The following is a 64,440-nucleotide window of genomic DNA, read 5'->3' on the forward strand; positions in this document are numbered from 1 at the left end:
TGGAGTCTCGTCGCTCTGCTGTTGCCTGGAAGAAAAAAAGTTTTGGAACTTAGAACATATAGATCTGAAAACCAAAAAGTCCTAGAGATCGTAGGAGTAGAACTTGGCTTAGGAAGAACTGATAAGAGAACGATTGAATCTACTTGAGAAAACTGGAAAGTAGAAAGAAAGAAAAAGGATCTCTCAAGCTTGGAAAGACTTGAGAGCTAAGAACTTCGAAGAAAGAAAATGGATCGAGAAAACTGGAAACTTAGAAAGACTTGAGAGCTGAGAACTTGAAAAAACGAACACGGATCGAGAAAACTGTAACTTAGACTTAGAACTTGAAAGAAAGAAAAAAAGGGAGAAGAAGGGACTAAACTTACGCGTGCTGGAGGGTCGCGTGGAAGAGCATGCTCCCGATGCACAGCGCAATTGTGGCGAGGTGGAGGACGCTGAATCGCTTCTCAAATCGCTGGGAGATTGAGTTGTAGAGGCCAATGAAGGCGAGGAGGATGCACGGCACATTGGACAGCGTGTTGAAGAACTCGGCAATGTAGCGAGAGCGCTCGTAATTCCTCTCGCACCACTCTGTGCTGGAAGTGATTGCCCCCCAGTAGCCATTTGCTGCCATTCCCCCGCGAAGAACACACACAGCACCCTCGTCGCTCGTCGCTAAAAAGTTAGGGTTGACATTGTAGCATCGATCGCTCCCTTCTCTACCACAGCTCGCCACACCTGCCGGCAAAATGGATCAAACCCTAGCATCCGGGCCACAGCATTCCTGGCAAATCCCCGCGGGAGCTCACAGGAATCCCTGGAGCTGGCGCGGGAGATCTAGAGAGAAGAATAGACCGACCTCGCCATGGCGATGCGCGCGATCGATCGTTGGCGGCCGCGGCAGCTGGATCGATGGATCGAGCGATTCCACCGGCGAGGGGCAGGCGCCACGAAATAACGCGAATTGAGGAGGGCAAAGAGCGCGGTGGAATATCCAACAGACCGGCGGAGGAATATTCCCTTGCGCGGGGTGTCGGTGGTGGTATCTTCACTGTTCATGGATTCTCGGTCCCATATTTCTGATATCCAAGTGCACAATATGGGTACTTGCAAGGTCTTTTTCTTTCACAAAGTTTGGGGCTGCTGGCTTTGCAGCTGTGGAATTTACTAGCCTTGATCTGTTTACACACTGACAGAAGGACCTTTAAGTGTCTTTTTCTCTTTATCTTGATCCCACCAATTGAGTAACATGCTCTAGAGTATAGGTGGGTGTTCAAAATACATTATTGGTGGAACTAGGTGGCAAGATAATAACAAACTACAGTAAAAATCTGGAAATTAGATTTTTATTAATGTGTGAATTACAATGCCATATACTAATATTAACATCGTGGGATTCTAGTAGCCATAGATTGATTTCTTTCTGGCTCTTCTATATAAACTAAGGTTTTCAAGCTGTTCTCTTTTCATATTTCATACATTTAACATTGATGAAGGTGAAGGGTATTTTTGGTCTCTATTTAGGATTTTGGTTTAGATATAACTTTTGCATTATTTAAATCTCTATTTTCTTATAACTTTTCTCAACTTTTCTTTTGTTTTTTCCTTTTTATTCATCTTCATGGTAGAGTAGCAACCTTCTTTTCCTTTAACTCTAGAGTAGTAGTTAATGCAATTGCTTAATGCTATATAGTTGCAATTGAACAATTAAATTCAGTTAATAGTAGTATTCATGGCGTGTGGGATAACTCCTTCTGCTCTTGTTACCAATCCTCACATTTGGTCAGAGTTCTTTCGTAGGAATATTATGAATAATGTGTACTATTGGTTTAATCACTTCACGATGATTGCCATATATCATTCTTAGGATGATGTTCGACATTTGCATAAATTTCCCATGTATTTCCAAAAAATGGCATTGCAATAGTACAATGATTTGAGCATAGCCACTCGCGAGGATTGGAGCATTCTCCTGGACATTTTCAAACATTCATTTAGACACATTGATAATGTCTTTTAACAATTGCATCATTTTTGTCAAAGGGCATTTGAGTTCTTAATGCAATTTGGCGTTAGTTTTCAAAGCCTCTAGCTTTGTGTGGAGCCAAATATGTAAGAGTGAATCAAGTTGGGAATGTTATGGTTAGCACTTTGTCAAGATCTTGTAGAAATTATGCATGCACTTACTCTAACCACCCTTGATGATACTCTTCACTTAACACAATATTATGAGATATTATTTATTCCACTTTTTGCTACATATCCTTTAACTCCACTCTTTGTGGGAGATGGTCCTATTTCAATGGAGATTGATACTACTGCTGGCCGAGTTTAAGGATAAGGGCGAGCATATAATTGTGGTTGTGATATCTGCTATTAGGCATATAATGAAGTTAGTCACACTTATCAACATTATCGGCATTTTCCGGATTGGTGACCTCCATTGGTGACCTCTATTGGAGACTTTGGCATTAACAACGTCCTATTGGTGCTATTGTAAGGGAAGATTTGGATACCAAGATGCTTTTGGGAAACAAGGAGTCATGCAAGTAGCAAAAGGATCTTATATGAATAAGTCAATAACCCTTTCACTTTTCTTTCGGGAGCATTATCAAGGGGTTCACTTAATATTAATTCATCTAGTATTTACTTTTCAAGTTCATTCTTATAACAAGAAGTCTTTTATTATTAGCTCAAGTTTATCATTTTTTGCTTAGCATGTTGCCATAAGTTGTCATTTACATTTATGTTGTGCGACAGAACCAATTTTCATTCTTTATGGCAATAGTCATACATTGCCATATATACATATATGCACAGGATGAGACAATCCTATGTGAGACACAAATCCTAGAGCCTCAAAAGTGGAGCCAAAAGGGTGCCATGTGGTAGTGGCCGAAGCAGAAGCTAAATAAACGTAACACATTTGGATTAAAAGCTCTAACTTGAAAAGTCAAGAGCGAGAGTGGAACTCTCAACAAAATTCTGAAGGAACGAGCATGAAGAGAGCAATAAGTGAGTCTTTAGAAAAAGAACACAAGAGGACCAACACATAACACGTGGGGTGTTGAGATGGACCCGAGATGGAATTTGAGAAGGAATCCGAGATAAACCCGAGATAGAATTTAAGGTGGAGTCCAAAATAGAGTCCGAGATGGATCAGAGATGGAGTCTAAAATGGAGTCTAAGATGGACTTGAGATGGAGTCCGAGATGGAGTCCGAAATGAGCCCAAGATGGAGTCCAAGATGGAATTTGATATGGACTTGAGATGGAGTCCGAGTGGACCTGAGATGGAGTTCAAGATGAAGTCTGAGATGGATCTGAGATAGAGTCCAAAATAGACCCAAGATGGATTTTGAGATGGAACCAAGACTAAGACTGAGACCGAGACCAAGAACGAGACTGAGTTCAAGTCTGAGACCGAGTCTGAGTCCGAGTCCAAGTCCAAATCTAAGTCCAAATACTAATACAAGCTGTTAGGTGAAAGCCCAAAGTGATCGTCCCCAAAGGGGGCAGGGCTGCAAAGGGTTCCAAAAGTATAGTAGGGAGAGTATGAAGGTTAGACTCCAATGGAACTAGTTTGGCCAGGAAAGGCTAGTGTAACCTAGGAAGGTTATACTTATGTGTTGAGTGATGATATATGCACTGAGAAGTCTAAGACTAGAGTGAATACGGACTGATAAATAGGGTAATTTGGTGAAGTATTCAAGAGCCAGCTCTAATTCCCTATAGCGCATTTTATTTCTGTAGCACATGTGATCATAAGATGAGATTTGGATATATTGTCACTGTGGATCTTTGAAACCTTGGGGGATAAATGGGGATAAAATAGCTACTAAGGGCTCTTTCATCAAGCAATTGCCCTTTTTACCAATTGGTTTAAAGGGAGAGAAATAAAGTGCGCTACATGTGGTATCAGATAAAATGGCATGGGTTTAATTCTCATTGATTAGTGGCTACTTAAAAATATAATATACCTTTGAGCAAAATATATTTCTACCCCAAAATTTGAAATCGTTATGTATTGGGCATCCATACATACGTCCTTCCTCTTATGTGGAGTATCTACGGATGAAGGTATCCACCGTGGGATTGCAGTACAGAGGGATGACTAGTTGCCTCACATGGAATAGTTGGTCTACACAATGGAAGGATTGGTAAATTCAATGCAGAAATGGAGGTGTTAATTCCCCTTGGCTCAGTAGGTGTTGTTAGTCAATAGTTAATGAGGACATTGACATCTTTAAGGATCCATGGTGACAATATATCTAACTCTCATCCCATAATCATATGGGTTACACTCACCCCCCCCCCCCCCTTCAAAGATGTCAATGTCTTCATTGACTATTGATTAATAACCCCTACTGAGCTAAAGAGAATCAATACCTTCATTTTTGCATTGAATCTATCAATCCTTCCATTGTGTAGATCAGCTATTCTGTGTGAGGCAACTAGTCATCCACCCATATTGCAGTTGTACAGTGGATACCTTTGTTCGTAGATGCTCCACCAAGAGGAAGGACATACGTATGGATGCCCAATCCATACGATTTCAAATTTACGGGTAGAAATATACCTTACTCAAGGGTATATTATATTTTTAAATAGCCACTAATTAATGGGAATTGAACCCGTGCCATTTTCTCTGATACCATATATAGCACACCCTATCTCTCTCCCTTAAACCAAATGGAAAAAGGGCAATTGCTTAATGAGAGAGCTTTTAGTGGTTGTTTTATCCCTATTTATTCCCTAAGGTTCCAAGGATCCACGGTGACAGTATATTCAAATTTCATCCCATGATCACATGCATTACATTCCCTTAGAAGATTAAATAGTCAATGCTCCCAATTCAAGTGTGGGTGGCACTTCCTATTTGAATACCTGGCATGGCTCAACAAAACTTTACCCTAGCCCCATGGATAGGGCACCCAAAGGCAAAAGGTGGGGAGAGTACCCACAAGGCTCATATAGAGCTATTGTGTTCCAAAATGTTATCTCGAAATCCCAAACTATGGAAAGGAAGAAGAGTAATCTTATGGTGCAAAGACCAAGGATACAATCACATGGTGAGGAAGTCCTGGATGCTAGTGGGGCATAATGGTCAGGCTTATGTGCCTTGACCCAATGGCAATATTGGAAAACATGGCTGTGGATGGAAAGGGACTTGATGGGGACCAAAAAAGGGATATTGAGGCACCCTAAGGATGCTAAGGAATGGATTTGGGATGATCACTCATGAATAGATGACTTAGTCCTTGAGAGATAGGACTGAGATGTAAGTGGTGTTGGATCATTGGTGTGACAACAGTGAATGGGCATGGCCTTAGCTTAATAGGTTGATATATTAGTGGTACCTGTCAAGACCCCCAACAAGATCAAGACTAAAAAATGCTAAAGACAAAGAGAAAAGCTAGTGGAAACAAAGAAAAGGCCTTAGACTAGCGTTGATTCATATTGTGGAGAAATGGAACAAGGTTAACATATATATACTATAGGTTGATGAAGCTCCACCACTCTTGGATCGAGGACGGCCTAAATATAGCTGAGGTTGAGGAGGCGCCACATCAATATCAGGAATGTGGCTTGAGACTCAGGAATCGGGAAGTGTCTTGAGAGTCAGGAATAAGGAAGTGTCTCAAGAGTCAGGAATAGGAAAGTGTCTCGAGAATCAGGAATGTGGTCTGCAGGTCAGGAATCCGGCAAGAGTCAGGAATGTGGTAAGAATTGGGGGATTCCTGACAGCACTCAAGAATGAGTGGAACGAGGATGTGAATGAGAACGATGAGGAGGATGAGATGAGCGGCGAGGGATGGGAGATGGAGAAAAAGAATGAGGACTGGGACGACTAGGATAGCGACGGTGGAAGTCCTGAACAAGGTCAGGAAAATGAATCAGGTTGTCCGCAAGTTCCCAAGTGCATTCTTCAAGCCCGTAACCCTTCCAGTCGACCAGATAGTAGAGTTTAGACCATGAAATCTTGGAATCAAGGATGTCCTGAACCTCATACTCAGAGCCATCCTCGAGCTGCACTGGTGGAGGTGGAGGAATGACCCGATTGGGAATAGGATTGGGAATATAAGGCTCAAGGAGAGAGGAATGAAAAACGGGGTGAATTTGATATGAGGAGGGAAGTGCAAGGCGATAAGTGACAGGATTAATGATGGCAGTGATAGGGAAAGGACCGAGGCATTTGAAATCAAGTTTTGGACAAGGCCTGGTGGTGGAGATATTTCGCCTGAGGAGCCAAACTTTATCCCCAATATTGTAAGGGGAACAATCCTGACGATGGACATTGGCAAATGTTTTGTGAGATTCCTAAGCACAATGGAGGTGGAAGGAGATGGAGTTGTGGATTTCTTGGAGGTTGGAGACAAATGCCTCAGAGCGGGGATTTGAATGAGAGGATTCGGATGGAGAAGGAAGTGAGAGATTGAATCGGGGATTTTGGCCAGAGTTTGCAAAGAAGGGGGAAATTCGAAGAGAGGAGTGAATAGAGTTGTTATAGGAGAACTCAGCAAGGGGAAGGATATCGAACTAGTTATCCTGATGATAGTTGATGAAGCACCTTAAGAATTGTTCTAACGTCTGAATTGTTCGCTCGGACTGCCCATCAGTTTGAGGATGATACGCCGAAGAGAGGTTGGCCTTCACTCCAAGCAGCTGCAAAAACCGTTGCCAGAAATGAGAGATGAACTAAGGCCCCCGATCCGAAACCACATCTGTAGGAATCCCATGAAGTTGAAAAATTTCCCTAAATACCAGTTTTGCCATGTCCTCGCCTGAAAACTCCTTGGTACATGGCAAGAAGTGCGCCATCTTTGTGAAGCGATCCACCACGACTAAAATGCTATTGAAACCTCCAAAACTCGGAAGATCACTCAAGAAATCCATGGAGATGGATTCCCAAGGACCTGAAGGGACTGGAAGGGAACAAAGCAAACCTGAAGGAAGGTGGCAAGGTACCTTATTCCGGGCGCAAGTGTCACAGGAGGTAACAAAAGCTTTGATGTAGTCGTCCATGTGAGGCCACCAAAAATCCCGTGCAACTAGCTCATAGGTTTTCGCAATGCCGAAGTGACCAGCAGTCGGGCTATCATGGCATGCCATTAGGACCAACCTTCGAGCATCACCTTCAGGAACGTAAAGCTGCTCCCCACGGTATAATAAGCCATCTAAGAACTCGAACTCGTCAAATCGCCGGCAGTCAGGAGTCACAGGGTGTCCAGCCTGAAGATGGGGGAAAATGTCACTAGCGAGATCATCGAATTGAAGATCATTTCTAATGGCATCCATCAAGGAGGAGTCTTGAGGGGCCAGGGAAATTGCCATAACTTGAAGCCGATCAAGACCGAGGATAATTTGATCCTGTTGATCGAAGGCAGGATTACCAGGCCTGAGACTGAGATAGGAGCACCTTGAAAGAGCATCATGAAGGCCTTGAAGCTTTCCAGGTCTGTACTTGATAACAAAGTCAAACCGACTCAGAAATTGTGCCCACCTTGCTTGACGACGGCTTAAAACTCGGGAAGTGGCAAAGTACTCGAGATTTTTGTGATCTGTCCAGACTGTTGTTTGATGGCCCACCCCCTCCAAGAAACGGCGCCACTCTCCAAAGGAATCCACAATGGCAAGGAGCTCCTTGTCGTGGATTTCGTAATTGATCTTTGTAGGCTGGAATTTCCGAGAATGGAAAGCGACCGGATGAAGTTCTTGATCCGCTCTGAGTTGAGACAGCACAGCACCGATGGCAAAGTCGGAGGCGTCAGCCTCGATGAAGAAAGGTTGTGAGGAATCAGCATGGATCAAAACGGGGGCAGAACTGAAGGCTGCCTTGAGTGTGTCGAAGGCATGCTAGGCAGCAGTAGACCAAGAGAAGGGAACATCCTTGTGAGTGAGATGCGTGAGAGGAAGGACAATGTCAGAGTAGTGATCACTGAATTTGCGGTAGAAGTTGGCGAAGCCAAGGAAAACCTGAACGTCCAACATTGATTGTGGAGGCTCTCACTCGAGAATAGTCTTGACTTTGGTAGGATCCATCGTGATACCCTCAGGAGTGACAATGTACCCAAGGAACTCCACAGACTGCTGATCGAAGGAACATTTCTCAAGCTTCGCATATAGGCCGTGTTCTCGCAGCTTCGCCAGCACCTTGCGTACATGTTCGTCGTGCTCCTCCTGAGTTCTTGAGTAGATGAGGATGTCATCGAGGTAGACGATCACCATCTGATCAAGAAACTCCCGAAAGACGTCGTTCGCCATGTGTTGGAAAACTGCTGGAGCATTTGTCAAGCCAAATGGCATGACAGTGTACTCGAAGTGGCCATAGCAGGTTCGGAATGCAGTCTTCCATTCATCACCAAGCCAGATCCGGATTGTATGCGCCACAAAGGTCAATCTTGGTGAAGAAGCGGGCACCGCCGAGGTGTTCCAACAAGTCCGAGATCAGGGGCAGTGGATAACGGTTCCAAATAGTCACCTTGTTCAAACTTTGGTAATCAATGACTAGCCGCAAACTCCCATCCTTCTTCTTGACAAAGAAGATAGGCGCTCCAACCGGGGACTGCGAATGCTGAATGAACCCCGAGGCAAGGTTCTCATCCACGTACTCTTTGAGGGCCTTAAGCTCAGACGGGGATAACCCGTAGATAGGTCCTCACGGAGGTGACGCTCCTTCCTGTAAATCAATGGGACAGTCATAAGGCTGATGAGCAGGCAGTACACTAGCTTTTTTCTTGTCAAACACATCCCCAAAATCATGATACTTCTCAGGAAGACTGACAGGAAAGACATGCAAAGCAAAAAGGAAAATAGGTTCTTCATGAAGGAATTCTTTCATAGTGATTGTGGAGATAGGAGGAGGTGTACGACTAAATGGAATGATGAGACGAGGATACTATCCAGTGTAAGATGGAAGAGAGGAAAAAGAAGAGGGTGAAAACTTCGTAGAGTCAGGAACAGAACCTCGATTTAAGTTTAGGGAACTTTTCCTGATTCGGACTCGATGAACAGTAGGGGAAGCCGTGGGAGATGGTGATGTGGGAGAGATGAGTTGTAAGTCCTTCCAACAAATCTAAGGCTGATGTAGTTGGAACCAAGGAAGACCAAGCACCACAGAAGAGGACTTGCTGTTGATGATGTTGAAGGCGATATCGGTGACGGTGGACCTAATGTGTACTCGAATAGGCAACGTTTCCCTAAGTCCAGAAGATGGAGACACAAAATGCCCGCCGATGCCTTCAACCCTCAGATCCCGTATGGTAGGAGAAAGAGGAACATGATGTCGGGCAGCAAAGTCCGTATCCATGAAGCAGGAAGTTGCACTCGAGTCCAATAGCGCTAAAGCCTTGAGTCCTGATTGTCCGATGAAAGAAAGGAGACATGGGACACGGAAGTTGCGAGAATTGGTGGTGGCTTTGATGAAAGGTGGTGAGGAGCTTGATAAGGAAGAAAAGTGATTTTTATTCGGGGAGTCCAAATAGATAGCTCCTACTCTGTTTGGACAGGGTCGTTTCCCGACTGCAACAGAGGTGGACTTTGAGGCAGAGTGAACTCGAGCAGTCGGGGAGGCTTCTTGGGACACACAGCTGCTTTGTGATTAGGATCAGCATAGTAGAGGCAAAGATTATGAGATATTCGATGTTGCTTCTCAGTAAGACTCAACTTTCCTCTAATGAGTCGGGGAGTACCAGAAATATCCATCAGGACCGGAGCAATAGGTTTAGGACTATGCCCCGAAGACTCAAGTTGGGATTCCTGAGTCTGGGACAGAAAAACAGCAGCGCGGCGACTTTCTTGACGACGTTCAAAGAGACGATTGTCACATCGAACAGCTTTGTTGATGGCATCCGACAGGTCCTTGGGATCCTCCATGGTGAGCAACAAATCCTTGACACCGTTGTTGAGGCCGAAACGAAATTGGTCAATCAGGGCCCGCTCATCCCACTGAGTGTCCAAGGCAAGGAGCTGGAACTCTGCAGCATAGATCGAGGCAAGTTGAGACCCCTGAGAGAGACGTCTCATCTTTGTGGTAGCAGCCCGAACCCGATCCGTCTCGCCAAAACATGCTTCGAGCTTCTCTTTGAACAATTGAAGATCCATCAGCTCCGGAACCACGACCCCTTTCATGCTCCTCTCCAGAAGAGGAGAAAACCATGACAAAGCTGCACCCTCGAGCAACGTCCCAATCGCGCCGATTTGAGACTCGGGAGTGGGGTACCGCCAATGTTGAAGTGCAAAGATCAGCTCCATTTGGTTCAAAAATCCACGAAACTCCGAACGCTTGCCTGAAAATTTCACCGGGAAACTCACCTTCGGTTCAGGAACTTTGCTGGATCCTTGAGCCGAAAGTGAAGCAAGCTCCTGCTGCATGCGAAGAAGGGTCGCCTTCAGCTTGGTATTCTCAGACTGGATTTTTGCAAGGACTTCGGCAAAGAAATCAGGATGGCTTGGAAACTCCATTGGCAAGAAGAAAGAAAAGAAAGGGGGAAAAAGACAAAGGCAGTCAAATAATCAAAACGAGCTAAAAGAAAAGCAAAAAGCACAATCTGAATCAAACTGTCAAAACCCCCAACAAGATCAAGACTAGAAAATGCTAAAGACAAAGAGAAAAGCTAGTGGAAACAAAGAAGAGGCCTTAGACTAGTGTTGATTCAGATTGTGGAGAAATGGAACAAGGCTAACCTATATATACTATAGGTTGATGAAGCTCCACCACTCTTGGATCAAGGACGGCCTAAATATAGCTAAAGTCGAGGAGGCGCCACATCAATATCAGGAATGTGGCTCGAGACTCAGGAATCGGGAAGTGTCTTGAGAGTCAGGAATAGGGAAGTGTCTCGAGAGTCAGGAATAGGAAAGTGTCTCGAGAATCAGAAATGTGGTCTGCAGGTCAGGAATCCGGCGAGAGTCAGGAATGTGGCAAGAATTGGGGGATTCCTGACAATACCTTTAGGTGTTAGTCATGGGATCGGACACATGGAGCACTTGGACCAAGTGCAAAGGTTGAGTGGCACAAATACCATTCTCGAGGTTAGCAAGTCCCTAAATCCAAAGTAGGATTTCTAAAGGTTGTGAGTGAGACTCCTTTAAGTGGTTGAAGGTGTGGTTAAGTGATTAAAGTAGAATGGAAAATTTATTCACTTACAATTTGGTTATACATGTGGGTGATCTTGAGCTTGAGTTGTAGTTATTGCAGGTGGTGCCGAGTCAAACTTTTGACTTCATCTTTGGTATGGATTGGTTGCACCATAATCATGCCAAGTGTGACTTTGAAGCTTCTCCCCTTTGTTTTATACTTCCTTACATATCTTCCATTCTTTTCACTTTTATTCCTTTTTGTCCCTCTACTTTTACCTCTACTTCAATCACTTTTGTCTTCCCATTACTTCCTTTTATATTTCTGTTTTATTCCTCTCTTCCCTTTTCCGATCCCTTTGATGATCTTTGTGTTGTAATGATTGATTGCCTCATGAAAGAGTATGCCGATCTCTTTGAATTTGACTTATCATTTGGGGCCAAAATTGCAACACGTGATCCTATTTCAACTGGGGATGCTAGCCTAATCAAGGTTCATGTTCATTGTCGGTCACCCAAAGAGATCAAAATTTTACATGTAAATGTCAAGGAGATGTTGGAAAATGGAGTCATTCGAAAGTCACAGAGTTGTGTGAACCTCATATTGTGATAAAGTCTAATGAGAATATTCATTTTTGCATCGACTATCGTTTGTTAAACAAAGTGACGATCCCAGATGTGTACCCTCTTCCTCACATTGCTAATTTGTTTGATTAGTTGGGAAGAAGTTATTGGTTCACCAAGTTAGATTTTACTTTTAGTTATTGGCAAATATCGGCTAAAGAAAATATTTCTAAGATTTTTTTTTGTACACCATTTGGTTTGTATGAGTTCTTAGTGATGCCATTTCCATGATCGACTGCTGACAATAAATAATCAATATTACTTTTGATTACTTAAATCACTGAGTGGAAGTTAGTGCTCTTGCTAATGCATTTATAATTGTTATTGGATACTTCCTTCTCAATCAAGTGGTATTCCAACATTCTTGTTTTATGAAAGTGTGACATATCCCCAATTGAGACATTAAAACTTGAAATGCCTCAGCCATAAATGCGAGATCATTATCCCAAAGAATCCGTTTTAGCATTTATCATCCACAATCAGATGGTTTGGTGAAATAGCTTATTTGGACCTTCAAAAAGATGATCGCGAAGTATATGAACTTTCAACATTTGAATTAGGATGATTATTTGTCGTCTCTTCAGTTATGCATACGTTATAGGGGTGCAGAGTTCTTTTGGTATTTCACCATATCAACTCCTATATAGTCATCATCCAATACTACCAATAAAGTTGGGTTTACTTTTATGATTGCCACAAGCTGTCAATACTAGGTCGTGGGATCAATATTTGATGAGCATTCTTTCACTTATCCAAGTAGAGTTTGCTAAACATGTAGGCCACGCATAAGTGGGACAATAATAGCATTACAACTCCCATCATCATCCACCTACGGAATATAAAGTGAATGACTTGGTGTTAGTTTGTTTTTTCAATCTTACAATACATGGTTTATCTAAAGGGCTCCTTGTTCAATGGAAAGAACCGTATTGGGTGTTGTGGTAAGTATATGAGGTTGGGCATAATGTTTAGCAAGCCGATCCTCCAGAAATTTTGCATGTATAGCAATTAAAATGCTTCATACAAAGGGATCAAGAACAATTGGCACCATCTACAAATCCACTAATTCCTCTTTCTAATGTTCCTCTAGATCCTGACCCATTTACAAAAGAATTTTGATGGTTTTCTATCATTCTAAAAGGAGGGGATGATATGAGGTCCATTTATATAGCTACAATGTCATATACTAATATTAGTGTAATAGGATTTTAGTAGCTATCAAATTAGTTTCAATCCCGACCACTTGCTCCTCTATATAAGCTAGGGTTTTTAGTCTAATTAGGATGCACATTTCTGTATTCTCTTTCTCTATTCCATGCACTCATAAGTGTTCATTATTTGTACTAATAAAATTAATAATTTTTAAATTTAACTTCATCCCCAATGTATTTTTATAGATTTAAAAGATAATGTTTTGAATTTTGTTTTTGGGCCAAATTCTCTAAAATATTCTTTAGATATGTTTTTTCTCCATTTACTTACAATGTTTCATTGAATCCTTAAATGCTGACCATAGATATAACAAGTTCCTGAATAGCAAAAATAATTTTAATTATAAAGTAAAATCAAGAAAATAACTATACTAAAATGCATTATAAAGGCTTTCACAATGTATTAATCTATTTTTGTTTCTCAATATATCTTGTTTTTATAGTTAGAAATCACTTCAAACTCCACCGTATTATTTACTTTTTAATACTGTTCCTAAGTCTATATTAAATTAATAAATACATCTAATTCTCTAATTGAAATTTGTGTCATGTGTACATGTGGTACTATATTAATATTAACAAGCCTTCTTACACCATCCTCATCACCACCTCCCACTATATATATACAAATCCCTGCCACCATCTTCACCATCTCCACCACCACCATACGTGTACTAATCTCCACCCCTAGCATCTCCATTGCCACTTCCTCCTTACTACTACAAGTGGCTTTAGTATATTTATTTCTATATCCCAAGTGCTTACATTATAGTCATTACACTAATAATATCATATCCAAAGTAATCTAGGGAACTTAATCATGCAACAGCCAACCCTCTTCACAATTGTTATTGTGGTCTTTGACAATGCTTTTTTAGACTCACCAATCACAACATTCTTGTCAAAATCAATAAGTCAACTTGAACATCAATTGGAATAGATCTTTGCCAACAAATGTCTTGAATATCCTAATATAGAACTAGGTGAAACATTATAAAATTCAGAGCTTCCTTCCCCCAAGTAAGCCAATTACGGGTGATCACTTGATTGTAGGGCCCTTTTATTATCCTGACCTACAACCCTTTTGTCACTAAAGAATACTGTAATTAAAACTTCTGGTCAAGAATAATAAGATAAGAAAAGATTCTGTGAGCTGAGAAAGAGCTATTGCGATAGTAATGATGTATTGAGTTTTAGTTTGATAGAGCAATTACAATGACCTGATGCCTCTAACACTATCCCACCAAGCTGTAGCACCAGACTTCACCAACTAGATCTCCAAACCTCTATTCACTTGTCTAGGGGCATAGGGCAGGAGTGTAAGGAGAGGTAGAGATTGTGGACTACCTTTAAAGTAGTGGTGTCAGCACTAATGGAGAAAAACAAGTTATTAAGCTTTTCTTTCTCTCTATAATACATTTTATGTATGTAGTTTCAAAGATTAAAGAGGGAGAATCAGAGCATTTAGTGTTGAATCTAGCAGCATTACCTAATTGAAAGAATTAGCCCCTAAATGAGACTTTGATTCTTGTGGGGATCAAGCAATAGGAACTTGCAAGGATGGTGATGATAAGTGGTAAGATAGTGCTAGTTGTTGATATCACTGGACACATCACAAATGCCTACAACAAAATCAAAGACTAAAAGTGGTAATTTAGGAGTGCAAACTACCTCACAAGCTGCAACAAATCATACCTCATTGATATTCTTGTTGGAAAATTTGAATGTGGACAATGGAAATGATAGGGAAGGTGACCAAGGTGATTAGGTATAGGAGTTGGAGTTTAAGAAGCTCAAGGAAGAAAAAAAGAAGAGAATAAGTCAAACACTTTTTGGTGTTCTGAAGGACATGAATGCTCTTATCACTAGCAAGATTAAATTTATTGCCCTCCAGTAGAAAACAGTGATTTTGATCAAAATGGACAAAGCTGCGTTAAATGCTCAATTCTCATTGGAATTTGAGAATATGCCTAACATGATCCTTAGAGAACTAAATGGAGCAGTAGTAAGAGCAACATAATTGTGTGTTCATTAGCCTAGCTCACACTTAATTTCTTCATGTCTTGAGCATAGGTGCTATGGACAGATTCATGTTAGAATACTGCAATAATGCTTGTTGGAAATGAAAGCTATAAATGAAAAAAAAAAACTTTTATATTGGAATATTTATAAGGAACACTTCTTGAAGATCAATTCTTGTTGATGTTTGAGATATTAGAAGCACTTAGTAAGGAAATTATAACATTAGTTGATTGTTTGGTGTTTAAGTTAACTTTATAAGTTAAATACTTCTTCTCAAGAATACATAATCTCATTAGATCAAGAGAATAATAATATAGTAGCATGACTGGAGGATAAAATATAATCTGATCCATGTGGCAGCTAATTATCTTTTTTTTTTTGTGAGATTTAAAAATTCTTTGGAATTTAGGCAGGAGAATCAAGAGTGAGGCAATCTAGGGAACTTTAATGGATTCAAAGAGATCAGCAGCAAAACAAAGAGGTAGCAACAAGTTCTAGACAATAGTCCAGATCATGAGAAATCACAAAAATCTTGGGTTTGAATGATAAAAGGGTGAGGATGGAGCAATAGAGGGCCTCACTATTGCCATTTCTGTCATGGCCAAGAAGCTACTAGAAAGGTTGTGTGTAGCATCTTTTGGTGTTGCGATCTGGTGGGGAGAAATCTTGCTGCAAGAAGACCCCTGGACTGCAATTGGTGGGCCAGACAAGTTCAAGGAGAAAAAGGATTAGCTCAAGCCAGACAAGCTACACCATATGGATTAAAACTGATTTAAAACTGTTTGCCGCACCCTCCAATGGAAAACCTTTCACAAGCATTATCCTATTTAAAGGTTTGTTCAAAATGTAGGTTCATGGCTACTTCTTTGGTCTCCTCTCAATTTGCTGGGGCTCTTGTGGAGCGCGGGTGGTCTGGAAGAATTAGGTCGAAGAGATTCTCGGGCATTGTGGCCGCATCGAGGCCTGGAGATTTTGAGAGCGACGGCGAGCTCATCACCAAGCGGCTCAAGGATTTGTCGGTAATGTCAATCTTCTCTAGAAGTACTTTGAGATTGGGACGGGAATGCAGGATAGCCTATTGCTGCCTCGTGATTTCCTGAAGTCCCTTCCTCGAGATTTGCAAGTGGATGTAAGTCAGTGATCCATTTATCGAGTTGTTCCAATTGATCTTTGTTTGGCTCTTCTCTTTTGCTCACAGGTTAACGATGCAGCGTTTGCACTATCCAGAGGTCCTGTTCATCAAGAGGTGCCCCGTTTTTCTCCTCCTTTCGCTTCTCTTGTTTTGTTCTTTCTAAGACAAAGCTAAGATTTTCTTTAGTGTGGAAGCCAAGTTGGAGAGCTTCTTCAGCGGCTTTCAAAGGCGTGGGAGCGATCCGACACGGACTCGGTTGGAGAAATTGGCAAGGCTTTCACGGGTTTGGAGGGAGCAATCTCAAAGAGTGGCAATGGACCTGGTAAAGTTTTTCAACGTATACTCGTTCTCTTCCATGAGTAACTTCTCGTTTGCTTGTTTCATTCATGCAGCCTTTGGAAGGAGACTGATCAGAGCTGGGAACTACTTCAAGTCCACAGGACAATATGCTCAGGGCGAATTTCAAGATGTACGCCATCGTTTCGTTTCTTTATTTTTTGCGTGTGTGTGTGTGTGCGCGCGCTAACAATTTCTTATCAAGTTTGCAGATAGCCAAAGCTCTCTTGGCTCTTGGAGAGGCAGTGGGAGGGCGAGAAGCTCCAGAGACTGACATATCCACCATGCCCAGAGTTTTGAAGGTAAAGAAAGAAGAAGCTTTTTTGTTTTTCATAGAAGAACTAGAAACTCGTATACTTCTTCCACGACCAGTTTGGAACCTTACAAGTAGCGATCACGCCGGGCAAAGCGTTCACAGGAGCGGCCATTGCCTTGGTTTTCGGGTATGATTTTTGGTTTCTTCTTCACTATCAAAACAAGCCTCCTTTTTTCTATTTTATGAAGGTTTTTATCATGGCAGCTTGCCGCGGCTGTCAAAAACATTCCAGAGTCTTCCCTGAGCTACGCAAACGACAATGCTCTAATGGTTGCGGCTGTAAGTCTTTAAAAAAACTTTCCTCGCTTCTCATAGCTCGATTTGCTTTGTTTCTTCCATTTTTCCAGTCTTTGCGGGGAACTCTGCTTGCGATGGCCTATTCATGTGCTGGTCTCAGTGCATTCTCCACTGTCGGCTTACTCGTCCTTGGCTTCCAGGCCAAGAACAAAGAATAGAGCTATACTATGAGCAAAGGAAGGATCTCTACAATTCAATGTGACCTTTGAACATCACTTGTCGTTGTAGTATAGTGGTAAGTATTTCCGCCTGTCACGCGGACGACCCGGGTTCGATCCCCGGCAACGGCGACATCTTTTTGCTAAAATCATACTAGTTCTTTTTTTTCTTTGTGGTGTTCTTGAGTCTCGGCCTTTCGTTTTCGCGGATAAAGCTCCATAATTTTCTTCTTTTCATTTCATGCTTGGAAGAATTGTAGCAGCGCAGAGGCCCATCTCGATTTGCAGCAATGCGAGGTATGATGAGGAAGAAAGGACGAGCGTGTGGGATTCTTCCAATGTCAAGAGCGTGAGGCATAGAAACAGGGTGAGATTCATCAAAGAGAGCACTTGGAACACCCAAAATGGCTACTCCAATCGGAGAAGTAAATTCCATGACAATGAAGAGCGCAGCAAGAGATGGGAGTTTCCTCGAGATCAAGAAGATGAAGATTTCGATGATTATGATGAAGAGGAGGACGATGAAGAGGAAGAGGATGAAGACCAAATAGATTTTAGAGCAGTAAGTTAAGAACAAAGATTTTTCGTTTTTCGAGATTTTGATGCTATGGTTTTGATCTTAGGTGCTTGGTCTGTTTGGAATTGGACTACCAGTGGCGTTCATAGCAGTTCCATGGCTGATCAATCACCCCATGGCTCTCACAATGGTTCTTGCTCTACCTCCACTGGTCCAGCGGGCTTTCAGATTTGCTGTGGACGTGACGAGCTCGTTCTCAAGATCTCGATCCAGATTTCGAGAAAGATATCGATCGAGGTTTGCAGGTCCTGCGCGTCGCCGCTATCAAAGATCGAGGACTATGGATCGAGACGAAGAAATGGATCCAAGACATGGAAATGGAGGGATGGATCGAAGATATAGAGATGGAGAGCGATCTCAGAGCTATAGAACATATAAAAGAGGTGGTAAAGAGGTGGATCTGGATAGCACGTATACCAGCGATCGAAGAACTAGAGGTGGCGATACGAGCGACGATGAGATTGGTGGTGTTAGCTCCTGGGACATCTCGAACGAGAGCAAGGAAGAACAGGGAAGTATGGAGGGATGGATTGAGCTGGAAAATGATAGAAAACTGCAATTTCGACGTACCAGAAGAGTAGCAAAAGCACGGATGCGAAGGCTCCAAAGGAGGAAGGACATTTCCTTGTTCTGGAGATTTTTTCTATCAGCTTTTCCTTTCTTGCGGTCGTGGGGAGGATTCCTGTAGCATACAAGCAAAACTTATTAGCATGGCTACACAGAGCTTGAATCGAGAGAAACTTACTTGTGAATAAGCATACGAGTAGAAGAAATCTGTGAGCACTCAAAAGTAAAAAACGGAGTCAAGGCAAGATGGAAACGTTATCGAGTTACCATGAGAGATTCCACAGGGGTGTTGTCGGCCAATATTGCCAGCACGCAGGCCGGTCCCTGGAGATGAGCAGCACCTTGGAACCCGAGTAGTCGAAAGTTGGACAGTACAAATCATCGCTGCCAATGACTGCCGGTCCGCAAGCTCCGCCAGTCGATGCATCGAACACGAACAAGCCGTTCCCGTTGACAGCCATGACCGAGCTTTTGTCTCCCCAAACTTGAGATATTTGCGTGTGTAGATGATGAGAAGAAGCCGACTTTGGAAGCGTGTAGAGCATCATTGGCTGGCCTTTGCGTATAGACCATTGCTGGATGGTACACTGCGACTTAATCGTGCCTGCCGCGTAGACTGCTTCGCCGTGAGCGTACAGGGAGTGAACGTCCTGACCAAGCGTTGGAATCTTCACAGCGACTCCTGAAGGGACCCGAAAGTCGAGGATGCTCACAGCTTCTTGAGTCGCAACGACTCCGACGATTCCATCAATGTTCTTAGAGTTAATCCTGTGGAAGTGTCAGAACGAATCGATAATAGACATCAGAAAGTACGTACCTTTGTCTGACGCCGCCATTGCACTCACCATCGATGTTGTATATGTGAACAGCTCGAGGAGCATTGCCGGCTAAATCGATGGTGTGGACACACTGAGCTTCTGCATTGGACACGTCCCATGCAGTGACGACTTTATCTTCCACGGCGATTAGAGTACCCCTGCTCCTCCACTGTAGCGGCGAACTGTAGCTCATAGTTGATGACAGGCATCTCTTTGAATCCCAATTCATGACACGATCACCATCTCGAATGTCGTAGAGCGTAAGTGTCTTCAGCCCACTGCCTCCACAAGCTATGAGAGGACCACAAGGTGTGTACCACCATAAAGGGAACTCCAGCTCTCCCTTGGACTCGGAAAACCTGTGGCCTTGAGTGGAGCCTGATCCCAGGGACGAGGTATCCTTTGAAGAGCGTCTAGATTCTGGACTCGAGCTTCTGTTGCTATGGGGTGTCGTCGGCCAAGATGGGGTCTCGGAACGATACGCAGCTACAGTTTTATCGTAGAAGTTCCACGAACAAAATGCCGGATCAACTGCAGTGCCAGCAGAAGCTGCCACTACGTATTTACACGAGCGACCATCCATTCCTGCGGCTCTGATAAGCCAGCAATCTCGCCAAGTCGAAGGGACTAGTTCTTCGGGTAGTTTGTACTGAGATTTCTCCTGCAAATCAAAAAAATCTGAAGCTGTTAGAAAAACCTTTGAATATAAACAACAGCTTACCTCCATATTAGCAACATCGTAGAACGAGCAGCTACCATCATCGTGTGCCAAAAGCATTCCCTCTGCTTCGTAGACAAACCATCCCGCCAGCACAGATTTACTTCCGAGCTGACAAAGTTCCGGCTCCGTGTCGTCTACTGGCAGTTCCAAAGCAGAAACATTCACCGCGGGTACCGCATTCTCCTGGTCCTCGGTAACATCTTCCGACAGGACTTCATCACATTCAAGACCCACCAGAGCCTCAAAAGCCACGTCCGAGGCAGACGTGTTTGCGCTTTTGTAGCTGCCGGAGGAGCGATTGTCACTTAGTGAATGCCGTCGCCTCTTCTCCGAAGTCCCAGTACGTATAGTAGAAGCCACGCAGCTCTTTTCCACACTACTGTCGTTCCCACAACGGAGCAAGGGCAGTGCTTTCAATTCTATGGACGTGGAAGGGACCTTTGCAGCTTGAGAGCACTTCAAGGAAGCCAGAAACTCGTCGGCAACCGTCAGCAAACTCTCGTGCACGGACACCGTGTTGGATTTCCTGCCCTCCGAGTCTGACTTCTCCTCCAAAGTAACTATCGTAGATTCCTGGGAAAGCCCACAACTCGTCGTGAGCTCCCTCCTCCCTCCCTCGATTCCACGGGACACAATTACCTTCTCAATGTTGGAAATCTTGCTCTGGATATCTGTGAGAACCTGGTTGCTCATAGGATGACTCGCGTGAAGGAGCTGCTTTGTATCTCTGAGCTCGCTCGCCAACTGCGTGACTCGATCTTCCAGCAACGAAAGCCTTGTGTGTAGCTCGACTGAGAAGAGACCACCTCCACCTTCCTGCTTGTGAGATTCTTCCTTCACTACTTCTCCTTGTAGTCCAGTCTCTGGAGAAAACTGCTTAGGCTCACCGCTGCTGCTCACAGTGCTACCAGTCTCCTCTTTCGTTGTGCTTCCCACACTCTCTGGCTTCACACACTTCCCTACTGGCGCTGGCTTCTTCCCCGAGGATGTCTGGCAGTGCACTGGAGCTGGAGAGATTGACCTTTCCTGTGGACCCTTTCCCGCCCGGAGCTTGAGCAAATCGATTGTCTTCTTCCCGGGCACCACTTTCTCCTGCGATGACGCCGCCTTCCCGGCGCGGAGCTTGAGCAGATCGATCGTCTTCCTCCCTGACCCTGGCTTCTGCGATTCGATGGGAGGGGGAGAAACCCCAATCAGCTCATCCGGATGAGGAGCAATCGCCTTGCCGCTCCCTCCGCCCCGCCCTTTCTTCCTCACGATCTGCTGCATTTCCAATCGCCTGGAGCGCGATTGGAATCTCGATCTATGCTAGGACACTACCTGCGTACCACAATGCCGATTCGGCCACCGCGGAGAAACCCTGGAGAGCCGATAGAACCCTAGAAAAGAGAATGTGGTACTAGCTGAGAAAATGGCGGGATAGCGTTTGTAAAGAAGCGGGAAAGTTAATGTCATCCAACGGCTGATATTCCCACACCTGGATGGACGGTGACCCGGACACGGCATATCCCTTTGTGTGATTAGAAATATTCGATCACTCGTTTTAAGTGACCACCTTCGCGACCTTGCGTGGTTCTCTTTGGTTCGTTAAAGGACATTGCATTTCTTGCCAGCTTACGGCAACCATTGTAGCACCTGGAAGAACACACAGAGAAAAAAAATCGAATCGCAAAACTTTTGGTAGAAACGAGGAAGAACTTTGGCATGCCAGCGACGCTCACAGCCGAAACTACGCCAAGTTCGTTCTTTGCAGTGGAAAGATAGTAAGCGCGAGAGTCTCCGAGCGAGATCTGGGAAAAAATCGAGAGAAAACGATCGATCGAACAGTGAAGTGACGAGTTTTAGTTACCACTTCCGCTCGAATGATGTCTCCAGGCCGGAACGAAGAATGCATGTCTACTTTGTCGATCTCAGTGAGCCTTACATCCTGTTGTCTTCGCAGAGAGAGAAAATAAAAACCATACAAGTTTGAAGAACATCACGAGAACTTGGAAAGAAATCCTGGTACCTGACTATGCCCGTGAATTTCTCCTTCACGGCCCTTGGCCCGACGCAAACGATATCCGCCGAAGCCATTCGTGCCTGGACTTTCGTGATCTACAATCGCAACAAGCAAAAGAAAAGAAATATCAAAGGAGTTCCATAAATTTCTACCTTGGCAGTGACTGTCGATCCAGCTTCTGGCACTGCGTCCCTCTCCTTCTCCCTGCGAATCTCGATCGTAGGCCTCTGGAAAGATCTCAGCAGAAATTTCTTCCAGCAAATTCGCCCATTACCAGATCATCCGAGCCTTGTTTCGCCTCGATCAAATGCCGGATCCCGACGAGCGAGGCGTAAATCTTACCGTCGTGGCAGTAGGAGCCTCTGCCGGCATTGAATTCGGACGCCAGGCCAAGCAGCTCGCCCGGCGTCCGGAGATCGTCTTCCCGCTTCGCCATAGCCACGAAGAACCCTAAACCCCTAGTTATTAACTACGGATAATAAACCAACATTAAAGGCCGAATTTTGCTGATAAAGACATGATAGAACCTCCTTAGAATGACTGACTGACAAGAACACAATGGGAGAAGAAGGGAATACCGATGGCGCTCGCGACGGCAGCTCGCGCGATCATCACCTCGCGAGGGGGAAGGGATTCTGGAATCCATGGCCATCGTTTGGATTCGAGGGGAATGCGCGAGAGGCGATCGTCATGATGCTCAGGGCAAGGCCGCCTTTCTTTTCTTTCAATCGATCGATCATTCTTTCCTCGTCTATTCCCCTCCAGGATTTCGATCGCAAGCGCTGCCAAGTGACCGCCGAGGTGCGCGCGAGATTGGGACTGCGGCCGCTCAGCACAGATCTGGCGAGCATTCGCAGCCCGCCAGAGGAATCGGCCCAGGTATTTCTTGGCAGGATTTGGGAGCCAAGAAGCGTGATTTCTTGGGAAATTTTCTATGGCAGGTGACATGGATCGGCCACGCGACATTCCTCGTCCAGTTCGATCGTCTCAACATCCTCACGGATCCAGGTGAGCTGCGATTTCGCTGCTCTTGCCAGAGATTTAACCCAGCGAGAGTTTTCCAGTGTGGTCGGAGCGCTGCTCTCCCTCGAGCATCATTGGGCCGAAACGGTAGTAACAAATTTCTTTGTCCTTCTTTACCTTGTGTGGTGTTGCAGTGTGATGCCTGTTCCGTTCCCAATAAAGGAGCTACCTCCCATCGACGTGGTCATTATATCTCACAACCATTACGGTACTCTCGAACATCTCGATCGATTTGTTTCTTTTCCTAGCGTTCTCAAGCGAACTTCTTTGAACAGACCATCTAGACGAGACAACCGTCAGAGCTCTAGGAAACACGCCTCTCTATCTTGTCCCGCTCGGAATAAAAAAATGGTAAGATCTAGCTTGCGTGTAAAGAAATAGTTTTTTTTCTCAGTGATGGTTTACTGTTGTGACCAGGTTTAACGGAATCGGAATCACAAACGTGGTATGTTTCTCGATCGTTTGTAATTCTCGGGATCCTCTCGTTTGATCATCACAGGTGGAATTGGACTGGTGGGAAGAACATAAAATACCGTACAGCGGTTCTAAAGTTCTCAAGGCGGTATGCACGCCTTGCCAACATTTTTCTGGTCGTGGTATATTTGATCGAAACAAGGTTAGAAAGAACTTAAGTCAGAGCTTTGTAATTATCCTGTTCACCCGTTGCAATGCAGACGCTCTGGTGTTCTTGGGTCATGGAAGCAGACAAGAGGAAGTTCTACTTCGCCGGTGATACGGGGTTTTGCACTGTTCCTCGGCATAGCGACCACAATGGTGGCGTTCCAGAAACAGGCACAGGAGGTGGCTAAGTTCTTTCTTTATATTCTTTTCCTCTGTAACGTGCGCTGACTTGACATTGCAGCTCAATTGTCTGTTTGTCCCGCATTTGAAGAGATTGGAAAACGCTATGGACCGTTTGACTTCGCATTCATTCCAATCGGAGCTTACAGCCCTCGCTACTTCATGAGTCCTATCCACTGCTCTCCAGGTAAATCACCAACCAGGATCCGATTGCATATATGTCTTATATATCGATCAACGTTGACAGAGGATGCCGTGGCCATCCACCGAATCGTCAGATCCAAGCTATCAATTGCGATGCACTGGGGTCAGTCTTTTCCGATTCTTCTTTTTATTTTCTTTGGCCTGTTGTGAATTAAACTTGATCGCAGGAACGTTTGTTCTGACGGACGAGCCGCTGCTGGAACCGCCTGCGAGATTGCAGAAGGTCTGTTTCGTGTGAAGTTCTTTTCTCATGTCGTCGGTCTGTTCTGTCCAGGAGCTGGAGAGGTTGAAGATAGACGCGTCCGCATTTATCACAATGAAGCACGGCGAGACAAAGTGTATATGAAGTGAATGCCACCTTACAAAGTACTACTGATTCGGTGAGCCGCTCTTTATGATTCTATTTCATACGATTTGTATTAGGTGGATAAGTTTCCCGTGAAGCTCTTTACAGTGAGGCGTTACAGGCGCTTGACTTTAGATTCGTGAGAGACATCTATGGGACTAGTTTGTCTCCGGATTCGGTGAACTACTTCTATCATTAAGTCTGGAGATTTTCATTTGGAGCTCTCTACTAGTGAACTATCTGCAGTGAGTATGATTTACGCGATCCTTCTCTCGTGTGCCATCATCTCCTCGTTCACGACGATTTCTCAGGTACCACTTTCCCTCTCTTAACTTCCAAGTTCTCGAATCGTCTCTTTTCCAGGCATGCTCGAAGAAGACCATCATCTTCTACGGACAAAACGTACGCTACCCAGCAAACTCGTCCCAAACCTCCGGGCAGCAAACACTGGGAGGAGGATGCCTCGACCTCCCTCCTTACAACCCCGGCTACGCCTCGCTTCTCAGGCAAAAGCTCACGCTTGGGCCGGAGTATAACTCCCCCCAAGTTGGAATGGACTACGGCGGCTACGTTGCGAGCGGAGCCAGCGTCGCGTTTGGAACCGGCCAGTTTGTTCTCGACAACCATCCTTTGTTCGTGGGGACTCTTGCCTACAAGAGGCGAAGGGACATCTCGGAGAAAACCATAGCTTTCTCCGTCCGGGTTTATGGCAACGAGAGCTTCCATGGATTTGGAAATGGTACCAGCGTCACTGTTGCTTCGTACTACTATGGTCTCAACCTCGTCTTTAGATTTGTGATAGATATCTTTAGAAGCGAGTCGTGCATCCTCTAAACAAAAATGCTTTGTTACCTCTCGTTAGAACTTACTTGGTGGAAAGCATAAAGTGTAAACGACTGATTTTTTATATGATCTTCGCTTTGTGTGTCACAACTTGAAATCTTGCAAAGAATATAAGCGTGAGCCATTGATGATTTTCAAATTTATTGGAGTCCCCTTTGTTCTTGAGTTTTGTTACCCAGAAACCTGGAAGAGTAAGTTAAGAAAATCTGGAAAGAGAGACAAATAAAACTTGTACCTATCAGCATTTTCTTGCTCAATCCTTGTCTCGTTTTCTGTTCTTTCTCCTTCAAACGAGCCGTGATATTTGTTCTTGAGTTTTGTTTCCCAAAATCCTGCAAGACTAAGTTAAAAAAAATTCTGGAAAGCCTTGCTATAAACCTGTTCGTCTTGTCAGGAAGGATTTTCTTGCTCGATCCTTGTCTCTTTTCGTGTTCTTTCTCCTTCAAACGAGCCGTGATATTTTTCGCTTTCTCATCCCAGAGCCTGCAAATGCGTTTCTCTCAATCCAAAACCTTCCAAGAAACAAATCAGTCCACTAAGTAGCACACACTTTGTGCACGAACTGACCAAAAAAACCTCACTCGACATAAAGCCTGTGACCACGAGAAAACTTTTAACTTACTTTCCACGACGGACGTGTGAAGCTCCCGAAACAAGTACTCCAAACGCATGCCTATCAGTAACAAAAGCATTCCTCACCTAAGAAATCCCAAGCGCCATTTAAGTCTCCAAAATCCACGTACCTGGTCTGTGGGAAGCAATGGAGCTCAGCTCGTACCAACTCTTCTTTCTCGCAACCGGTTTCTTCCTCATGCTCGTCTCCGTCGAATCCCAGTCCCAATCCGAGAGCGCGACTTGCAAGGAGCAAGAGATGCTCCTCCTCGTCAACTTCAAGGCCGGCTTCACTGACAGCCAAAACATGCTGGTACACTGGAATCAGAACAACACAAACTGCTGCAAATGGAATGGAATTACCTGCGATAGGTACGTACTTCCTTTTCCCCAGTAGAAAAGATATAACCATCGTCTCACCACCTCGCGGTTCTCAAACAGCCACGGGAACGTTATTTCCATCGACTGGGGCTTCTCCAACTACAACATCGCGGCCAAGTCGAGAGCTCGCGTAAATGTATTCGTGACGTACCTTCCACAGCTGGAGTACCTTCGTTATCTCGATCTCTCCACGGTCCAGCTCTCCATGGCCATTCCTCCGGAGATAGGCTCCATGATGGGTCTCGAGGCTCTTTCGCTGGCGGGGAGCTCACTTATGGGACAGTTGCCGACGAACATCAGCAACCTCGTTAGCCTGCGGCATTTGGACCTGTCGAGCAATCCCCTCGGCATAAGAATCCCCACAAGCTTGTGTGACTTACAGAACCTTGAGCACCTCTCGCTCAATCACTCCCAGTTTCACGGTGCCGTTCCGCAGTGCTTCGGCACCGCAATGCCGAACCTGACGTTCCTGGATATGTCAGCCAACAATCTCTTAGGAGTGCCATCGTTTGCAAACTTGACGCAGCTGAAGTACCTGAACTTGAGCAGCAACATCTTCAGCAGCAAACTCCTGAGAAGTATCTGCGACGCCACCAGTCTCGAGCAGCTCGACTTGTCCAGGTCCATGAGCTTGAGTGCCACACTTCCAGACTGCTTCTTCGATCTCACCGCGCTCAAGTATCTGGACCTGTCAGGAAACATGCTCATGGGCTCAATATCGGACTCCATTGGAAACTTCAAACGTCTCACTTACCTCAGTCTCGACGGGAATCAGTTCACCGGTGGAATACCGTATGGAATCAGCGACCTTTCCAGTCTCGTCATTCTTGACATGGTGGACATGTTTGACGAAAATGCAAGAACTTCCATCCCTTCGTTTCTTGGAGAGCTCACCAATCTTCGAGTTCTTCGGCTCAGTGGTCGTGCATGGCGAGGTGCCATTCCCAGCAGTAGCATCCAGAACCTCACCAGCCTGCAGGAGATGATAATTACGACCGCACCTTATATTAATGGGCCGCTTCCTTCCGAGCTTGCTGGTCTCACCACCTTACAGACGCTGATAATCACCGGTACAACTGTCTGGGGTAGCATTCCCTCCGAGCTCGGGAACCTTCCGCAGCTGCGAGTTCTCGACCTCTCAAGCAACATGCTGTCAGGTAGCATTCCTCGGAACCTTGGGAGACTTCAGACGCTTCGGGAGCTCCAACTGGCATCAAACAATCTTAGTGGAAGCATTCCCTGGGAGCTTGGAAGTATTCGCAGAGCTTACCTTGTGAACCTGTCAAACAACTCTTTGTCCGGCCAGATTCCCGACTCGCTGGCAAACATCGCCCCATCAGGAAGTATTGATCTCTCCAACAATCTCTTCACGGGCAGATTCCCAACAGCTCTCTGCCGCCTGGAGAACGTGAAGCTTAGTAACAACAAGCTTGAAGTACTTGACGGATGGCCATCAATGACTGAAAGGCTCGAGGTGTTGGACATCTCCAACAACAATCTCAGCGGGCCGATACCAAGCTGGCTGTCTCAGCAAAGTGCCTTGGACACGCTGGATTTGTCGCAGAACAACCTCTCTGGAGACGTTCCATCCTGGATAAGCACAGCGACGCGGTTAACGTCACTTAATCTGTCACACAACCAGCTTACCAACGAGCTCCAGTATCTGCCGATGATCAACAGCGTCGACTTGCATGCCAACCAGCTCAACGGGTCCTTCACCTTCGACTTCTATCCCGACTCTCTCGAGCGTAGCTTTCTCTTCTATTTGGACTTGTCGGAGAATCAGCTGTCTGGAGCCTTGCCCGCTAGCCTTCCAACGACGACGGGAAGTCACGAGGTATACTCGTATCTTTCCTTTCTGTCGCTCGCCAGCAACAGTCTAACCGGAACTATTCCTTCCGCCTTGTGGTCGAACCTGTCGAGCCTCACTGCTGTAGACTTCTCCAACAATCACTTCTCCGGAGAAATCCCGACGGAGCTAGCAGGCCTGGTAGGACTGACGAGTCTCAACCTGTCTCGCAATGATCTCTCCGGAGAAATCCCAACGAGCATCTCCAACGGCAACGCACTCCAGCTGATTGATCTCAGCAGGAACACACTGAACGGGACGATCCCTCCGGAGATTGGTGACCTGTATATGCTCGAGATGCTGGATCTCTCGTACAACCAACTTTCCGGAAGCATCCCGACCGCACTGGACGACCTTCTCTCGCTCGCGGCTTTTAACGTGTCGGCCAACAATCTCACCGGAGCTATTCCTCAAGCCGGGGGCATCCACAAGTTCCCAGCTTCCAGCTTTGCCATGAATCCTGGCCTGTGTGGAACACCTCTGCCACCCTGTTAGGCGTACTGGAAGTGTCGGTCGCCTACTAAAAGTCCCTCCATGTCATAAGTCGAGCATTCTTTACCTGCACGTAATCCACGCATCGTTTCAGATTATATAAAGTTCCCCCACGTACCTGGTGTGTTCTTCACCGTAATAAATTGCTGTGCCCAGGATGAAAGGGACTCCAGGTTGCCACAAGATGCTTGGCCGACTCATTCTCCTGCTCGCTCTTTTCACCACCGTGTCACAATCTTGCGACCCCGAGGATGCTCGAGCACTTATAAGTTTTAAGTCCGGTTTCGTCGACACTGCTGCCTCCCTGTTCTCGTGGAATAACGTCACTGACTGCTGCGGATGGAGCTGGATTACGTGCAACAGGTAACCTTCGAACTTTATTTCTCTGTCCTTCTGAAGTCCCGTTTCTCTGTAGTGCTGGACGTGTCAACACCCTCAACTTAAGCTCTATAGCCATGTTCTTGAGCAACCAGCAAGGCCTGTCCGTCATCGCAAACACCATACCGCAGCTCACACAACTGGAATCCCTGGACCTGTCCAACCTCAACGTCTCCAGTCCGATTCCCCAAGCCTTGAGTTCCCTGCCCAACCTCAAGCTTCTCGCTATGAGCAACTGCAGCCTCTTCGGCCAAGTAGCAAGCTCTCTCTCCGAGCTTCCTCCCGGTCTGACGTACCTCGACATCTCGTACAACCTCTTCGACGATGGCGATCCGGAAAGCATCACCACGCTCTGCAACCTCCGCAGCCTCGAGCACCTCTTCATGGCGGGACTCCCCGGCTTGATGCCCTTCATCCCGTCGTGCATATCCCAGTTGTCCAACCTCACCACGCTGGACTTCTCCTCCAATTCCCTCTCGCAGAGTTTCCCCCAGGAGCTGTCCAACCTCACGAAGATCACACGCCTGGACCTCAGCAACAACTACTTCTGGGGAAGCCTCGAGCCGCTATGCTCTTTGAGTGAAGTAACTTACGTCAACCTGGAGCTCGGCTTTGATCCCACGAACAGCACCACCACTGCTGCTAGTCTGCCCGACTGCATTGGAAACCTCTCCAAGCTCACGGAGCTCCGCCTCTCAAACTGTTACCTCGTCGGGGAGATCCCATCTTCAATCGGCCAGCTTTCACAGCTTCGCTACCTCGGCCTGGACGGCAACTCCTTCACGACCAGGATCCCGGACTCTCTCGGCAACCTCACGAACTTGGAAACTCTTGTTCTCAACAGGGACTCCACCGGCGGCGGCTCCATCTACGGTGACATCCCGGACTCTCTCGGCAACCTCGTCAACCTCAAGGACTTCGAGCTCTCCAGCGCTCAAGGCGTCACCGGACAGATCCCCGAGAGCTTCCAAAACTTTGAGAGCATCGAGACGCTCGTCCTTAGCAACCTTGGCATCGGTGGCCGGATTCGCGAGAGCCTCTTCCAGAGATTCTCCAAGCTCGAGTTCCTGGACCTGTCCCAGAATTTTCTCATCGGCGCGATACCATCGTCGCTAGGCGCCATGGCTTCCCTCGAGGAGATCTATCTCTACAGCAACAACCTCAACGGCTCCATCCCCGACGCCATCGCCAATCTCACCCGCCTCGCGACGCTGGATCTCTCCAGCAATCACCTCGATGGCCAAATCCCCGGCCCAGCGATCGCGCAGCTCACGGGGTTGCAAGTGATGGATCTCTCCGCGAACGATCTCACCGGAAATATTCCATCGGAGCTCGCGGATCTCGGCCAGCTCGCGACGCTCGATCTGTCCTGGAACCAGCTCTCCGGAGTGATCCCGCCCGAAATCCACGATCTCTCATCGCTGGAGTACTTCAGCGTCGCGAACAACAATCTCTCCGGCCCCATCCCGGCGGAGCTCGGGAGCTTCGATGCCTCGTCCTTCGAGGACAATGCCGGACTGTGTGGATTCCCGCTAGATCCGTGCTCCAGCTAGAGATGATCCCGGCCAGAGATGGAGAATAACCAGCATAGCATCGGCGCTTACCGCTCGCTCAGCGCTTCTTTCTTCCAAGAACCCTAGAAATAGAATCAATCCTTGTCCGCCGCCTAAAACATTTTTGCTCTGCGACTCCTCCATAATCTTTGATGCATACATTTCGTGGATGAAGGCATAGCGTGCGATCAATCGCCCTAAAGCCTCTGCCTTCGTACTAGCATTGGAGAATCAGGCGCATTATAGTGATGCTATATTTCAAAAGAGGAGCTTATATAGACCAACAAGATGATCCATCACTTCTGGAGCATGGAGTATGGAGGTTATAGTTTGAAGATTGCATGGAGCGTGGAGTAGGACATCGAAGGCCAAGATCAGGAAGACATGGACGACGTCATGACAATGGCAATCTTCTAGCATTTTAAAATCTTTTGGTCTCATGCTTTATAGTGAACACTCCAAGACCGTAAACAGTATATGAGCTTTTGCAAGACCATAAACAGTATATGAATGAATGAATATAGTGCTCACAATGGATTGATTCAAGTATGTTGCCTCAATTATCTGAAACTTGATGGATGTCTGTCTCTAATAAATACGATAATCTTTCTTTTATAGTGGTTTAGACAAAACTCAATCAGCCAGATGCATTGTACATTATGATGGTGATGGCTTCAGTGAAGCCAAAGAATTAACTTAGAAAAGCCTAGTATAATTCAAACATTACCATGATCCACTCACTTTCTCACTTTCTGCTCAAAAGATCTTTGATCTTAGGTTTGCTACTCAAAATATCTGTAGCATACATGGCAAACTGCTGCTGAAAAACCTCTATTAACTATTACGACTTATCGTTATCACCACCCATGTAGGAATCAAAAGACTGCAACCTTCTCACGGGCAGCCCTAGTGGTTGCGTAGAGCTCATTCCTAACAGGTGTTGAGAAACTTCTAGAGATGCCTTCGACGTGGAGCAGCCTCGGCCTCCAAGAAGCATTTGAAATACAAGAGTCACCCTGAAGTCATTCCTCAGGGTTTGGCTGTGATATCTTCATTGAAACCTCAGGCAGCAGCTTGCTTGCTCTATTGCTTGGCTCACATTCATCTCCCTGTTTACTGTTCACTCTCGGCTAGAGAAATTTCTTCTGTAGTGTGTAGATTTGATACAAGCGCGACAATGGCATCTGCGCTTCTCTCATCATCGTCTTCGTCTGCAGTCGTGTTGAAGCAGCAGCATCTGGTTCTGTCCAGGCATGGATCCAGTTCCATTGTCTCGTACAGAAGGATTCACCCTCTTGTGTGCAGAGCAACCAAGGTAAAACCAAAGGAGTCTTTGGGCACTTGTTCTAAACATCAGCCTGGCCTTTTGCTTTTGTTTTTCGCAGGAAGGAGATTCAGATCAGGCAGCAGCAACATCACCAGTTGAGAAGAAGGTTGCAGCAGCAAGTCCTGTGACTCCAATCCAGACTCCTCCTCAGCCGAAGAAGCCTGAGGTACTACATCTGCTTCTCTAGAACGGCCATTGCTTAGAATCCTTCTTCATGGTTGTCTTTTGTCTTTTGTTGGTTGTCCCGCATTTTGTTCTTATTTGCCTCGGACTTCTCTCATTCTCTCAGGTTTGCAGGCTCCAGATCCATAAATCATTTCCCTCTTCATTTCTATAGATTCATCTGCTTTGCTCTTCAGATCTCAAAGCTAAGATTCCTTTGTTGGTTTCGTCTTTCAGGCAAGCTTCTCGGACCTGTTTGCGTTCTCTGGACCAGTGCCTGAGGCAGTAAATGGAAGACTGGCCATGCTCGGCTTCACCGCCGCCCTCGGTGTTGAGCTTGCTTCCGGGAGGGGCTTGCTTGGCCAACTCGACAATGGTGGAAGCAGCTATTTCGTTGGAGCAGCCTTGCTCTTCACGCTGGCTTCGTTGGTGCCTCTCTTCCAAGGAGTGAGTATCGAGAAAGCTTCTGGTGGCATTGGAGGAGTCTTCACTTCCAAAGCTGAGAGATGGAACGGTAGAGCGGCCATGCTTGGACTTGTGGCCTTGGGCATCACGGAGTTTGTCAAAGGAAGCCCCCTTATATAAGAAACCTCTTCGCTATGTAGATGAGATGAGCTCTCACAGAAATCACATGATTAAATGAGAGGGAATTTTATTCAAGACCTGGCTTCTGTATAAAGTATGGATCAAACAAGTCTGCATGGCCTGCACAAAATCACTTGCCAGTCTACCAAATCAAATCAAGGAATGCAACTTCAACACAGCCCCTAATTCTTGCTACTCCAGCTAGTCTTGTAAACTTTTTCAGTGCTATGGAAGTCCACGATGGCGTACCTATGAATCAATATGGACCACGAGCCACAAGTGAAGCAGATCCACCGTGAACATAACAACCATAGACTGGTGAGTCGTCGTGGAGCCATACGAGGATGGGAAGCTCTACTTGGAGATGGAGAAGTGTGAAAACTCCTCCTCAAGTCTAAAATTTCACACATGCATAGTTATGCCTCAATAGAGTTATAGTTGCAGGTGGAGATCTTGCGATCTTTAATGATGAATTGAACACCTTCTTTGTTCTTGAACGTCTGAAAGCCCACCTGTAGTGTGGATGATAAAATACATCCTCTCATATTTGAGATTGAACACTTATCCTAGAGCAGCAGTTGAGGTTGGGGCTGGCACAAACGCGTTAATTACAACCTGCTTAAAGCATTCATGTCCCAAAATATGAACAAGATCAGTTGATCATCAAAAGCTCGACTCGGCATGCCTTAATCCCATGCCAAAGCCGAACCCATGCCTGCTTAATCACTAAATAGTAAGCTTGGAAATGGGAAATGGAGAGAGCGCAATCCCTGGGTCTCATCGATACTTGCACCACTTTGCCTGCTGCCAGAAGAATCCACGCTCGCATTCTAACCTCCTTCCCAGGCGATATCTTCATCCACAACAGGCTGATCGAAATGTACACAAAATTGGGGAGCCTGGACGATGCGACAAAGACTTTCGAGGAATCGCAACGCAAGAATCTATTCTCTTTCGTGCTCATGCTCTCAGCTTATGCGCGCGCCGGGCAGCTCAATCGCGCTAAATCCCTCTTTGACGCCATGCCGGCGTGGAATCTAGTCGCATGGAATGCGATGCTAACTGCATATACCCGTTCTGGGCAACTGGTGTATGCTAGGTCTGTATTTTCAAATATGCCGGATAAAAGTATTATTTCTTGGAACACTATGTTAGCACTGTACTCACTGACCGGGGAAATCGACGTTGCCACCGAGACCTTTCTACAAATGCCTTTGAGAGACTTTATCTCGTGGACAACGATGCTTTCTGCATATACGCAAACTGGGTATTTTGAAGAAGCGGAAATTCTGCTGGACGAGATGCCGCAGCATTCTTTTAACTTGTGGGTATCTGTCCTTTCTTCTTATGCTAAACACAAATTAATTAAAAAAGCGAAGAATGTTTTTTCAAGAATGCCGTATAGAAATCTTATTGCTTGTAATGTAATGGTCCTTGCATATGCCCAAAACGGGGATTTTGATGAAGCTTTTAGTTTTGTAGAAAGTTGCATGCCTGAGAGGGATTTGGTGACATGGACGTCCTTGCTTGCAGCATTGGCACAATACGGTCATGTGGAAGATGCCAAGCGTGTGTTTGATTCGTTCCCAGGACAAGATTCCATCTCGTGGACCGCAATGCTGACGGCATATGCCCAGAACGGGTATCTCGAAGATGCGAAGCGAATGTTTCGTGACATGCCTGAACTGAATCTCGTGTCGTGCAACTCTATGATGGTGGCTTTTGCTGAAAATGGGGAAATTGACTCTGCAAAAGATGTTTTTAATAGCATGCCAAAACATGATGTCATCTCTTGGACGTCTATGATGGTTGCTTATACGCAGAATGGTTTCTTAGAAGAGGCGAGAGAAACATTTGATCGCATTCCTGTGAAGAACTTAGTTTCTTACAATGCCATCCTCTCTGCATATGCCCAATCAGGGAATATCCAAGATGCTAGAAGAATCTACGCTGTAATGCCTCAACACACAGTCACGTCCTGGACGTCTATGATCACCGCATTTGCTCAAAATGGTCTTTTGGAAGAAGCAAAGCATGTTTATGACCAAATGGGCCAAAGGGATCTCATTGCAATGGCTTCGATGCTTTCGGCATATGCTCAAAATGGACACATTGTCGAAGCCAAGAGATTCTATGATAGTTTTCCAGAATGGAACATGGTATCAACTAACACGATGCTTTCGGCATATGCCCAGCATGGCTATCTAGATCAAGCACTTGTTGTCTTTGACAATATGCCCCAGAGAGACGAAGCTACTTGGAATGCAATCCTGGCAACTTATACTCAGAACGGACATCTTTCAGATGCCAAGAGAATCTTTCACTCCATGCCTAGCCACAATATCATCTCGTGGAATACCATTTTAGCTGGTTTTGTGGAAAGTGGACAGCCAGCAATGGTGAAAAAGCTTTTCAATGAGATGCGATCAACAATTCATCCGGACAAGGCTTGCTTTGCCATGGTCCTCATTGCCAGCAGCCAAGATGGCAAAGTTAACAAGGGGATCCAAAACTTTAGAAGCATGGTTTACGACTATGGAATCCAACCTTCGAAGCAGCACTATTGCTGCATGGTTGATATCCTTTCAAGAGCTCGGCATTTGGATGTGGCAATGGAGCTAATTGAGAGCATGCCTTTTGTTGCTGATGGAGTGGATTGGATGTGCTTTCTTTCAGCTTGCGGGCGTCAAGCGCATGGTCATGCTGGCTTGAGTGTGGCAAGGCATGCAGTTGAGAAAGACGAGAAAAAAGCAGCGTTTTACGTGTCAGTGGCAAACATCTACTCAGAGCTTTGACGTTAATGAAGGATCGCAAGGGAGAAATATACTCGCTGAGAGAAGTCTCTGAACCGCTTTGTTTGTTGTGATCGATTTCATGCAGGGCTTGAAGCTGGAGCAGGAGATGCTGGATCACCCGTTGCTTCAAAAGGCAGAGTATGATTGTCAACGTCTCCGTTCCTGTCGTGGCTTAAACTTGAGGATCAACCATGCAATCGGAAAGGTGATAAGCATGATCCAGGAGCTAAAAGAGGAGTTTAAGCATAAAAAGAGGGAGATACTGTTGTCCGAAGAAGGCCTCAGAGGCACGAATGGTGTTATGGAGTACCTGGCGGGAATAGAGACATTCATGACTGGAAACATAGAAATGGTCGTGGCAGCACGGCCATGGGTTGGATACCTCCACTGATAAACTCCGCCAACTTTTCCCTTGAATAATTGAGTGTGATATCGTGCCTGCTCTGAAAATGAAGAAACTCCCACAAAGCCATAAACATGAAATCTCAGCTTGAGAACCTGTAAAATGGTTGGGATAATGAGAATATAACTCAAAAGGGATAGAACGAAACTCCCTACACTTGAATATTGTGGATGCATCCTCTCAGCTCCTAAAAAAGTGGAGCAAGCATTGCATTATGTTGTTCATGCATGATTTCACTCTTGTATGCTTCAAAAAAAGAAAACATCTACATACTAGAATGCATAAAAGTATCCCTTTTCTTCAGTGCAGGATCATGGGAAAAATAAAGACTCCAAAACAATAAAGGAGTCACAAGATTATCTTCATATAATTGAAGTTAGTATTCATGAATTGAAGACTTAAATTAATGACTTTGGGAGGTCAAATACAAATGAGGACATGAGTCTTTGAAATGGTAGCCAAAGTTATCTTTAATAAATGTTGGAACAAACCCAAGGAGTTGGGGGTGTACTTATTCTCATTATGTTTTAAGGGGCAAAGGTAACCCATAAAAAATGAAAAATAATGAAGAGTCAGGATAACATTTGTAAAGATGGTCTTTGTGAGTAGAACATAAATACAAGAAGTTATATTCCAATGAATTGATACCTCAAAAATAGCCAAGAGTTTAAAACCTTATAGGTAGTCAAATTGGCAAAGTCCAAAAAGCTGGATAACTCAAATAAAGTCAAAAATTGATCCTAAAGGACTAATGAAAGCATTTAGACTAAAGTGTGTTGCACCTTACAAAGAATGGGAAGGATCATAAAATCTAAGTATAAGAATAATGAGTATCTCATTGATGGCAGAATATGCTATACTAAAGTTGTGGGAAAGATGTTCCTAGAACAAAACAACTTTAGTACAGAATTATGTATAAACACTATAGTGCAATACTAACTAATAGTTGGTATGAGAAATGATTACTTTGGTTTTGACAAAAACTTAGTGGAAAGTGTTGTAAGGATAAGCTTATAGAATTGATAGTGTGGAGACACTAAATGTGCCAAAATGTGATGTTTTGAAGTTTAGTTAATAGATTCATGAGAATCCTTTGCCAAAGGAACCCTAATAAAAATGAGAATGACATAGTCTAAGCTAAAAAATATACAGTTAGAGTGTGGTGACCCAAATAATGATGGAGGTGTGGAAACACTAGCAATGAGTTATAAAACTTGACAACTATAAGGCAACTAAGCAAAATATGCAATATAATTAATTGGATTGGTAAAAGTTAACTACCTAAAACTTCTTATTAGGATAAAAAAGTTAGATATATCCCTCGAGGGGATAAATTGTTTATGTTGCGATATAATAAAACAATGTCATAAAGGGAAATGCTCATTATTAAAGAATGCCATTATTGGGACAACTAAACACTTTAAAATACCAGAAAGTGGTGTTTGATATCATAAGGGCATTAGATAAGGACTAAGAAACTAAGTCTCTAACAAATAATAAATAGGAGGTGTTATCCAATGTTTAAGGTTGTGGAGACGAAATAAGTCCATTTATCTAAATTGGACAAAACCAAAAAAGATTTTAGCAAGGTTAGTAACGAGCATATAAAGGCCCATAAGTAGTAATGTTAATCCTGGTGTGTGGGATTATAAAGTGAGCATATCTAAATTGAAAAACCACTCCCTAGGCTATTGGGTAGGTTCAACCTTAAAAATATTTACTAAGGCATGGTAAAAAGTGCAAAGTTATCCTTTTAGCCTGGAAAAGAATAACTGAAAGAAATATGTGATACCAAAAGCAAGTAATAAACAGAAAGAACCAAACCATAAAAAGCAAAAAGCAAAGCCAAAGATGGTTATGCAAGTTGAGAGTGGAGAATTAAATGGGTGCTCAAAAGTGCTACTACTGGCAATTATGATGCCATGGAAGGTCTAAAATATAGAATTGTCTATATTAGACCATATGACAATTAAAACACTTGCAAAAGGAAAGGCTTTAACAAATTAAGAAACAAAGTCCTTTCAAGGTTCCCAAAAGCAATTCTATGTAAGTTAGTGTTTAAAAAGACAAATGTAAATAATTTATAGAACACACAAAATTAGAGTGGCACAACAGAAGTGTGATCTTGAAGCTTGCCATAAAGCGAAGCTATCAAGGTTGGGAAAGTAGTTCTTAAGTGTTTAATGAGATGGGTTTGAACAAAAGTCGATGGTTAAGGATTTTCATGCTTATACATAAAACCATGTTACACTGGTCGGATAACTTGCTAAACAAGATTGGCAAGTCGGGGGACCTATGGAATGATATTTCATTTCACTTAAATCTTAACAACAACAATGTTAATGATAAAGTATCACTTCAATGCCATCAACATTAAAACAAAGCTAAAAGAAAGCAAGAGTGAATCACTACTCAAAGCTCTTTAACAACCAAGTTAACCAAAGTTAAAAATACATTAGTCAATATTTGACACTAATCCTTCAACAATACTTAGTTACAGATAACATATCATCAAGGAATGATTCACCACTTCCAAAACTTAATGTAATTTAATACACAGACTAAATGCAATCAAATAATATTGACAAAGGTAGAGTTGCTATATCAACATAAAAAAACCATATAAATTTAATAACATGATCCTTTGCAACACCATCCAGTAAATAAGCCCACTGATAAATCTTTATCAAACAAAGTAAGTGTTAAAAGTCATTGACAAAGTCTATAAATAATCACTAGTTGCAAAGCACTCTTTCAACTTATTTTTATAAGACCTTAACACTAAACTGATGCAAAGGATATAAAATTGGTTCTTTGCCACCAGATCCAATGGTTCTGCATGCCAATCCGTAGAAGTCCCGTAGGACACAGATCTCAGCACCACTATGCGCAATCAAGTGGTACCAGCGCTAGCATGATAGCAGCAGTGGCCATGCAGGCTTTTGAGCAGCTCAACTCTGCCAACCTGGAAGACTGGTCTGATGTGTTCCATGACAAATGCCACATGAGAGCTAGCAGGCATCTTGTAGTGCAAATGCCGCAGCCAGCAGTCATTCACTAGTGGCAAAAGTCTATCATCATAAGAGAAATATGGCAAACCTATAAGCCACCAATACTCGTGTGTCCTGCAAAGTCCTAAGGTATCAGGACTTTGTGGGACTCCAACGTACTAGGCATTTTGTAGTTAAGGAAGGTAAGCTTGCACCTGCTATAAAAGTTATGCCTTGGACACACTGCTGCACCAGCAATGGATGCGATTCATTCTGAATCTCTTCATGACTGCAATCAATTAAGCAGCAGTAGAGTTGTTCAATCTGCCTTCCATGTCATTCGGCCTCAGCACGTTCTACCACCTTCACCTCATTTTCTCTCAAACCTTGATCTTTGCTACAGCAAGCCTGAATTCTGCGCACTTGTGCTCTTCTTCAGGGATTGCTTCGTCCCTGCCACAGGAGCCAAGAGTTTTCTAGACAGGCTCAGGTCTTCACTGTCCAAGGTGCTAGTCTTCTATCCTGTTCTCGCTGGAAGGCTCAGGGAAAGCGGGAGTGGAAGGCTCGAGGTAAACATGAACGGCCAAGGTGTCCACTTTGTGGAGTCAAAGGTGGACGCAAGCTTCCAAGATTGGCAAGACATACGCCAGTGCCCACTAGACATAGATTTATCGCTCGACACCGCTGTTGTCAATCCCAGCGATGTTCCTGTTATCAAGTTCCAAGTGACACAGTTTCGCTGCGGGGGCATTGCCATAGCAGTTCATTTCTTGCACATTGTCCTGGACGGCTCCAGCCTCTACAGCTTCCTCAACGCATGGACTCAAGTTCACCGTGGAAGCACAATATTTTGTGAGAGCTTTCCAAGAGAACGGGTGCCCTTGGCTAGGGATCCTCCAATCATTGACGCTGCTGCACCCGACAAGCAAATCGATGCAAGCAACAACACGCCCTGCAATCTGGTGACACTTCGAATGGAGCAAACCGCAATAGATGCTTGCAAGCGCGAATCTCAACCGGCACCTTTGCCTACAACGGTGGAAAAGCTACGGGCTTTGAGGCAGTGTTGTCGATGCTATGGTCGTCTATGCTACGTGCACAGGGAGTTCCGCATTACCTTGACACGTCTCTCTCGTTCCCTGTCAACTTGCGCGGCCCGAAACTAGCACTCGTCCCCCAAAACTATTTCGGCAATGCCATTGCCATTTGCCAGGTTCATGCGCCTCGAGCTGGTGACATAGTTGCTTCGGACTTATCGTATGCTGCGAATCTCATACACAAAGCCAAGACCTCCTGCAATGGAGCATCCGTTCAGAGCATGCTGGACTGGCTGGAGCTCAATCCTGCTCATCATCACAACCAGGAGCTTCACTGGAGGCGGGGAATTACATCCACGACCATCACCAATTTCCCCATGTATGGTATCGACTTTGGGTGGCGAGGAGGAACACTCTCCCAGCTTTCCTTTCTGCCGAGCAAAGTTCCACCCTACATGCCATCTGTATGTGGAATGCTGCCCTCGCCAAGACCCAAGTCAATAGAGATTGTCATTGGGCTGCATCACCAGGGCCGAGAAGTGCTGTTACAGGACCATCTCTTCACACGTTATTTCTCAGCGTCCGAGATTAAACTCTGGACTGGAGAAAGCATATGTAGAGCTTTGAGGAGAGTCCCAAAATAGTTTTCACTCCCATAAAAAATGCCCCATTCTTAAATCCTTTGTAGCCTCCTCCTTCTGCTGGAACACGGGCTCATTGAGAGGCTGCCCGGCGAAGATCGCGCCAACGTACAAGATTTGTACAAATCGTTTCACACCATGACACTGTCTCCGTGGCTCAGCTCCACCGTCGTGTGAGCCTAGATCGGGGATGTGCCTTTGCTTTCAAAGTTAGCCTGCCTTCTCCAGAGTATAAGTGAAGAAGTTGAAGGAAACTGGCATCCGGTTGCATGTTTAAAGTTACGTTGTGGTACATGGTTGGAGTGCGAGTGTAGACTGTTGAAGAGAGGCCCAGTGATTCTCCAGCTATGACTTTGACACTGGTGCCATCTTTCTCTGCCAATCTTATCCTCGTAGTTTGGCTTGATTCTGGAATAGAACAACTGCTTGGTTGTTACTCTGAAGCCTCTGAAGAAGCAAAGAGGAAACCAAGGATACTTACATTTTAAACTTGGATGAGACATTAATCCAAAAGCTGGAGAACACGCTGTACACCAGTGCTAGCAGGCATCTAGCAGACAACAGTCATCCATTAGTAGTAAAAAGAAGAAAGAAAGATCAATACAAGTTTTTTTGTTTTTCTTCCTCAAACCCATACCTTTTATTTGATCCATTCAAGACAAATTTCTGCAGTAAGTGGATAGTTACCTTTACTTCTTATTTGATCCATTCAAGGTTAAATTTCTACCATCTATTTCAACAGGCTAGTATAACAGTGGAGAAGTGGGCAGCTATTAAAATTGTGTTTTTGAGTTGAAACATTGACAACATTCTTGTTGAGTTTTGAGCAAATTGTTAGTACTCAATTGACAAGTTTTATGGCAAAAAAAACCAATGATTTGGTGGTTGGATTGATTGGACAATCCCCCCCTCCTTTAGTTCTTGTGAATTGTGTAAAGGAAAAAGCCTTTGATCAACTTGAGAAAGTCCAAGGTAACTATCCTTGTACTAGGATGAGTATTTGCAGAAGCAAGTGTAAGCATGGGTGGTGATGATGGTGAAATTGTTTGAAACATTTTAGCATATAGGAGGTTGGAGCGGCTGGAGAACTGCGATAGCCCTTGGTGTGATGAGGCAGTTAGTGGGCCAGGGTGAGCTTGTTATGCTGTATAACATGTGAGTTGGGCATGGTGAGCATATGATAGTGGTCAACTGGCGAGCCCTAACTCATATGAGCCAGGATTTTGCCTACATGGCATTTCCTACCACATACATTCATTCATATACTGTTTACAAGGTTTTGTAGTGCCTCCCAAGAAGCATGAGATCAATGATGCTGCAGTGACATATATGCTACATATAATGGGGGAACTTGGGTCTGAATTGAACAGTTCCCAACAGTGCCATACAAGCCCTGGCCAGTTAAGGTGAATAATTACTAGTGAGAGGGATCAAGATGGCATCAATAACAATAGGGGATGTGGTCTATTTAAACATACTTAGGCCAGTAGAGCATTTCTTCTTTGTCTTTTTGCCATTCAAACTCTGGAAATAATTTATGTTTTGATTGACATGGCATTTGAAGTGTGATATATAAATATTTCTTGGGAGTTGTGGAGAATCTATGCTAAAGGACAATAAAGATCCAAAAGAAATCAATGCGAGAGCTAGTTATAAGAAGGAAGGCAAACCTCACCCCTTTAAGTGATTAATAGTATTTAAAATGTTTAAAAGTAGTGAAAAGATTATAAATGCTAATGAAATTGCTTTTGGTTTTTAGTGAGTTTTAAAGTGTTTTGGATTATAGCTCATGGTCAGTCATTAGCAACAAAGTTAATTTTGTGAAGTAATCTTTATTTTCTTTTCTCACAGCTTACTAGATTCTTACTTAAGCACACACAGAAGAATTTGTATGACACAATGCCTCTTGGCATTGATTCTGGCATAGACCTTGCTAAATAAAAAATGCCAAAAAATAGTTGTAAACCCAATTAAGAATACCTTTGCTAAATTTTTTAATGAATAGGGTTTCTTAAATCATAACCCCCATCCTTTGTATCTGAGGGTCTATGTAACGAAGTTTTCCTGAATTGGGTTCCTCATCAAGCATCTCATCCTTGTTTACGGTGCAAGATGCTGGACTTCCAGGAAATCCATTTTATGCTTGCGGCAAAGGGAATATCACTGAGTACATCTCCACACTCTTTACAAATACCGCTGATGGCTGGGATATAAGAGCTCTCAATCAATTAATCAATCAATCATTGTTTCAATGGTTGAAACAATGGCACAGAGTTATTCACGTTGTTCTGAAGAAATGGTTTTCACTTATGGATGTCTCCTCCGGGCCTTGGACACTGATGGCAGAGTGGACGGAGATTGAGCACGCCTGGCATAGTTTTGTCGTAATAAGACAAGAGATTTATGTTGATCACGATGTATGAAAGTATGTGAAATGTTTTGCTACGTTTGTTTTGTGGTCAAAGAGCTGCCAGATTGAGTGACAATCATCATGAGCAGCAAAGACAAATTCCAGAAACTACAGAGGCTCACTTGTTGCTTTTGAGGATTGAACTCTTTTGATAAGCTCTTGAAAACTTTTCTAGACAAGAGAACTTGGCATGGAAAGTTATGTTTGGTTTTGTCCTTTTTTGTCCTACCAGGACACAGAACTCAGTCATCCTCGAATGCTGCCTCCAAGAGAAAGTTTTCAACAAGAATACTTCTACTGTGCCACCATGACATGATCCACAGATTCACAGGTCTGCGACCAATGACTAAAGGTCTTTACAGTCTTAACTTGACAACACCCAAAGTAGTGGATTCCACGACCATGACAATGGTCGATGATTCATGTCTCCTCAGTAGACAAGATTGAGCACATCTTTGTGGCGACAAAACAAGAGAGCGTCCCCAGAGTTTTGTATGCTTGAGCAAGCCAAAGCCATCAAAGTAAGTTTGCTCGCGTTTGTTTTTGTTAGATGTTTAAAGAGGGTACGTGGCTGGATAAACGGGATTGGAGAGATGTATGAGAAGCTGGGGAATAACTTCTTCAGAAAGAAGAAACTAAGAAGAACGAGCTTCTTTTTTTCGCTCCTTGCATCCCTTTTACAGTACTATAAGGTTGCTTCTCGCCACTCTTCTACGTGTGATGGCTGCTGGTGCCAAAACAGTGGCCACAAGGAATCCTTGCGGCTTATGATGCCTGGGATCCATCACGGCCCAACCGCAGTGTGGAGTTTCCGTTGCCCCACAAAACAGAAGAATTTCCTCACGCTCAAGTCGTTGCTTCCGCGGGTGGCCTGGTATGCGTCTTCAGGACGCACAGGGGATTGGTTGATCCTGTTGATGATGTGTTTCACCTGGTGGTGGGGGTTATGGCATATGGAATGACATATGGAAGGTTGATGGCAAGGGTGGCTTGGTTCAAAGACCCATAAAGCAATGCTTGATCAAGTGTACAGGCAGTGCTCTGTCAGAATGGTTTTCTGTTGTTCTGTTCATGCAGAGGCCAATCTGGTGATCTTTTCAGAGACAGGGCTCATGTTTGTTTACGACTTGCCAATCGAGCATTAAGTATCTCATCTTTACTTGTAGGCATGGCGTTTCATTATTTAGCAGCAGACAGATAAACTCCGAGCTCTTCAACTTTTTTGGTGCTTTCTAACAAATTCATTGAGGCTTTGTTTTCCTTTTTCTAGGCATCAAATTGGGCACTTTGTCACAGTTTTTCAATGTCACGTACATTCACAGCTTCTGGGGCGATTTTCTTTGTGCTATTAAACACAGAGGTAAATAGAATAAACGTGCTGCAAGTTTTTTGTTCTAATGCAGACCAAGTTCATGCAGGACTTGCACCACAAGTACTTGACCAATGCAGTCCATCAGTAAGCACCAAAAGAAAGCAAGAATTTTATGCCTTCTGCTGTCCTTGTGTGTGTAGATGTTTCCTTCTTTGGAGCACACAGGAGGGAAGTCATGCATGAACAACATGATGCAGTGCTTGCTCGACTTCCGCTCATTGCTCAAGAACATTAGGAGTTGGGAGGAAACTGTATTCGTTATCCCAACCATTTTACAAGTTCTAGAGCTGAGATCGTAGTTTCATGAGACCGTCTGCCCCTTACACAAATGCCACTTGAAATCCGAGACTTTTGGACGGCTCTAGATTACAATGGCTATTTTGCATCAACATGTTGAGGGACTATCACGCAGAAGAAATTCTCGATATGAATCCGAGCGTGATTTTGATTTATGCGTCCCATGGGATTTTCTTTGTAATTAGCTTCAAACAAGCTGGCACGAAATCACAATTGAAATACAATGATCTTTCAGAGTCTTGGTTTTCAAGGGTGGAGGAATCCAACGTGGCCCATGGTACCGTGCCGTTTGCCACGACCATTCTAAATTCCCAGAATGGCAATTAGAACTTCAACAAAAACCTGCTAAAGTAGAATCAAAACAAAAGGAAAGTGAGTGCATTCCAAGTAATGAGTTGCATGTTCTTCATATTCCAAGTTCTTGATTCTGTAAGACTTCACATCCTTGGAATTCAGGGAGACTCGCGTGCGCTCAGTCCAGAATGCAACGACAATTTCCTTAAGACGGTCATGTCTGATACTTCTTCCTAGCTGTGTCGACCCATGCGTCTGAGCCTGCCATCTGCCTTGCTCCTGCAAAGTGGCGCCGGTTGATGTTGAGGATGCGGCCCATGGCAAAGTCATTAACTCTGTTTTCCCCAGCAAAGGCAGCAAGCTTATCTCTTGATTGAACTCCTTTGTTTTGTTGGCAGCGTGCTGAGAGCAGAGTTCGAAATCCTTTCCATGCTAAGACCTAGAAAGAAAAGATTGAGAACAAGAAAACAAGAACCAACCTGGCGAGGTTAAGAATCTCAAGCTTCTCCTCCCTCCCGTGTCTTCTCAGCAAAAAAGAAACTGATTTTCTTCGCTGGTGATAGAATACATTAGAAATTGATACAACAGAAAAAGATTTGGAAAATCTTTCAGTTGGTTACAAAAAAGTTTAACAACTTTGTGGTACCACTCCGTGGCGATGCCTTCCGAGGCTTAAGAAAAAATCACGTTGCTCGTTAGTTCCGTCAGATTACCTGTTTACAGTTGCCAGTTTATACATCCAACTCCATTCCTTCCTCATCACCCCAATAGTCTTCCGGTTCAGTAAAGGCTACATCGAAATCTCTTTTCCTCCTAGGCCTGTCCTTGAACGAGCGATGCAAGTCCAATGCCAGCGCTGTATCAACTGCACATGCCAAGGACTCGGGCTCTCCAACTTTGAATCCCTTGTACACGTCTAGAAAGTTTACCAAACTGTCAAAACAAGTTAGCAACGATCACAGTACACAGATGAAGACCACTTACTCCTGAGAAAACAATTGTTTTGCGTTGCCAGCATGAATGATGATCTTGAGCTGGGGACCAACACCCCCTGCAGCAGGAATCACCTCAACAGCAGGAGGCATACGCTCCTTGAAGATTGCTGGATACACTACCATCAACCTGATAATGCCATTCTTCCACCAGCGGTTACCAACCTCCTTCTTGAACTCTGCCCTCAGTTTCGCTGCCTTGCGAGACCTGAATATGAACTCGGGATTCGTCGTCGACACGCCCTGCTCGAACTTCTTCTTGTCAAGAAAGTTCAGGAGCCTGAACTGTGCAAAGAGGATCAGCTCCTTGTTGTCTTCCGTCTTCACTGGGATCACCAGATCTGGACCTGCTAGGAATTCCGGGTTGAGAACCTTTGCTGTTCCCATCCCACCAGCGAGATAGCTCGTCATTCCCTTGGTACTACACACCAGTCGAAGGTTGTCTGCTGACCACAACCTCAGCTGCTGGCAGAAGATGTCTGGTAAAGCAGTTGCGCCCTCAAAGATAGGATGATTACTGAACTTGCCAGCCGAAAGAAAACTGCAAAGAGCATCTGCTGCAGCTATCTCGAGGTTGAATCCCGCCGATTGTGAATTGAGACGATTCATTATGTGAAGGGCGTTGTCCTCACGGAAATAGTACTCAAGCGCTTCCAACACGAGTGGTTCCTCGATCGTTCCTTCCAGCCCGAACTCTCCCTTATTCACATCAACAGCATCCAAATAAGCTAGCCCATGGTGAATCAGCTCGACTTCCTCTTTCCTGATGCAGTAGTACTTTCCAACATATTGGCTTGTCAGACATATCATCCGGCACAATTGGATCAGCTCCACGTTGTGAATCCGCGGCTGGACCTGGATGCGCTTCAAAACCGTGACGTAAGATCCTTCCGAGTCCTCCTTCGTGAGCATCGATCGGACACTCTTAAGCGACTCATTGAGAGAGCGTTGCTTTTCCAGAAAATCCTCAAGAACCCGAGCCAGTGGTCTGTATCTCCCTACGAACCTCTGGAGCAACTCTTCATCAACAGTGTCGTCGACAGCGACAAAATTCTTCATGTACTTGTACATGTCGCCCGTGTCTCGAAACTTGCCGAAGGAATAGAAAGCAGGACCAAGTAGCAGCGGTTTGGCAATTGCCGGCGAGAAAACCTCGGTTTCCTTATGTATGACCAAACAAGTAGCCGAGACCAGCAGCTTGGCAGTCACACCTCTGGAAGGACGACTAAGTGCCTCATACACTTGATGGAACGAACTCCTCATCCCAGTCCCTCTGCCGAAAGGCTTAAACTGATCTTTGTGCAACTCGAAGAGCGCCTGCGCTTCATCCAACACAACGACTACATCAGTAGCCATCCCTATAACCTGCTGCCACTGCTCATTGATCTCTTCCTCTAAGGCGTCCTGCCTTGTCACTACACCTAGAGCTTCCAACTTGACGAGCAAAGACCCCGTTAAATACTTGCAAATATCCAAGAGCAGCTCGAACGTCATATGCCACGCCTTCCAGAACCAAGCTGCGCAATAATCTCAAGTCCTCAAACCCAAAGTTACCCTGCGTGTCAGCTACGAAGTAAAGCCCAATTCTCGAACAGAGAAGCTCCAGCAACGTCCTTGTTTTCCCTGAACCCGATGTGCCCACCACAGAAACCACCGGACCTTTACTGTCTAGCATGTTGCTCAGATCACCAGACTGCGTCAGAAAGCTTGTTCCCAAGCCCGCTAAAAGTAGGCTGGGCTTCCCGTTCACTGTGGGCACAGCTCCAAGCTGCTTAATAGACTCCCGGGCCTTTTGGATAAAAGCGTCTACGCGGGGGAGAGCCTCGATTAATACTTCACCAGCAGTTGGAACTATTTGAGCTGCACAAGACAACGCACAAGCTTAAAACGGAATTAAGAAAAACGGCAGAAAAAAAGAGAGTTTTGCAACGAAGTAAAGCAATGTCTCCTCGGTTTCGAGCTGTGGCAGACTTAGAGCTATGGGATCAATGGCGCAAGCTTTGCAGAGACAAAGAACACAAACAAGGGGTACAATGCAAAAGGAAGGACCTCGAGTTTAAAATGAGCGATTGCACAACAAAGAGGCTTTTGCGATTCGAGATGGCAACAAAACAAAGCTCGACATTTGGGGCTTTTGCGGCAGAAGCAGCTGATTGGGGCTTTTGCAGGGCAAGGCAAGAAGTGTGCATCAAATCTCTTAGATCGCGCATAGCATGTACTTACCATTAGATTTGAGCAGGAGAAGCTCCTTCTCCCGCAGCTGCTTCTCCTTCTCCCGCAGTTGCCACTTCTCCTCCCACAGATGCCTTTTCTTTTCAGGATCTTTCTCACTCTTCAATTGTTCTGTCAACTCTTCGATTTCAGTGCCCACAGCCTGGATGGAATGCTCAAGCTCCTGAAGCAAAGAGTCGACATCCAAGGACGCCATCTTTCTTAGGTTTACGATAATTTTTAATTTTCATAATGTCATATAAAAACTGAGAAAAACTGCCTTATTTTTCAAACTGCAGGAAATAGTCTATGGGTGATGAAGTCCTCAGGCTCTCCAGCACCTTAGGATGTGAGCATAGCCGGCAAGGAAGAACCAAGTGATGTATTTCGTCGGCTTCCACAGGAGGAAAGCTGGCAGCGTGTCCTTGAATCAGGTATTTTCTTCGGCCGTGAAAATCATCTTGCAGGGACACTCTGTGGCTTTGAATCTTCGGTTTGATCGCAGCCTTGTGGAGCTCTATCTCCACACCGAGGAGCTGAGTGTGCAGCTATAGGCTCTCACGAGGATTTGTTCCATAGGTGGCCATGACAAGGAAAAGAAAGCAGCGTTTACCACCACCAGCGATGAAATGCTGGAGACGCTCAATGCCTTCCCGAAGGGAGCTGACTTGTTGCTCATAAGGTTCACTTTTGCTTTGTTATTTCTCTTTCATTTAACTCATCTTTCAAGGATCCAGTGTTTGCTCGGATATATGAGCTATATGTGCATATACTGTGCTGATCTAAAGGACCCGCACGGAGAGTTTATTCTGGAGAAAGCATCAAGGCCACGGCAATCTCAGACAGCCATGAAAAGTAGCTAGAAGGTCCAGATTTATTTTCATCACGTCCTAGACTTCTGTGTGAAATGTCCATCCTCTAGGTCTGGGCTGGCGTTAATACTCCTGTTTTCTTGGTGGACGTATCATCCCAAATACTGCATACATGACAACAGTTGGAAGTCCTAAAGCATCAAGAGATGTGTGAGTTTGCCCGGTAGTCTGAACAAGTCAGATGTTCCAATCATCTTGGTGGGGTCTCGCTGCTCCAAACGGAGTTATCTTACCCCTGTTTGGGCTTCCATGTAGACTGTCTCGTCACCTGACATTGAGCCATTGAAATGCAGAGCTCAAGGCCCACGTCTTTGGAAGCTTTAGTAGGACTTCCAACTGTTATCTTGTATGCAGCATTTTACATTTGAGATGACACGTCCATCAAGAAAATACTGTCTGGACCTAGAGGATGGAAAGATCACACACAAGTCTGGGATGTGATAAAAGAAATCCAGACCTTCAACCTACTTCTCATGGAGTTCCCCACTGGCTAAGATTGCTGAGGCCTTGACGCTTGCTCCAGAATAAAGTGTCCATGTGGATCCTTTAGATCAGTGCAGTAAATGCACAATTGCATGCCATATCTCCGAGAAAATAAAAAATAGAGCACTTTAAATGCATCCTGGAAAAAAGAAAGAAGGAAAAAAAGTTTGTTAAAATGAAGGAGAAAATAGCAAACCAACCTTACAGTGAGTAGCTCCCTTCAAGAAATCCTTGAAGTTCTCCATATCATTGCCAGTGGTTGAAAACACTGCTTTCTCTTCTTTATCATTGCCACCTATAGAGTCTTTAGCTGCACCTTCAGCTCCTCAGTGTGGAGATAAAGCTCCACAAGGCTCTAAGCACAGTTGGGATCAAATTGGAGATTAAATACTATTGTATGCAACAAAATTATTTACCCAATCTCATTAGATAGTATTTATTAAGATGTATTTTCTAATACATCTTAATGTATTACACATGGTTTTCATTTTTTACTCTTAAATGATTTACTAATGTAAACCCTTTGCCAAGGGCAGCAGTGTAAAACATAAGTTGCCATTGAATGAAGGGATAGAGCTATAAACTCTTCAGTATACATTCAAGGAGTGAATAAATTGAAGTATGAATGACATTGAAACAATTCTAGAATATTTATTATCTTAACACAAAGACAAATACATAAAATGGAACCAATGTTGGAGTGAATGCTCATACATCCATCCTTACCAGCAAATGTTACGTCATTTAAAAAAGTCAAAATATACCTTTGTGAAATCTAATGTTACTTTAGTATACCATAGCATAACATGAGAATATGAATATTCCATTAACTAACATGGTATATAACTTGGGGTTAAATCTAAGTTGAACACAAACACACAAGTGAAGGGTTAAATTATATTTTAAATTGGTCAATCACTATCCCTACTATAAAGCTAAGATTATCATTTCATGAGATTATTTACCCTTACACAAATTTTACTTGAAATCCAAGATTTTTGAACAACTCTCAATTACAATAGCTATTTTGCATCAACATGTTGAGGAACTATCACGCAGAAGAAATCCTCAATAGGAATCCGAGCATGATTTTGATTTATATGTCCTATGGGATTTTCTTTGTAATTTAAGTTGGCACAAAATCACAATTGAAATACAATGATCTTTCAAGTCTTGGTTTTCAAGGGTGGAGGAATCCAGCATACCCATGGTACCGTGCCATTTGCCATGACCATTCTAAATTGCCAGAATGGACTTTGATCAATTAGAACTTCAACAAAAACCTGCTAAAGTAGAATCAAAACAAAAGGAAAGTGAGTGCATTCCAAGTAATGAGTTGCATGTTCTTCATATTCCAAGTTCTTGATTATGTAAGACTTCACATCCTTGGAATTCAGGGAGACTCGCGTGCGCTCAGTCCAGAATGCAACAACAATTTCCTTAATACGGTCATGTCTGATACTTCTTCCAAGCTGCGTCAACCCATGCGTCCGAGCCTGCCATCTGCCTTGCTCATGCAAAGTGGCACCGGGTGATGTTGAGGATGCGGCCCATAGCAAAGTCATTAACTCTGTTTTGCCCAGCAAAGGCAGCTAAGTTAGCAAGGTTATCTCTTGATTGAACTCCTTTGTTTTGTTGGCAAGCTTGATTTGCGTGCTGCGAGCAGATTTCGAAATCCTTTCCATGCTAAGACCTAGAAAGAAAAGATTGAGAACAAGAAAACAAGAACCAACCTGGCGAGGTTAAGAATCTCAAGCTTCTCCTCCCTCCCGTGTCTTCTCAGCAAAAAAGAAACTGATTTTCTTCGCTGGTGATAGAATCCATTAGAAATTGCTCCAACAGAAAAAGATTTGGAAAATGTTTCAGTTGGTTACAAAAAACTTTAACAACTTTGTGGTACACCGCTCCGTGGCACAGACATTAATCTTCTGTGCATTTAAAGACACTGCGATGCCTTCCGAGGCTTAAGAAAAAATCAAGTTGCTCGTTAGTTCCGTCAGATTACCTGTTTACAGTTGCCAGTTTAAACATCCAACTCCAATCCTTCCTCATCACCCCAGTAGTCTTCCGGTTCAGTAAAGGCTACATCGAAATCTCTTTTCCTCCTAGGCCTGTCCTTGAACGAGCGATGCAAGTCCAATGCCAGCGCTGTATCAACTGCACATGCCAAGGACTCGGGCTCTCCAACTTTGAATCCCTTGTACACGTCTAGAAAGTTTACCAAACTGTCAAAACAAGTTAGCAACGATCACAGTACACAGATGAAGACCACTTACTCCTGAGAAAACAATTGTTTTGCGTTGCCAGCATGAATGATGATCTTGAGCTGGGGACCAACACTGCCTGCAGCAGGAATCACCTCAACAGCAGGAGGCATACGCTCCTTCTTGAAGACTGCTGGATACACTACCATCAACCTGATAATGCCATTCTTCCACCAGCGGTTACCAACCTCCTCCTTGAACTCTGCCCTTAGTTTCGCTGCCTTGCGAGACCTGAATATGAACTCGGGATTCGTCATCGACACGCCCTGCTTGAACTTCTTCTTGTCAAGAAAGTTCACGAGCCTGAACTGTGCAAAGAGGATCAGCTCCTTGTTGTCTTCCGTCTTCACTGGGATCACCAGATCTGGACCTGCTAGGAATTCCGGGTTGAGAACCTTTGCTGTTCCCATCCCACCAGCGAGATAGCTAGTCATTCCCTTGGTACTACACACCAGTCGAAGGTTGTCTGCTGACCACAACCTCAGCTGCTGGCAGAAGATGTCTGGTAAAGCAGTTGCACCCTCAAAGATAGAATGATTACAGAACTTGCCAGCCGAAAGAGAAACTAATTACTATAACAGAATTCTGATCTACTGTTTTAATTTAATTTTAAAAATATTTCAAATTAGTTAAAATATTATGATTATTTATTAACTATTTTCTTAATCTAATGGTGTAGTAGTTAACTTTCCTTAACGATGTTCCTATAGCCGTCATACCCTAACCTAAGAAGGATGGCGTCGTTGGATGTCGACTCTCCGCTTCAGGAGATTGAGCGTTCCATCCAGGCTGTGTGCACTAAAATCGAAGAGTTGGGAGAACAACTGAAGAGCGAGCAAAATCCTGAAGATATCTGCGGGAGGAGAAGCGGCAACTGTGGAAGAGGGAGCAGCAGCTGCGGGAGAAGAAGCTTTTCCTGCTCAAATCTAAAAGTAAGTCTTTGATACATTATTCACTCCGCCTGAGCATCTACTAGCCTTGCCCCAGTCATGTACAGATCTGCCATAAAAGCCCCAACTGTCGAGCATTGTTTTGTTGCATTGTCCGGTTATGTCACAAAGGCCAGTTCTTTAGTTGCGAAAGCGTTGCAATCCCAACAGCCCCTCATTTTAAACTTGAGCTACACTTTCATTCTTTTGCATTTTACTCCTTGTTTGTGTTCTTTGTTTCTGATTTTCCCCATCCAAAGCTTGCGCCATTGATCGCCACAGCTCGAAACCGAGGAGACTGTTTTGGAAGACATTGCTTTACCTCCATGCATGTTCTGCCAAAATTTTTTTCCGTTCTAAGCTTGTGTGTTATCTTGTGCAGCTCAAATAGTTCCAACTGCTGGTGAAGTATTAATCGAGGCTCTCCCCCGCGTAGACGCTTTTATCCAAAAGGCCCGGGAGTCTATTAAGCAGCTTGGAGCTGTGCCCACAGTGAACGGGAAGCCCACTTTTAGCGGGGTTGGGAACAAGCTTTCTGACGCAGTCTGGTGATGTGGGCAACATGCTAGACAGTAAAGGTCCGGTGGTTTCTGTGGTAGGCACATCGGGTTCAGGGAAAACAAGGACGTTGCTGGAGCTTCTCTGTTCGAGAATTGGGCTTTACTTCGTAGCTGACACGCAGGGTAACTTTGGGTTTGAGGACTTGAGATTATTGCGCAGCTTGGTTCTGGAAGGCGTGGCATATGACGTTCGAGCTGCTCTAGCTCAGTCGGTAGTACGAGCTTCAGTTTTGGCTCGGTTATTTCTACTTAAGCGTTGTCTTGAGATGAAGTTCTTGGCACGGGAATGGTTGCTACTCCAGCTTCTGGGAAGTCAGTTTGTGCAGGTGGATATTTGCAGGGATTTAACGGGGTCTTTGCTCGTCAAGTTGGAAGCTCTAGGTGTAGTGAGAAGGTAGGAAGCCTTAGAGGAAGAGATCTATGAGCACTGGCAGCAGGTTATGTAGTTGTTGTGTTGGATGAAGCACATGTGCTCTTCGAGTTGCACAAAGATCAGTTTAAGCCTTTCGGCGGAGGGACTGGGACGAGTAGTTCGTTCCATCAAGTGTATGAGGCACTTAGCCAACCTTCCAGAGGTATGATTGCCAAACTGCTAGTCTCGGCTACTTGTTTGGCCGAACATAGGAACACGGAGGTTTTCTCGCCGGCAATTGCCAAACAGCTGTTATGGGGTCCTGCTTTCTGTTCTTTCGGCAAGTTTCGAGACACAGGCGACATGTATGAGTACTTGAAGAAATTTGTCGCTGTCGACGACACTGTTGATGAAGAGTTGCTCCAGAGGTTTGTAGGGAGATACAGACCACTGGTTCGGGCACTTGAGGATTTTCTGGAAAAGCAACGCTCTCTCAATGAGTCGCTTAAGAGTGTCCTATCGAAGCTCACGAAGGAGGACTCGGAAGGATCTTATGCCCGATTTTGAAGCGCATCTAGGTCCAGCCGCGGATTCACAACGTGGAGCTGATCCAATTGTGCCGGATGATATGTCTGACAAGCCAATATGTTGGAAAGTACTACTGCACCAGGAAAGAGGAAGTCCAGCTGATTCACCATGGGCTAGCTTATTTGGATGCTGTTGATGTGGATAAGGGAGAGTTCGGGCTGGAAGGAACGATCGAGGAACCACTCGTGTTGGAAGCGCTTGAGTACTATTTGCGTCTTCACATAATGAATCGTCTCAATTCACAATCGGCGGGATTCAACCTCGAGATAGCTGCAGCAGATGCTCTTTGCAGTTTTGAATACTTTGAATACTTTTATCCAAACTTTATTTTATATTTATCTAATGGTTATGGTAACTAAATACAAAAATAAGTTTTTTTATACTCTCATACAGAGGAATTTTACTTTCAAACATATTATTTTATAATCACATGGCTTATTAAAGTATGACCAAGTTAAGTTTAGTCAGTTCATTTTATGACAGATTAGTTTGTGACTAATCAAAGGCTTTTAGACACTGCTGTGGAGTGTGCTCACCAACTGTGAGCAATGGTGCAAAGGGCTTGGGGGAAGTGGTGATCTGTTCTGCATTAGCATGGTAATTCTTTCTTAAGTTTTAATAATTGGTATCAGAGGGTAGAGTTCAAGAATCTGCAAGTTTGTTGTTATAGATTCTAGGGAGGAAGTTACTAATCAATCATCTGTAGAGGCTTGGACAATAGATGAGGTGGTGCTGGAATTGTAAGCCTGCAACAACAATATCGAAACCCTTGAGGTTGATATGTATGGATTTTTAGCAAACATGTGTGAGTGCATAAAAAAGATGGAGAATTCTTGAGGTGGCAGGAGTTGTGTTATAGATTAAGCTCAGATTCCTGAGTTTGATGGCACTAATGTCCCTATGGATTGGCTGCACAAAACCTTGAAACTGATCTAGGGTCAAGGATTGCCAGATAAGGATGCATTGATCTTTGTGGAGGTGGTGCTTAAAGGCTAGGTTACACATTAGTGGACTTGCCTTTTGAACCAATATACCACTGCTAGCAAAGGATCTTTGGTGCTAATTGAATTTGAAAAAGCTTTCAAGTAGAAATTTGCTCCTTGCTATGATGCTTTTCATGCATGATGCAAGCTTTGGTACTTAAAGCAAGATGATTTGGGCCTAGAAAAGTGTATTAAGAAGTGCCCAACAACTATACTGAGGAGGTCTAAAAAGATTACTTTATGAATGGCTTACACAACAAAGGGATGCAAAATCACTTGAAAACTTCCAAGGTAACAAAGTCTTTAGAGAAGCTTTTTGAACAAGTTTTGAACTTAGTGGATGAGGGTGAGCCATGTCCTTAGGACAAGGGTGCCAAACATGGGAGAAGCCCCTCTCAAGACAAGACTAATGGTGGATGTGGGTATTTGAAGTCTTGTGTGGAGTGTGGCAGCAACGGTGGTCGAGGCAATGGTAAGAAGCCTCAGATTACCAAGAAAATGCACAACCATTGCCATAAGTGTGGTGAGGAAGGCCATTGGAAAGCAGATTGTTCTCTGTTGAAAAACAAGAACAAACCTTTGAACACAAGTATTAGAGCTTTAAGCAGGAAGGTCTAGGAAATGCAACATGAGGAGAATCCAGATAAGAAGTATATCTCTATGATTTCCTGTACATTTAATGGGATTTGGAGTGATGTTCTTATGGACTTGGCTTCAGAATCCTATGTGATTTGAGTTGAGGGATTGCTAGGAGATCATATAGTGTGCATTTTACTGGATAGTGGCAATTCCAACAATTTTATCCCAGTAAAGTTGGTTGAGTACAAGCTGCCAATGACTAAAGTGATTCCTTATAGAATTTCTAGAGTTGCCACCAAGAACCAATAGTGGGATGGTGTGGTGCATGACTTATTGGTGAAAGCTGGTAAGTTCACCATGGTGGAAGATTTCTTTTTTGCAAATTTATATCATGTGGACATAATCCTTGGCATGTCATGGCACATGCATGTTGATCCCAAGATCAAGTGGAGCCTTCAACATGTGAAGCTTGAGTATATGGCATACGTGATATTTGGTTTGGAAGCAATGTTCCAAGCTTGACTAAGTTGAAGTTGGTAATGTCTTTGAAGAGCACTGTGCACAATAAAGATAATGAACTTTGTTTGATGTATATCTGAGAGTTGGATACATCAAAGTTTTTGCATGGAGAATCAATGGTGGGCAGAGGAATTTGAGGAGTTGAAGGATATGTTCTCAACTGAGATACCATGTGGTTTGCCACCTTTATGTGGAGTTGGACATGAAATTATGCTAAAACCAGGCATAAAGCCAATCTATTGACAACCATTTGAGCTAAGTCATGTTGAGGAAGTAGAAGTCAAATATCAAGTGACTAAGTTGCTTAAGTACAGCTTTATCAAGCCAATCAAGTCTCAATTTGAAGTACCAATCTTGCTTTTTAAGAAGAGAGATGGCTTGATGTGGATGTGTAGTGATTACTATGCTTTAAACAAGAAGACAATCAAAAAGAACATGCTGATGCCGTATATAGATGACATTTGGATAGGCTTGGGGAAGCTATAATTTTTACCAAGATTGACTTGCAAAATGGTTATCATCAGATTGCTCTAAATGATATAGATATCACAGAGTTAGCTTTCTTTATGAGTTTTAAGCATTTCAAATTTACAATGATGCCATTCAGATTTATGAATGCACCAGTGACTTTTATGAGGCTCATGACCCATGTGTTTGGGGAGTATTTGCATAACTTCGTGGAGATTTTCCTTAATGATATTTTTATCTTTAACAAGAATATGATTGGGCATAGACGACATGCACAAAGTGTTAGAGTTGTTATGTAAGTATAAGCTTTATGCTAAGAGGAGTAAATGTGAGTTTGTGTAATTTGAATGCAAATTTTAGGCCATATTGTCTCTATTGAAGGAGTTAAGACTAATCCATAAAAATTTGTTATCATGGAAGAATGGCTAACTCCAACAAATATTATTAAGTTAAGGAGTTTTATGGGAATGGCTAGTTATTACCACAAGTTTATTAAGCATTATGTTGATATTACTTTTCCTTTGACTCAGTTGCTAAGACACTTATTTTGAATAGAAGACATTACAAGAACAAAACTTTCAAGGTTTAAAGGACACTTTAATGCATGCTCCGATTTTACATCTTGCAAATCCAAGAAAACCATATATAATGGGTGTGGATGCAAGTGGGTATGTCGTGGGTGGTGTTCTCATGCAAGATGATCATCCTATTGCATATAAAAGCAAGATATTAAACCCAACAAAGCAACAATACTCTACTATAAACAGGAGCTTTTAGCAATTATTAATGCACTATATGTATGGGAAAATTATTTATTTGGTATTGTGTGTACAGTGTTCATGGACCATAAGCCATTGGTGTTGTTATTCACCTAGAAGGAGCTTAACTCTCGCCAAACACAATAAATGATCAAACTTATGGAGTTTAATGAATTTTTAATTGAGCATAAGGTTGGATATGCAAATGTGGTGGCTAATGCTTTGTCTCATATGCACTCTACTTTTGTGGGAGAAGGGATTTATCCAAAAGCAATAACTGAATTTGCTAGTATAATTAAGTAAGTTCAACAGCAAAATGTCAAAGTACAAAAGCTTAGTGTGTGTATGGAGCCACCTTTATCATGCTGAAATGGTTTACTCTTGTATAATGGCTAAATATATCTTCCTTGAGTTGATGAACTGATCAACCATATCCTCTATTATTATCATGACCACTTGAAGGCTGGTCATTTTAGGGGGAAAAAGACTTTCAAGTTGATCAAGCATAAGTTCTTTTAAAAGAAAATGAAAAATGATATTCTCAAGTATTGCAAGATATGCAAGAATTGTTAGCAAATGAAGGTGCCAAGAGAAAAGCCAATATAGCTTTTAGTGCCATTGCCTATCTGAAAGGATAGATGGAGGGGCATATCCATAAATTATATCATGCATTTGCCAAGAACAAATAGGCAAAATGAATAAACTTGGGTCATTGTGGATCATTTGACCAAGTTTGTAAGATTGATTCTTCTAAAAAAGGCAGCAAAGAGTATGAACTTAGTTGTTGAATATGTCTTTCCTCAATTTGGTTTGCTAGTGAAAATTGTGAACAACAAAGGCTCAATATTCATGAATGAATTTTTGAGAAGCTTTATGAAGTTCATAATTATTGGCATCAACCTTAGACAATGGACAAATTAAGTGAGTCAACCAAGTGGTTAAGGATAATATTAAGATGCACTGTTCATAAGTAATAAGGATAATGGGATAATTTTTTATTCATTATGGAGTTTGTTTGCACTTTACTTTGTGATGCATAATTGTCATCCAAAGACAGCTTTTGAGCTCAATTTACTTGGAATTCAAGCATCTCAAATGTATAATGAGGCAAAGAGTTTATCCATAAAATTGGATGAACTCTAAATGTATGTAAGAAGAATTTGCAAGTGGCTCAAGATTGAATTAAGACATATGTTGATAAACATCAAACTTCCAAAGAGTTTAAAGTTGAGGATTTTCTTTATTTACAAGTGATATTTTTAGTATTATAGAGTTATATGACCATCCTGTCCTTAAAAGATGCATATGCGATACACTTTATGAATGGGGTTTTTAATTTTCAATTTTAAGTCTTTGCACAAAGGGTAAAAGTTTTTGGTAGTAGGGGGAATGGAGTACTCATCATTTTCTTACAAGCCTACTTTAGTAGATTGGGGTTTGATTTAGCCATGGTCTTAATAAAACTTATTATATGAAAAGAAAATGATGATTCTGAAGTGAAGTTTAAAATTTTAGCTTACCACGACCTATACTCCCCTACATCTTTGTGACCTTCCATGAATTGGATGGTTCGATCACCTACCTCGAGTGAAGGTCTTACTAGAAATCATATATGTTGCATTAGGGTTGCATTTAGGTAAGAGATAAAGGAAGATCTTATGGATGCATTACTAATTGAGTGACCTTTCTTTGAGGGAAGTTATGGAGATTAAGCCCTCAAATGGATTGTGGCTAGATAAAAAATTATTATTTGGGACAAAAGATGTTGTATGCTAGTAAAAAGCTTTGATGAGGTAGTTTCAAGTTTTCCATATTTATAATTTCCTTTTACAAACATCTTGACATTATATGGACAAAGCACAAATATTTTCTAAGCAAGAGATATGTTTATTTCTGTCAGGTAGTTGAGGTTTGAGATTCTAATTGAAGATGATCTATGCCTTAAGAGTCAACTTGCTGGTGGCAATGGTATCAAGTGGCAAGCAGACATAAAGAGGGCCAAAGCAAAATTGAGGAGAAATGAGAAATTAGACATTTTAAGGTTATAATAGAAGATGTTGATGATAAAGTGATTTTATATTTAGAGTGTTGGAATAGTTACTGAAGTAGTGTAAAGTAAAAATACTTTCTCACATCCCATTCTATGGGGTATAAGCAAGCAATGAAGCGATCAACAATTAGGTTAATGGCAAAACTTAGCTCCTCTAACATCATCAGTACACCTCATTGATATGAATAAAAAACTTCTGCACAAAATGATCGTGAATATTGAAGAGTTTTGCAACAGTTTAAGCTTGTAGGTTTTTTCTTTAGGAGAGCTGTGACTTCATTGATTAGGAGAAGGTAAAGATCAGATGTGCAGATTGCAATTCTCTTATTCAACTTTTTCCTCCTTGAGATAAACTTCTCAAATCATTTGTTAAGTCATAATGTTTACATTGCAGGTGGATTTGCTCATAATATTGAATAACATATTTTGCATGTTGATGAAGTTGTTTGCAAATAGAAGAAAAAAGGTAAAAGGAAGCTAGGTCAACCTCTAAAGATAGTAATTACTAATGAAAAACTGTCTAGTAGTGCTAAATTCTTCTCAAGTAAGCATGATGATATTCATTGCTAACATGTTTTTTTTAGGAGAAGATAATTCTATGGCTGCAAATGCAAGCACTAAGTGATAGAGACTCTTTAATAGTTTAAGTTTGTTATACATTTTCCAGTAGTTTTGATATTTATGAAGTTGTGTTGGGGTTTTTATTTACCTCTACATTTTACTATGTGGCATTCAAATAGTCTTAGAACTTTTAGCATCCCAACGCCAAAACAACTGAAAAAAATTGCCTTATTTTTTTTATAAACCTTCTAGAGCTCTCAAACTGCAGGAAATACAAGATGGATGATACCTGTCTAACTCCTATCATAGAGTTGACATATATTAGGATTTAAATCATTGTCTATGGGTGATGAGGTTCTCAGGCTCTCCAACACCAGCGCCTTGGCTTGCTCGTACTTCCTTTGTAGACTAGCTTGTAGGCCAGAAGGCCAGAACAACTCTCTTCATGTAAAAGGGTGGCATGTGAGCATAGTTGGCAAGGAAGAACCAAGCAATGTATTTCGTCTGCTTCCACAAGAGGAAAGCTGGCACTGCTTGTCCTTGAATCACGTGTTTGCTTCAGCTGTGAAAACCATCTTGCAAGGACACTCTGTGGCTTTGAATCTTCAATTTGATTGCAGCCTTGTGGAGCTCTATCTCCACACCAAGGAGCTGAGTGTGCAGCTATAGGTTCTCATGAGGATTTGTTACATAGGTGGCCATGATGAGGAAGAGAAAGTAGCATTTACCACAACGAGTGTTGAAGGGAGCTTTGTTGTTGCTCATAAAGTTCATTTTCCTTTTTCTTGCTTTGCTATTTCTCTTTCATTTAACTCATCTTTCCAGGATCTGGTGTTTCCTTGGACATATGAGCCATATGTGCATATACTGCCCGGATGGAGAGTTTATTCTGGAGCATGTGCCAAGGCCACGGCGATCTCAGCCAGCCATGAAAAGTAGCTTGAAGGTCCAGATTTCTTTTCATCACGTCCCAGACTTCTGTGTGATCTGTCCATCCCCTAGGTCCAGCCTGGCGTTAATACTCCTATTTTCTTGGTGGACGTATCATCCCAAATACTACAAACAGGACAACAGTTGGAAGTCCTAATGCGCCAAGAGATGCGTGAGATTGCCCAGTAGTCTGAAAAAGTCAGAAGTTCCGATTGTCTTGGTTGCTGCTCCAAATGGAGTTATCTTACCCCTGTTCGGGCTTCCATGTAGACCGTCTCGTCACCTGACATTGAGCCATGAAATGCAGAGCTCGAGGCCCACGTCTCTGGAAGCTTTAGCAGGACTTCAAACTGTTATCATGTACACATAATTTGAGATGAAACGTCCAACAAGAAAACAGAAGTATTGATGCCACCAGTCCGGACCTAGAGGATGGAAAGATCACACACAAGTCTGGGATGTGATGAAAGAAATCCAGACCTTCAACCTACTTTTCATGGAGTTCCCCATTGGCTGAGATTGCCGAGGCCTTGACACTTGCTCCAGAATAAAGTGTCCATGCAGATCCTTTAGATCAGCACAGTAAATGAACAATCACATGCCATATCTCCGAAAAATAAAAAATGGAGCACTTTATATGCAATGTGGAAAAAAGAAAGAAAGAAAGATAAAAGCTCGTTAAAATGAAGGAGAAAATAGCAAACCAACCTTACAGACCCTTCAGGAAATCCTTGAACTTCTCCAGCATATCATCACCGGTGGTGGAAATCGCTGCTTTCTCTTCCTCGTAATCGCCACCTATGGAGCCTGTAGCCGCACCCTCGGCTCCTTGGTGTGGAGATAAAGCTCCACAAGGCTCTGAGCACTGCTGGGATCAAACCAGAGATTCAAAACCGCCAAGTACCCTGCAAGATGGTCACAGCCGAAGCAAACGTCTGATTCAGGAGCCCTGGACAAGCGCCGCCAGCTTTCCTCCTGTGGAAGACGAGGAAGAAGTCTACAAACCGATCGAGCTGGTCCCTGTGCCACCCCGCTCGAGCGAAACACGAGAGTAGCTCGGCCAAAGCGCTGCCACTGGACGAGAGCTGCCAGAAAGTGGCACACTCCTCTTCCAAAGGCCGCAGCGAGGGTGATCATGAATATTTATCTGGTGTCTATCGTGCTGTTGAGTAGTAATCCTCTGAGAGGGAAGAAAAATCTTCTATGTACATAGAATCTCAAAATGTGTATAATTCTTGAATAATAGACAGACTTTGCCAATGCTCCAAACAGGCGTATGTGTTCCTGCTAGCCCAGGAAGCCTCTTTAACTTACAAACTAGCTCAAACTCATCTGTTTGTGTGGCGTTCATCCTCCTTTCTCGTTGAGTTGAGTGGATCGCTGCCCAGCGTACACTTGATCAAGCATCGCTTTAGGGGTCTTTGCAGAGACGGCAACCAAGCCACCCTTGTCGTCAACCTTCCACACGCCATAGCCATCAACTGCGCATACACCCAGCCACTCGCTGGCCATTGTACTCCCACAGCCTCGCGGTGCACAGTCCCGGGAGCGGCAAAACGCAGCGCAGGATCTCTCCATCCGGGTCAACCTTGTCTTCCAGGAGGCTGCGGACAACTTCCCCGGTGCTCCACCTGGCGCGGCCGAAGTCGTAAAATCCCAGGATGGCGGCATCGTAGAAGTAATCGTCCAAGCCTGGGAATACTACGTTCACGATGTAATCTGAAAGTCGCTGCTGCGCCTTCACCTTGACGTAGGCTGGGGAGAACGGGAGCTTGGGGAGAGAAGACGAGCGCGTTACCGAGTCGTAGATGCAGCACCAGTGGCCTGAGAAGTCGACAGCAGTGTAGGGCAGACCGACTTTGAAGCCATTCTTGTTGACGAACATGGCAAAGTCGATCACTCCCGCTAAACTGTATCTTTCTCTGTCCTCCCAATGGAGCGGTGGTAGTTCGCTCCACTCTTGGGTGACTGGATTCCCCACCACCAGCTGAAACACATCATCAGCGGGATCAACCATGCCCCTGTGCGTCCTGAAGAGGCATACCAGGCCACCCGCGGAAGCAACGACTTGAGCGCGAGGAAATTCTTCCGTTTTGTGGGGCAACGGAAACTCCACGCTGTATTTGGGCTGTGATGGATCCCAGGCGTGGCAACGCTCGCCGTGGAAGGAGCTAGTCATAAGCCGCAAGGATTCCTTGTGGCCACTGTTTTGGCACCAGCGGCGGCGAAAGCGTTCCATGACTTGCAAACGGCGGAGCATGCGGTCACTAGTGTGGCCAGGTCCACGTAGCTGAGAAGCGTCTCCAAAATGTCGTCTTGCAGGGACACAGGCGCTTCTTTTCTCCGTTTCTTCATCACAAGAAGAGTGGAGAGAAGCACGTTATGGTACTGCAAAAGGGATGCAGGGAACCCCAAAACGAACGGAAAACAGAGACGAAGACGCCTCTCCCTTCCATATCCTACAAGAAAAAAAGAAGCTCGTTCTCTTTGAAGAAGTTATTCCCCATTATCTGTCCTCACTGGCTTGTGCTTCTCCAGTTGAAACCGAGCTTCTCATAAATCTCTCCAATCCTGATTATCCGGCCTCGTTCCCTCTTTAAACATCTAACAAAAACAAACGCGAGCAAACTTACTTTGATGGCCGATCGTACAATCGAGCAGACAATACTGGGGACGGTCTCTTGTTTTGTTGCCACAAAAGATGTGTTCATACTGAGGAAACATCAAAAGTGTTCATTGTAAAGTCATGGCGTGATAAACAAACACCTGTGACGTTCTTCCAGTCAGATTGAACGTAGAAAACACACGACTTACATGAATCATCGACCACTGTCATGGGAATCCATTTGGGTGCTGTCAAGAGTAAGACTGTAAAGAAAAAGAGAACCTTTAGTCATTGGTGGTCCACTTAGTCGCGGACCTGTAAGTTGATCATGTCATGGTAGAAGTGGGTAATACTTGTTGAAAACTTTCTCTAAAAAGAAAAAAAAAGGAAAAGAAGCAAAGAACCTTTTTTCTTTCCTGTCAAGGTGAGCCTCAGTAGTTTCTGGAATTCATCAATGTAGTCTTCGCTGCTCATGACGATTGTCGCTCGATCCAGCAGCTCTTTAAACATCTACGACCACAAAACAAATACGTGACCACGGTAGCAAAACAATTTCACATACTTATTTTCATACATCGTGATCATTCGCGTATACATAACTCTCTTGTTTCGTCACGACAAAACTATGCCAGGCGTGCTCAATCTCTCCACTCTGCCATCAGTGTCCAAGGGCTGAAGGAGACATTCATAAGTGAAAACCATTTCTTCAGAACACTTTGCGCCATTGTTTCAACCGTTGAAACAATTATTGATTGATTGATTGGGAATCTTACCTCTTATACCCCGTCAGTGGTATTCCTAAAGAGCGTGGAGACGTACTCGGTGATATTCCCTTTGCCGCAAGCATAAAATGGATTTCTTGGCAGTCCAGCATCTTGCGCTGTAACTACACAACTTGTAGTTCCCTGCTCAGAGCTGGCACCAGTATCATTGTCGTGAGCAAGTCAGCTACCTCCGGGGAAGCCTTGAACTTCTCCAGTATTTCATCGCCGGTGGTGGAAAACGCTGCTTTCTCTTCCTCGTCATGGCCACCTATGGAACAAATCCTCGTGAGAGCCTGTAACTGCACCCTCAGCTCCTCAGTGTGGAGATAGAACTCCACA

The 64,440-nt window shown here is 43.9% G+C and overlaps 13 protein-coding genes, 1 long non-coding RNA gene and 1 other non-coding gene across 22 annotated transcripts in view; 10 read left to right on the forward strand and 5 right to left on the reverse strand.

Moving 5' to 3' along the window:
• LOC9656316 (alkaline ceramidase) overlaps positions 1-973 on the reverse strand; it is a 1,742-nt gene extending 769 nt beyond the window's left edge. Inside the window, exons 1-3 of the mRNA XM_002980650.2 lie at positions 839-973; positions 366-717; positions 1-25 (exon numbers count right to left, since the gene is read on the reverse strand). The exon at positions 1-25 is cut by the window's left edge and continues 769 nt beyond it. Of these exons, the coding sequence (XP_002980696.1) occupies positions 1-25; positions 366-613 (273 nt within the window). The 5' untranslated portion in view covers positions 614-717; positions 839-973. The remainder of the gene's footprint in view (positions 26-365; positions 718-838) is intronic.
• Positions 974-15,760: 14,787 nt separating this feature from the next.
• Positions 15,761-17,322, forward strand: LOC9656317. The gene is made up of 9 exons (XM_002980512.2): positions 15,761-15,933; positions 15,984-16,043; positions 16,113-16,160; positions 16,233-16,368; positions 16,439-16,515; positions 16,595-16,684; positions 16,755-16,825; positions 16,887-16,977; positions 17,046-17,322. Exons 1-9 carry the CDS (start codon positions 15,769-15,771, stop codon positions 17,151-17,153), a joined length of 846 nt encoding a protein of 281 aa, XP_002980558.2. The 5' UTR covers positions 15,761-15,768; the 3' UTR covers positions 17,154-17,322.
• TRNAD-GUC lies at positions 17,214-17,285 on the forward strand. The gene has a single exon. It is a non-coding gene; the product is annotated as a tRNA-Asp (tRNA).
• Positions 17,323-17,324: 2 nt separating the features above from the next.
• Positions 17,325-18,542, forward strand: LOC112350060. Its single transcript, XM_024685545.1, has 2 exons — positions 17,325-17,715; positions 17,777-18,542. Exons 1-2 carry the CDS (start codon positions 17,395-17,397, stop codon positions 18,416-18,418), a joined length of 963 nt encoding a protein of 320 aa, XP_024541313.1. The 5' UTR covers positions 17,325-17,394; the 3' UTR covers positions 18,419-18,542.
• On the reverse strand, positions 18,328-21,170 carry LOC112350059 (KIN14B-interacting protein At4g14310-like). Of its 2 annotated transcripts, XM_024685540.1 has the most exons (5): positions 19,837-21,170; positions 19,115-19,776; positions 18,565-19,065; positions 18,476-18,504; positions 18,328-18,412 (listed from the first exon to the last, which is right to left on the reverse strand). In XM_024685540.1, coding segments are annotated over exons 1-4 (2,433 nt in total). In that variant the 5' UTR covers positions 21,106-21,170; the 3' UTR covers positions 18,328-18,412; positions 18,476-18,503. The 2 variants fall into 2 exon arrangements, with proteins under 2 accessions (XP_024541308.1, XP_024541307.1); XM_024685539.1 differs by lacking the exons at positions 18,328-18,412; positions 18,476-18,504 and having other exon boundaries at positions 18,549-19,065.
• A 66-nt stretch (positions 21,171-21,236) lies between these two features.
• Positions 21,237-22,323, reverse strand: LOC9655869 (exosome complex component CSL4). 2 transcript variants are annotated; one of them, XM_024685547.1, is made up of 6 exons: positions 22,113-22,316; positions 21,991-22,065; positions 21,845-21,933; positions 21,686-21,770; positions 21,545-21,626; positions 21,237-21,471 (listed from the first exon to the last, which is right to left on the reverse strand). In XM_024685547.1, exons 1-6 carry the CDS (start codon positions 22,272-22,274, stop codon positions 21,380-21,382), a joined length of 585 nt encoding a protein of 194 aa, XP_024541315.1. In that variant the 5' UTR covers positions 22,275-22,316; the 3' UTR covers positions 21,237-21,379. The 2 variants fall into 2 exon arrangements, with proteins under 2 accessions (XP_024541315.1, XP_024541314.1); XM_024685546.1 differs by having other exon boundaries at positions 21,237-21,626; positions 22,113-22,323.
• Positions 22,324-22,343: 20 nt separating this feature from the next.
• Positions 22,344-24,976, forward strand: LOC9656318 (N-acyl-phosphatidylethanolamine-hydrolyzing phospholipase D). Of its 3 annotated transcripts, none has more exons than XM_024685541.1 (15): positions 22,344-22,540; positions 22,604-22,717; positions 22,780-22,846; positions 22,903-22,948; positions 22,996-23,069; positions 23,137-23,212; positions 23,279-23,306; positions 23,361-23,477; positions 23,536-23,662; positions 23,724-23,849; positions 23,910-23,969; positions 24,034-24,089; positions 24,141-24,246; positions 24,290-24,523; positions 24,576-24,976. In XM_024685541.1, the coding sequence occupies exons 1-13, from the start codon at positions 22,397-22,399 to the stop codon at positions 24,210-24,212; spliced, it is 1,107 nt and encodes a 368-aa protein (XP_024541309.1). In that variant the 5' UTR covers positions 22,344-22,396; the 3' UTR covers positions 24,213-24,246; positions 24,290-24,523; positions 24,576-24,976. The 3 variants fall into 3 exon arrangements, with proteins under 3 accessions (XP_024541309.1, XP_024541311.1, XP_024541312.1); XM_024685543.1 differs by having other exon boundaries at positions 24,311-24,523; XM_024685544.1 differs by having other exon boundaries at positions 24,321-24,523.
• A 1,256-nt stretch (positions 24,977-26,232) lies between these two features.
• Positions 26,233-30,513, forward strand: LOC112350043 (receptor-like protein 19). Its single transcript, XM_024685505.1, has 3 exons — positions 26,233-28,387; positions 28,533-28,752; positions 28,805-30,513. Exons 1-3 carry the CDS (start codon positions 26,254-26,256, stop codon positions 30,318-30,320), a joined length of 3,870 nt encoding a protein of 1,289 aa, XP_024541273.1. The 5' UTR covers positions 26,233-26,253; the 3' UTR covers positions 30,321-30,513.
• Positions 30,514-31,318: 805 nt separating this feature from the next.
• Positions 31,319-32,469, forward strand: LOC9655871 (early light-induced protein 1, chloroplastic). The gene is made up of 3 exons (XM_002980515.2): positions 31,319-31,635; positions 31,706-31,813; positions 32,047-32,469. Exons 1-3 carry the CDS (start codon positions 31,498-31,500, stop codon positions 32,392-32,394), a joined length of 594 nt encoding a protein of 197 aa, XP_002980561.1. The 5' UTR covers positions 31,319-31,497; the 3' UTR covers positions 32,395-32,469.
• Positions 32,470-33,146: 677 nt separating this feature from the next.
• Positions 33,147-38,653, forward strand: LOC112350044 (pentatricopeptide repeat-containing protein At4g02750-like). Its single transcript, XM_024685506.1, has 3 exons — positions 33,147-35,165; positions 35,275-35,562; positions 38,417-38,653. The coding sequence occupies exons 1-3, from the start codon at positions 33,147-33,149 to the stop codon at positions 38,651-38,653; spliced, it is 2,544 nt and encodes an 847-aa protein (XP_024541274.1).
• Positions 38,654-38,839: 186 nt separating this feature from the next.
• Positions 38,840-39,438, forward strand: LOC9655872 (13-hydroxylupanine O-tigloyltransferase). Its single transcript, XM_024685507.1, has 2 exons — positions 38,840-39,292; positions 39,379-39,438. Exons 1-2 carry the CDS (start codon positions 38,840-38,842, stop codon positions 39,436-39,438), a joined length of 513 nt encoding a protein of 170 aa, XP_024541275.1.
• Positions 39,439-39,491: 53 nt separating this feature from the next.
• LOC112350082 (shikimate O-hydroxycinnamoyltransferase-like) lies at positions 39,492-40,518 on the forward strand. Its single transcript, XM_024685688.1, has one exon. The coding sequence runs from the start codon at positions 39,655-39,657 to the stop codon at positions 40,261-40,263; it is 609 nt and encodes a 202-aa protein (XP_024541456.1). The 5' UTR covers positions 39,492-39,654; the 3' UTR covers positions 40,264-40,518.
• Positions 40,519-45,192: 4,674 nt separating this feature from the next.
• On the reverse strand, positions 45,193-47,221 carry LOC112350096. Of its 2 annotated transcripts, none has more exons than XM_024685741.1 (2): positions 45,618-47,221; positions 45,193-45,566 (listed from the first exon to the last, which is right to left on the reverse strand). In XM_024685741.1, the coding sequence occupies exons 1-2, from the start codon at positions 47,117-47,119 to the stop codon at positions 45,365-45,367; spliced, it is 1,704 nt and encodes a 567-aa protein (XP_024541509.1). In that variant the 5' UTR covers positions 47,120-47,221; the 3' UTR covers positions 45,193-45,364. The 2 variants fall into 2 exon arrangements, with proteins under 2 accessions (XP_024541509.1, XP_024541510.1); XM_024685742.1 differs by having other exon boundaries at positions 45,410-45,549.
• Positions 47,222-47,949: 728 nt separating this feature from the next.
• Positions 47,950-49,053, forward strand: LOC112350097. Of its 3 annotated transcripts, none has more exons than XR_002993649.1 (3): positions 47,950-48,062; positions 48,136-48,518; positions 48,574-49,053. It is a non-coding gene; the product is annotated as an uncharacterized LOC112350097 (long non-coding RNA). The 3 variants fall into 3 exon arrangements; XR_002993648.1 differs by lacking the exon at positions 48,574-49,053 and having other exon boundaries at positions 48,136-48,270; positions 48,342-48,568; XR_002993647.1 differs by lacking the exon at positions 48,574-49,053 and having other exon boundaries at positions 48,136-48,568.
• Positions 49,054-51,214: 2,161 nt separating this feature from the next.
• On the reverse strand, positions 51,215-51,889 carry LOC112350045. Its single transcript, XM_024685508.1, has 2 exons — positions 51,468-51,889; positions 51,215-51,416 (listed from the first exon to the last, which is right to left on the reverse strand). Exons 1-2 carry the CDS (start codon positions 51,887-51,889, stop codon positions 51,215-51,217), a joined length of 624 nt encoding a protein of 207 aa, XP_024541276.1.
• Positions 51,890-64,440: the final 12,551 nt, after the last annotated feature.

Source organism: Selaginella moellendorffii, unplaced genomic scaffold, assembly GCF_000143415.4.
Source record: "Selaginella moellendorffii unplaced genomic scaffold, v1.0 SELMOscaffold_45, whole genome shotgun sequence".
NCBI classification, from domain to species: Eukaryota; Viridiplantae; Streptophyta; class Lycopodiopsida; order Selaginellales; family Selaginellaceae; genus Selaginella; species Selaginella moellendorffii.

Bases quoted from the DNA above. Each gene is read 5' to 3' on its own strand.
- LOC9656317 (XM_002980512.2), top strand. From the start codon at position 15,769: ATGGCTACTTCTTTGGTCTCCTCTCAATTTGCTGGGGCTCTTGTGGAG. The intron at 15,934-15,983 runs GTAATGTCAATC...ACGGGAATGCAG, and splicing joins AGCGGCTCAAGGATTTGTCG to GATAGCCTATTGCTGCCTCG. The intron at 16,044-16,112 runs GTAAGTCAGTGA...TTTTGCTCACAG, and splicing joins CTCGAGATTTGCAAGTGGAT to GTTAACGATGCAGCGTTTGC.
- LOC112350060 (XM_024685545.1), top strand. From the start codon at position 17,395: ATGCTTGGAAGAATTGTAGCAGCGCAGAGGCCCATCTCGATTTGCAGC. The intron at 17,716-17,776 runs GTAAGTTAAGAA...TTTTGATCTTAG, and splicing joins ACCAAATAGATTTTAGAGCA to GTGCTTGGTCTGTTTGGAAT.
- LOC112350059 (XM_024685539.1), bottom strand. From the start codon at position 21,105: ATGCAGCAGATCGTGAGGAAGAAAGGGCGGGGCGGAGGGAGCGGCAAG. The intron at 19,777-19,836 runs GTAAGCTGTTGT...TTTGATTTGCAG, and splicing joins ACGATGTTGCTAATATGGAG to GAGAAATCTCAGTACAAACT. The intron at 19,066-19,114 runs GTACGTACTTTC...ACACTTCCACAG, and splicing joins AATGGCGGCGTCAGACAAAG to GATTAACTCTAAGAACATTG.
- LOC9655869 (XM_024685546.1), bottom strand. From the start codon at position 22,274: ATGGCGAAGCGGGAAGACGATCTCCGGACGCCGGGCGAGCTGCTTGGC. The intron at 21,771-21,844 runs GTACCAGGATTT...CTCTCTGCGAAG, and splicing joins AAATTCACGGGCATAGTCAG to ACAACAGGATGTAAGGCTCA. The intron at 21,627-21,685 runs GTAACTAAAACT...ATTTTTTCCCAG, and splicing joins ACATCATTCGAGCGGAAGTG to ATCTCGCTCGGAGACTCTCG.
- LOC9656318 (XM_024685541.1), top strand. From the start codon at position 22,397: ATGGGAGAAGAAGGGAATACCGATGGCGCTCGCGACGGCAGCTCGCGC. The intron at 23,213-23,278 runs GTAAGATCTAGC...TGTTGTGACCAG, and splicing joins CCGCTCGGAATAAAAAAATG to GTTTAACGGAATCGGAATCA. The intron at 23,663-23,723 runs GTGGCTAAGTTC...TTGACATTGCAG, and splicing joins TCCAGAAACAGGCACAGGAG to CTCAATTGTCTGTTTGTCCC.
- LOC112350043 (XM_024685505.1), top strand. From the start codon at position 26,254: ATGGCCATTCCTCCGGAGATAGGCTCCATGATGGGTCTCGAGGCTCTT. The intron at 28,388-28,532 runs GTTAGGCGTACT...CACCGTAATAAA, and splicing joins TGGAACACCTCTGCCACCCT to TTGCTGTGCCCAGGATGAAA. The intron at 28,753-28,804 runs GTAACCTTCGAA...GTTTCTCTGTAG, and splicing joins AGCTGGATTACGTGCAACAG to TGCTGGACGTGTCAACACCC.
- LOC9655871 (XM_002980515.2), top strand. From the start codon at position 31,498: ATGGCATCTGCGCTTCTCTCATCATCGTCTTCGTCTGCAGTCGTGTTG. The intron at 31,636-31,705 runs GTAAAACCAAAG...TGTTTTTCGCAG, and splicing joins TTGTGTGCAGAGCAACCAAG to GAAGGAGATTCAGATCAGGC. The intron at 31,814-32,046 runs GTACTACATCTG...TTCGTCTTTCAG, and splicing joins CTCAGCCGAAGAAGCCTGAG to GCAAGCTTCTCGGACCTGTT.
- LOC112350044 (XM_024685506.1), top strand. From the start codon at position 33,147: ATGGAGAGAGCGCAATCCCTGGGTCTCATCGATACTTGCACCACTTTG. The intron at 35,166-35,274 runs GCAAACATCTAC...GATTTCATGCAG, and splicing joins CAGCGTTTTACGTGTCAGTG to GGCTTGAAGCTGGAGCAGGA. The intron at 35,563-38,416 runs GTTGGATACCTC...CTTTGCCACCAG, and splicing joins TCGTGGCAGCACGGCCATGG to ATCCAATGGTTCTGCATGCC.
- LOC9655872 (XM_024685507.1), top strand. From the start codon at position 38,840: ATGGATGCGATTCATTCTGAATCTCTTCATGACTGCAATCAATTAAGC. The intron at 39,293-39,378 runs GTTATCAAGTTC...GGACGGCTCCAG, and splicing joins TCAATCCCAGCGATGTTCCT to CCTCTACAGCTTCCTCAACG.
- LOC112350082 (XM_024685688.1), top strand. From the start codon at position 39,655: ATGCTATGGTCGTCTATGCTACGTGCACAGGGAGTTCCGCATTACCTT.
- LOC112350096 (XM_024685741.1), bottom strand. From the start codon at position 47,119: ATGACGTTCGAGCTGCTCTTGGATATTTGCAAGTATTTAACGGGGTCT. The intron at 45,567-45,617 runs GTAAGTGGTCTT...TTGTTTTGACAG, and splicing joins AAACAATTGTTTTCTCAGGA to TTTGGTAAACTTTCTAGACG.
- LOC112350045 (XM_024685508.1), bottom strand. From the start codon at position 51,889: ATGACTAGCTATCTCGCTGGTGGGATGGGAACAGCAAAGGTTCTCAAC. The intron at 51,417-51,467 runs GTAAGTGGTCTT...TTGTTTTGACAG, and splicing joins AAACAATTGTTTTCTCAGGA to TTTGGTAAACTTTCTAGACG.